At 34.3% G+C, this 60,948-nt stretch overlaps 3 protein-coding genes across 3 annotated transcripts; 1 reads left to right on the top strand and 2 right to left on the bottom strand.

Annotated features, from left to right (window-relative positions):
- The first annotated feature begins 6,885 nt into the window (after positions 1-6,885).
- LOC122306446 (uncharacterized mitochondrial protein AtMg00810-like) lies at positions 6,886-7,197 on the top strand. Its single transcript, XM_043118875.1, has one exon. The coding sequence runs from the start codon at positions 6,886-6,888 to the stop codon at positions 7,195-7,197; it is 312 nt and encodes a 103-aa protein (XP_042974809.1).
- A 14,024-nt stretch (positions 7,198-21,221) lies between these two features.
- Positions 21,222-23,263, bottom strand: LOC122307921 (1-aminocyclopropane-1-carboxylate synthase 7-like). Its single transcript, XM_043121052.1, has 3 exons — positions 22,980-23,263; positions 22,540-22,832; positions 21,222-22,330 (listed from the first exon to the last, which is right to left on the bottom strand). Exons 1-3 carry the CDS (start codon positions 23,157-23,159, stop codon positions 21,457-21,459), a joined length of 1,347 nt encoding a protein of 448 aa, XP_042976986.1. The 5' UTR covers positions 23,160-23,263; the 3' UTR covers positions 21,222-21,456.
- Positions 23,264-55,728: 32,465 nt separating this feature from the next.
- LOC122306445 (uncharacterized mitochondrial protein AtMg00810-like) lies at positions 55,729-56,274 on the bottom strand. Its single transcript, XM_043118874.1, has one exon. It carries the CDS (start codon positions 56,272-56,274, stop codon positions 55,729-55,731), a length of 546 nt encoding a protein of 181 aa, XP_042974808.1.
- Positions 56,275-60,948: the final 4,674 nt, after the last annotated feature.

Here is a 60,948-nt window from a genome sequence, read left to right as displayed (position 1 = left end):
GAAAAAAATTTAAGACCCCATTGCTATAGTAAATGGGTGTTTGAGAGGCAAAAAATGTGCAAATTTTGACAGCCGATCCACCACAACGTAAATAACATTTTCGCCATATGAGTTGGGAAGCCCGATTATGAAATCCATCGATATGTTTGACCACACAGCAACCAAAATGGGCAATGGGTGGAGGAGGCCTACTAGTTTGGTGTGTTCACTCTTGTGCTGCTGACAAACATCACACTCTCGAATGAAGGTCTTCACTTGAGTCCTTGCTCCTAGCCAATAAAAACTTATTTGAGCCGCTGCCACATTTTATGAAAGCCCTCATGAGTGCCAGTGTGGAACTTACTGAGGATGGGTCGTATAAGTGGAGAGTTGGCCCTTAGATAAATTATGTCCCTATAAAAAATGAGTCCAGACCTAAAACTCCATGGTCCGATTGTCTGTCTTGCCTAAATTTATTTTGCCAGTGTTTGTAAGTCTGGTTGATTCAAGACTTCTTCCTTTATAGTTTCTATCTAGCTGGGAAGTGGCCAGCTGAGAGCAAACAAATTTCCATGCTCCAATTGTTCTTCCTCGCACCAAGATAGGTTGTCCGCTGATGAGTTTTCACACCCTTTTTTGTATTTGATCACAAAGTTGTAGTCCATTAATTGGACTAGACATTTTTGTTAGGCTTCCATGGCAATGGTTTGATCCCACAAGTGCCTTACACTCTTATGATCAGTGCAGACGATGAACTTGCTACCGAGTAAATATGGCCTCCACTTTTGGATGGCGGCCACTTGTGCCATGACTTCTTTCTCATATGTCGGTCGACTCAAGTTGCAGCCTTGAAGTGGCTTGCTAAAATATGCCACGAGTCGTCCTCTTGCATGAGCATTGATACAGAAGAATCTTCTTCCGATTCTTTCCTTAATCTTAGATGATTTGTTATCAAGTATATATCTTTTATTTCCTAGTTTATAGGATATTTTCAACTATATCAATTACGTTTATTTGTTTCCTATTATATAGGATCTTCCATGTGTACATACATTCTATATAATGAGAATCGATCACCTCAATATTCATTAAGGATTCCAGCCATATTATACACAGGTCATTAAACCTTCATATGGTATCAGGGCCATTTTAGGCAATACCTTTGTTTCTTCTTTGATCCTTTCCATGGCTGCCTCATCCTTATCACCTTCACTTCCGCTAAACACGATGGTGCATATGCTCATCATCAAACTAATCTCCTCCAATTATTTGTTATGGAGAAATCAGTTTATCCCTTTGTTGACCAACCAAGCTCTTCTTGGATTTCTGAATGGTAGTGTTCCAACTCATTCTCCAAAGGTTACTACCTCTAACGACACCACCTAGGTGAATCCAGCCTATACTTCTTGGCTAAATGCAGATCAGACTCTCGTATGTCTTCTCTATTCTTCACTTACGGAGGAATCTATGAGTGAGGTACTTTGTCTGAGTCATGCACATAAGGCCTGGACTACTCTTGAAGCCTCTTTCTATCACAGATCCAAGACTCGAGAACTCCAACTCAAGGACAAGCTTCAACTGATGTAGCGAGGTTCGAAATCTGTGGTTGAACATTCTTGACTCTTTAAAGGTCTCTACGATCAACTGGTAGCGATTGTTCATCCCATTGACAACCTGGATAAAGTCCACTGGATCTTGAGAGCCTTGGGACCTGATTACAAGATCTTCTCAACTACAATGCTCTCCTAGCTTCTATTACTTTCTTTTGCAAATATCGTTTCGAAAGTTTTGAGCCATGAGATTTTTTAAAGATCTGTGTATCAACAATCTACCAACTCGGCGTTCTACGCTCAAAGGAATTCCTCCACCAGATCGATAAGCACCAAGAGAGGGAAACCAAAACCTTCTTCTGAATCTGCCTCAAAATCGTCCACTCCTCCAGTTTTGTAAGACCCAAGCCCGCTGCACAAGCCAGGCCCATACTAAACCCATCACACAGTGTCATTTGTTGGTAAGTTTTTTTATTCTCTTCATCTTATTTTCTCCACCCGACAATTAGCTCTCTCCCCATTCAAATTTTTTTTTTCCCTCTTTCATAAACTTTTGTCCCAGAAACCGATTACCCTTATCTCACTTTTGGATTTCGGTTTCTCCCAGAAGACTTCCCTCTCTTCTACTCTCTCGCTTCCCCTCTCGCACTCTCTATCTTTTTTCCCAGTGGATTTTAGCGCTAAAATTTCTGGTAATTTTTTTTCTTGCGTAGGTTGCTGATCAAGGTAAGCACTTTTTCCTCCTCTCAATTTTACTTTTCTTTTGCTACCTTTTTCTTTTGGTTTTAGATACCCCCACGGTTTCACTCTCCTATGAAAATTTTTCAGAGTAATCTTGATTCTAGATGTGAAATTCATGCTTTCTCATCAATTGCAAATTTTTTTTTCTTGTTGGTGATTTGTTTTTGGGTGTTGCAAGTTTCAGATTTAGACTATTGAAAAGTGCGTTAAAATGCTATGATTTTCACGTCCATGTGATTTTTTTTTAATCTCTTTGTCATAGTACCAAAAATCATATCTTAGATGTAAAGTCTAAATCCTCAAATCTCAAAGTTTTAATTTGTGGGGTTTCCGTGACCCTCTCAATAGTAAGATTTGATCTCTATCTTTTTCTTTCCTTGATGAATTCCATGTTTTAGTATAAACTCTATTGTGTAAATTTTTTTATATGCGGTATGTGGTAGCAAACCTTTGTTTTTCATTGAGTACGGGTGCAAGATGATTGAATATTGCTGAGCTGGATTTTTGTTTGAGAATAAATAGTGGTAAATCTTGTTGGGTGCTGATTAAAATTAAGAAGTTTGGGACAGTTTTGTGGAGTTGGGAACGAAGGGAAATTTGTGGTGTATTACTGTTTTGGTTGAGTTGTTGGTGGTTATATTGAGTTTTACGCTGCTGTTTTGGGGTCGATATATTGATTATTTAATTTTTTAACGTTGGTTTTGGTAGTTAAACATTTGTATTGCTAGTTATTAATACTTATTATATATTTTATGAATAGGAGATGAGATTTTTAGTGGTCGATTTCAAAACTTAGATAATACGTTGCGGGAGACAGATAAGCAGGGTTCCGATACTAGATTTGCATAAAAAAAAAATGAATTGAGGTTGGTTTGTAAAATGGGCATTATTATGTTTTTTAAAAAAAACCACCTCAATATATGTGTTTTGCATTCACTCATGAAAAATCTATATGAAAGAGAAAATTGATTTTTGACATGAATAGTGTAGACATGAACAATATTTAATAAATTTATGAAATGTGCAAAAGAGCAAATATGAAAATTGAGATTTTTATACATATTTTATGAAATCTTTTGGATATGTTATTGATCATTAAAAAATGATATGAATGTGTTTAGTACGTGGTTTAATATGATATGAATATGAAAAACTTTTGGCATACTTATATGTTATTATTCTGATTCTGAATATGGTTCTAATATAATGATACTGGTTCATGTGATATGTTTGATACCAATATGATATGATATAAGTGCAACCACTTTGGAAACAAAGTGGTCTTTTATGTGTTCTTTCTTGTGTACACACTCGAGGCTCCGAGATTGAAAAATGAAAAGTTTCACAATATGATACTATCTGGTTTGGCCACTGGGGATAGCACAACCCTACCATAGCGATTAAATATGATATTTGATACGATATGATATGATAAGATGAGAATGTTCAGTTATGTTATGCCAAAGTGTTTTTGATTATGAACAGTTGTTTTATTCTGAAAATAAAAAGATTAAAATGCCGCTCTGTTTTTCTTTCCTGATAACATGCTTTGAGATTTGCATGCGAAAATGAAATGATTCTTTATCCTGCATATGAAACTTTATGAAAATGTTTATGTTATACACACTAGTATATGTGCTTTGCTTACTGAGTTGTTGATAACCCACCTTCTTACCTCCAAATATTTTTTAAATGATGTGAATGATTCAGCTGAGGATCAAGAATAGAAATTTGTGGACAAGGCTAAATTGGGGATAGAGTGTAGGATACTTTAGGGTACTATTATTAGGACTTTCTATTGTTCCGTAGATTTATTATTGTTTTTGGACTTAGTAATATTTCAGGATTTTCAGTTATTTTGTTAGGACTAATGGGAAACTATAGACCCATTGATTCATGTTATTCATGGAAATGACTATATGGACATCATTATGCGTTAATTGTGGAAAATATGATATTGTTTATTGTTTTCGAAGTTTTTGAAAATTTTAGAGTTGATGAGAGGTAAGTTTGTAAGTGACAGGTAGTAATTCTCTGACTCCTGCAGGACCGAGGCATTACAGGTTTATTGTCAACTCTACGAAAATCAGGGACACTTGGCTAAACGCTGTTGGACATTTCTTAATCTCAAGAAAAAGCAGTCCACCAACCTTGTTGAGGCTTTCACTGCTTGTTCGATTCCGGACTCCAACGACTCCTACAGGTATGCGGACGCTGGTGCAACCTCTCACATGACAAATGATCCTGAGAGTGTGGATGCTCCTACTGTCCACTTTGGTAATGAAAGGGTGATGGTTGGTAATGGTCAATCACTACCTATTTCTCACACTGGTTCCGTTTCTACTCTTGTTCCCAAAAGCTCACTCCTTTTATCAAAAGTTTTAGTTGTTCCTAGCATTAAGAAAAACCTTATTTGCATCAGTCAACTTACAAAGGATAATAACTACTGTGTCAATTTTTCTCCTTCTGGTTTTACCATAGACAATTGGGTAACAATAGTAGTGCTAGGGGTCGGCAAATGTGAGAATGGTCTCTATGTGCTCGATCAGAATCATCATGCCCTTGCTTCCGTCGTTTCTTCCAATAAGCCACGTGCCTCTGTTCATTTATGCCATGCTCATCTAGGCCACCCGAGTTTTCGTACTATTGACTCTCTTTCCGAGTCTGGTTTTATTTCCTGTACTAATAAATTGATGGGTTTTGGACTCAGGTTTATGTATTGGATGTAACCTTGGCAAGAGCCATCATTTACCCTTTTCTCTTAATAATGATCGTTGTGTTTTACCCTTTGATCAATTACACTATGATTTATGGGGCCCTTCACCTGTCTATTCCACTACTAGATTTCAGTATTATACGGTGTTAATTGATGGTTGTAACAGATTCAGTTGGTTTTTCCCATTAAAACACAAATTTTATTTTTTGATACTTTTGTCAATTTTCAACGTTATATTGAGACTCAATTTTCTTCCAAAATTAAGTCTTTCCAATGTGATGGTGGAACTGAATTTACAGATAATAAATTTCAGTCTCACCTCACATCTTGTGGTATTGTGCTGCGCATTGCTTGCCCTTATACATCGAGTCAAAATGGGATTGTTGAACGTAAACACCGACATGTTACTGAAACAGATCTCACCATTATGTTTCATGCTTGTATTCCATTGCATCTTTGGGTTAAGGCCTTCTCAACAGTTGTTTATCTCATCAACTGACTCCCCTCCCAAACTCTTGATGGCAAATCTCCCTACAAGCTCTTGTTTGGTAAACAACCGGACTACTCTATGCTTCGCACCTTTGGATGTTTATGCTTTCTTTATTTGCGAGATTATGCTCCTAATGAATTATCTCCCAAATCCTCTCCTTGTGTCTATTTAGGTTATAGCCCCCTTCGCAAGGAATTTCATTGTTTTGACCGCAAGACACAACGTCTTTATGTCTCTCTACATGTCCAATTTTATGAAACTATCTTCCCTTATGCGGGTGATGATATACAACCACTTCATAGCTTAACACCTTATATTTCTTTCTCTGATTTTTTGGAGTCTAATAATAATGTGTCCCATGCCTCTCTGGATTTGTTGCTATCTTCTCCAATTTTGAATCCTATTTGTTTGCCATGCGGTGATGGTCTTGGTGAATCCTTCCCCTGGACATCTTCTACTGTGTCTACTGCCCATTCTCCCAGTCTACCCCCACCATCTGTTTCCATATCGAAGACTTCTACCAACACTCATCCAATGGTTACTAGAGGGAAAGCTAGTATATTTAAATCTAAGGCCTATCATGCGTTGACGATTTCACATTCTTCTCAGTTTTTTCAAGTCCTTCTTGCCCTACAAGAGCCTTGGGGTTTCAAGTCTGCTACCAAACACCCTAAATGGCTCTCGGCTATGAATGACGAAATAAAAGCTTTGAAGAAGAATGATACTTGGGATCTTGTACCTTGCCCTCTAAATCATAATGTGGTTGGTTGTCGTTTGATCTTTAAGACCAAACTCCATGTTGATGGTTCCATTGAGCGTTTTAAGGCTTTCCCTATGGCCAAGGGCTTCTCTCAAATTTCTGGCCTTGATTTTAAAGATACATTCAGTCCTATGGTGCATTATGCTACTGTTTGGATTATCCTATCCATTGCAGTCACTTCTGGATGGCCCTTACATCAATTAGATGTTAGGAATGCCTTTCTCCATGGTCATATTTCTGAAAAAGTATACATGGATCAACCACTTGGCTACACTGATCCACAGTTTCCTTAACATGTTTGTCGTTTCAAGGGTGCCTTGGACTCAGACAAGCCCCTCATGCTTAGTTCCAATGCTTTAGCTCTCCTTTTATGAAACTTGGTTTTCTTCTCAATCAGGCTGATTCCTCTCTGTTTGTCTATCATACCATGGCAGGCACGATTTATCTCTTGCTATATGATGATGATATGGTGCTTACTGGCAACAATCCCGCTTTGATAAAGACTCTTATCACAAGGCTGTACAAAGAATTTGCTATGAAAGATTTGGGTTCTCTACACTATTTCCTTGGTATCAAAGTTCAACCTAATTCTTAAGGCTTATTTCTTAACCAAACCAAGTATGCTCTTGAGCTCCTACAACATGCTAACATGGTTGAGGCCAAACCCATTACCACTCCCTTTGTAGTTGGTCAACATCCCTCCACTAAATGGAAGCTATTTTCGGATCCCACCCTCTTTCGGTCTCTTGCTGGAGCTCTACAATATTTGACCATTACTCGGCCTGATCTCTCATTCAATGTCAATTCCATTTGTCAGTACATGCATGCTCCAACTGAAGATCATTTTAGAGCACTCAAACGCATATTGCGCTATGTTAAAGGCACGGTCCATCATGGTCTTCAACTTCAAGGCACCCCCACCGGCTATGTTATATTCTTGGGTGCTAATCTTGTCTCTTAGTGTTTCAAGAAACAATCCACTATTTCTTGCTCCAGTGCCAAAGCTGAGTATAGATCCTTAGTCGTTGCTACTACTGAAGTTGCTTGGATTGTTCAGCTACTCTGTGATCTACGTCTTCCCTTGCCTTCCCCTCCGAAAATATTATGCGACAACAAAAGTGCTATTTTTATGGCGGTCAATCCTATCACTCGGCCTCGATCTAAACATATTGCGATTGACTACCACTTTGTTCACGAATTGATTGCAAATGGTTCCTTAAAAGTCGCCTTTGTTCCCTCACATCTCCAGCTTATCGATTATTTTACCAAGGGAGTCACCAAGCCTCAGTTCCTACTTTTCTGTAACAAGCTTCACGTGATTCCTTCTGCCATGCTCAGATTGAAGGGGGTGATAAGGAAGAATCTTCTTCTAATTCTTTTCTTGATCTTGGATGATTTGTTATCATGTATATATCTTTTATTTCCTGGTTTATAGGATATTTTCAACTATATCAATTACGTTTATTTGTTTCCTATTATATAGGATCTTCCATGTGTACATACATTCTATATAATGAGAATCAATCATCACAATATTCTTTGAGGATTCCAGCTATATTATACACAGGTCATTAAGGGTGGGTTTGGGTGTTGAAAAGAGTTATAAAAAGTAATAATAAAGTAATGAATAGTAATAAAAAAATAGGTGAAAAGTAATAAATAGTAGTAAAAGTAAGTGAAAAATAATAATAAAGTAATGAGTAATAATGAGAAGTGTTGAGCAAACGCAGCCTAAACCTTCACAAGCACTGCCTACCAAGCCGAATCTAGATGCATCACACTCTACCACAAACGACTTAGAAAAACTCAGAAGTGCTAGAACAGGGCCTATTTTCATGGCTTGCTTTAGTTGAAAGAAGGTAAATTCAGCTCTTTCATTCCACCCAAAAGCATCTTTTTTGAGTAACTATGTCAGTGGTCTCACGATCTACCCATAGTTACAGATGAATTTTTTATAGTAGCCCATTAAACCAAGGAACCAATGTAGAGCTTTAACGGAATTGGGTTTGGACCATTTGGTCCGCTACCTTCTTTGGGTCCATGGCAACACCAGGCTCGAATATAAGGCGTCTCAAATAATAAACTCGTCCCTACCCAAACTGACATTTATCCATCCTTACAAACAACTTGTTAGATCGTAGCATGTCTAGTACAACGTTAAGGTACGAAAAATGGTCCTCCCAAGTTCGACTATAAATTAATATATCGTAAAAAAATACCTACACGTACCTTCACAACACAGGCTTGAAGACTTCGTCCATGAGGGATTGAAAGATTGATGGGGCATTGGTACACTCAAATGGCATCACGAGAAACTCATAATGTCCATGGTGAGTACAAAACACTATTTTTTCTATGTCCATGGCATGCATCTTAATATGGTGGTAACCTGAGCAAAGATCCAGCTTTGAATAAATTTTGGCCCCATTTAACTCGTCTAGTAGCTGGTCAATAATGGGTATAGAAAATTTATACTTTACTGTGATTTGGTTTAGGGCTCTATAATCCATGCAAAGCCGCCATGTGCCATCCCTCTTTTTCACCATTAATACCGGCGATGAATAAGGACTGGTACTGGACCCCAGATTGCAGCAAGCTTGATATCAACTTTTCAATTTCTCCCTTTATATAGTGCGGATAGCGGTATGGCCTCACATTAATTGGTCCTGAACCACACTTCAATTGAATTTGATGGTTTGGGTTCGGCCAGGGGGGAGACCCACAAGTTTGAAAAAAAACATTGCCATACTGTTGCAATAATTTCTCTAGGTGTGATGGAACCATAGAAGGATCTGCAAAATCAGCACCTAAATTAATGGAAAAAATGGTGGCTAGTGCATCGAGTTCCATGAGACTTGTGGAAAGTAACTAGCAAAGGAGGCCAGCTTTCTTCCAAATTATTTCCTTGGTTACTACCCCCTCCTCAACCACTCTATATGTCGGCCCCTTAATCCCCTTCAACTCTATTATGCTCCCCTTGTAATCAAAGCTCATCACAAGCTTCATAAAATCCCACCATAATGGCCCCAGTGTGTGCAACCATTGCATGCTTAGGATAGCATCACATCCTTCGATTGCTAACAAGAAAAATCAATGGTGAACTCAATGCCATGGAAAAATACATCGCAACGAACCTTACTGCCCAACTTCTCTCCATTTATGACCATTACATTCATTCCTCGCGTGCATCGTATTGACAAGCACATTGCCTCTGCAGAAGAGGCGTTTAAAAAATTGTGGGAGCTTTCAAAGTCAAGAAGAACAATACTGTTGTGACTCTTGATTACTCCTCGAACCCTCATGGTCTGAGGCAATTTTGTTCCCACAATAGCGTGCAATGAGATAATAGGTTCATCCATGAAATTTGCCCGTACCACTTCCTCTTCTTCTCTATCCATTCCTTCCTCCTTTGTATAAATTCCTTCAATAAAAAAAAAAAAAAAAAAAAAAAAAAAAAAAAAAATCTTATAGAACTCCCAATGGGTTATGTAAAATCTATTGGGAATGTAAATTTTGAAGAAAATAGTTCAAAACATCATTCCAACCGATTATGTATTTTATAACTAATCTATAGTTTGCTACATTATATTCTCTACATCTATGAGATACTGTACATAAATGTATAAATTTTTAATTCATTTCTTTCTCTTCTTTTTACTTTTTTCTTCACCTCCAAAAGCCACTTTATTTCATTTTTGTCTCTCGCTGGGCCTCCTGAGGTAAAGCAATCCATTCTCATAATATTCTTTAATACTATTTTCATTATATTTTTTATTCCCTGCCAAAAGCCACTTTTTTTTTATTTATATTTTGATCTAGCTTAGAAATTTAGATTAATTTAAAATAAAACATAATGATATGAGATTGTATATGGGGAGATATTACAGATATTAAAAGATATGATGACATTATTGATAGTTAGAGAAAATATTTGAAATAAATAAAAAATATTAAAAAGTATAATATTTAAATGATATAAAGAAAAAATAGATAAACTAATATATGGTATATTGTTAACGTCAATATCTAAAACAAGAAAAGTGAGTTTTTGTAATATATTTTAAATGATAAGATGAAGAATCCATTGGGAGTGCTCTTACAGCAATGGCTAGGTACAAAATTCTGATTGCAACTAAAGCAAAGTTCCTTCTTCCTTCACTCTTGTAACTCGCTAGGATTAAGATATGTCAAATTGGTGGCATTTTTGTTTTTGAAAACTCGCTAGGATTGAGATATGTCAGAGCAGTGGAGGTGGCGTGGGTTCCATAGTCACAAGTTGTTTGGTCTTAACTGTCATCAACCTCTTTGTGTGCCATGCTTCAAATAATCGGGATAATCCAATAGCATCCGTGATGGATGCTGGTCGTGCTGCTTGGACATTAGTGCATATGGGCTCCTTTAGTCTGCTAATAAAGCATTTCAATTGATGAGTGGGAGCCAAGCCCCCAACTCGACTCAGAAGCTATGCAGCTGATATTCCTAAATTGACCCAGTTTGACATAGCTTACTCAAAGGGACAAAGTGATCCTCGAGCATGGTAGGTTCGTAGTGGGTTTGGAGTCCTCTTTTTAGAGCCTCCTAGGATGCAATCTCCTCGGTGTCTTTGAATAGTTGGTACCACATCTGCACTTTTCCCTTCAAGTGGTACGCTACTAATGGAAATTTTTGGCATCGTCAGTTTGTTGATAGTTAAAGAACTGCTCCACCCAGTAGATCTAGCTTGTCAAATTGTCCAAGCCATTGTACCTTGAAAAATCCAACTTGGCCAGTTTGGGTACGGCCAAGTTGTTCCCTCCCTATAGTTTCTTTTGTTTCTATTCCTCAACCCCAAACCTTGTCCATCACCCATACTCCTGCTGGCAAATGAATCTACCGTTGCATAAGTCTCCTCAAATTTCTTCATAAGGCACTCCATAAGGCTCCCAAAGTTTGACATTTGTTGTTCCAAGCGCTCAACTTGAGGGTCCGTCATGACCAGCTCTTATGCCAAAATGTTACGAGCTCTAGTGACGGAATTTGTTACGAGTGGTTCAATAGGAAAGTACGCCAGATCGTTCTTACGTGTTTTACCTATGATGAACAAATATTCGAACAAAACGTGGGTTTAAGAGGAACTTATCTCTATCAAACTAAAGTTTACAAATAATTTTCCAATAGCTTTAATGATAGCACTATTATATTCTTATAATTAGCTCTTATTCAACTATCAAAATATATGGAGGATAGCAAAATATATGAAATAAATGCTAATTGATATGTTTCAAAATAAGGCAAGATTGCCCATTCAAAACAATTATTCTCTAGCCATAGTTGCCAAGCATGCTCCTTCCTTATTAAGCTTCTATAACAGGCCTAGTAACTGCTTTTTGGTTTTGGGTTTCTCTCATTCAGTGACATGTACAGTTCCTGTACTTGGGAGTTTGATTGTTATTTCCCTAAAAAAATTTCAATATAGCAAGGGTTTGGCGTGGGCTTATCCATCTCATGATGGATGATGATCTTTCGGAGCAATGGAGAAAACTCTCCCTATTTGAAGTTGAAAATTATGAGGCTACACTACAATATACTATCCTAGACTCTATGGAATATAATTAAGGGTGTGAAGTTTTTTGTTTTTTGAGATAATTTGTTCTTTGCTCAATTCTTAGAACACAAGGATAAGAAGAGGGATTTTCGCTCAAGTCCGTGGTCTTTTGACAAGCATCTAGTACTTCTAAAGGAATACGATAATAATCTCCAACCAGCAAGCATTTCTATGATATATGCTTTGTTTTGGGTCCATTTATAGGATTTGCTTATGAAAGGAATGAATAGTTTTACTTATAGAACTATTGGTGTTGTAGAGGATATTAATATTTCGGATTCATCTCCTGAGTGTGGTGTTTTCTCAAGAATGCGAGTTCGTTTGGATATTTTCCAACCACTGCCTCGACTCAAACATCTCTATTTATCGGATGAAGAAGCTATTTGGATTTGTTTTAAATATGAATGACTTCTAAATTCTTGCTATTGATATGGGCGGTTGGGAGATGTTGATAGAGATTTTGATTTATGGTTGACAAAATAGGATGTTTTTAAGAAGAATGAGTTTCCCAATGAAGCATGGATGCATGCATATGGAGGCATTTTTTGTTCACATAACAGTAAGTCTTCCTCATCTACCCAAGTATAGGCTGGTGCAGAGAAATCTTCAATTGTGGAACATTAAATAGTCGGTGAAGCTATGCCGCAGGAGGTAACTATTTTTGTCCTAGATGCTATGCGACATGGATCGATGGATGAAGGGATTTCTTTTCCTAGTAATCATGTGGATCTTGATTTGGGTCTTAGTGGGCGTAGGCTAAGTAAGAAGTATGTGTACGGTGATGTGGGCATTTGTGGACTGGGTCCAAAAATTAATGAAATTCCTGGTCAAGGGCTTCATTATGGGAGTTTTCCCTTAGACAATTCATATTTTCTATCTCTAGTTTCCCAATGTTCGAATGTTGGGCAGTCTCCATATACTGACTTGATGAGGATTAAATCCTCAAGTGATGACCAACTGATGGAGGTCAAGGTTCTATCAGCAGAGGTTGAGGTTTAGCCCTGCCGTCAACCATGAAAATCCTCTATTGAAATTCCTGTAGGCTTGGGAACCCACGGGGTGTTCAAGTACTTTGGGACTTAGTCCGAAGTGATCGTGGAGACCAAGTCATTAGCATTTTGTATGGAATGTATGAAATTTCAAGTGGGTTTCTCTGGATGTCTTGTTGTAGACTGTGAGGGACGTAGTGGAGGCTTGGTTTTATTTTGTCATATGGAATCTGACTTGGAAATTTTGTCTTACTTCAAATATCACTTTGATGCTTGGGTCTCAGATTTACACACTGGCATTCGATGGAAAATCATTGCCGTATATGGTCACCTTGAGGCTAGCGATAGATGTGAAATTTGGAACATGTTCAAGCTGATTTCGACTCGAGTTCATAGCCCTTGGCTTTGTTTCAAGGATTTTAATGAGACGCTCTTCAATTCTGAGAAGCAGAGGGGTAGAGCTTGGTAGGAAGGACATATGCAATATTTTCATGATACTCTTATTTTTTATGGTTGAAGACTATCAATTCTGAAGGTCCTTTATTTACCTGGTCTAATATGAGAGAGGGGGCTACACTTATTCAATAATGCCTTAACCAATTTCTAGCTAATCCATATTGGTTGTCCAAGTAGCAGAATTTAAAGGTTCTTAATTTTCTTCCCTCACATTCTAATCACCATTATTTGTTGTCAAATACTATTGATTCCATTGGTGTACCAAAGAGGGGTAGGAAATTATTTCGATTTGAGGCAACGTGGGTTGGAAGTAAAGGTTGTCAGGAAGTTATTTCAAATTCATGGGAAATGAATATTATGCTTGTTAATGCTTTAATTTGCACAATAGACCAGAATGGAAGAAAGAGTCATCCCCAACCTACAATGATGGCTCGAGCTTCGATACGAGATTCTTCATGTTCATCCATAAAATATGTAATAAATAAGCAAATAAAAATAAATATAGAGAGACACAAAGATTTACGTGGTTCGACATAATACCTACATCAACGAATTGTTTGGTGGCAAAATCCACTACAATGTGATTTTAAAATCTCTTATGGCCTCACATATTTCACAATACAATGGAAGAATTTAGTCAAGCGTAGAGAAGTTATGATGAGTTTGGGTGTAAGGAGCTTCTGTGAAGAGAACTTGTCTCTCTTATATAGAGGTCTATTTCTTTAAAGTGATTGAGTCCAACTTGTTTTGTGAAGCCTTTTCCTTTTATAAGTCTTGGTTTCTTTCCTTTTAAGATTTTGAATGTCTTTCTTTATCTCTTCTTAGCCTTATCTCTTAACTTAATTTTTGACTTTATTTTGAGGCTAAATTATCGGCTGTTGATTTGACCCCTACAATACTAATTCTTTGGTGGAGCTATGCAGTTTCATTTCTTCTTGTAGTGGTAATTTACAAGCTTGGAATGCTATTCAACTTGGGAATATTAAGTCCCAGCTGGAGGAGAAAAGATTGGAATTAACTCTTGTTTATGCAGGTCTTCAATCTGCCATGTCCATGCCAATTATTAAATCCCTCCAATATGATATTAATCTGTTACTTGAAATAGAGGAATTGATATGAAAACAAAGATCAAGGATACTGTGATTATCTATTTGTGAATTTATATTTATGAAATATTTTTGTGAATTTAACACACTTCTCAGTATACAAAATATTCTATTCTGATCTTTCTACTAAGAGTTGCTGCGGTCATTTGAAAATCATTCTTCCTCTTTTCTTTTATTTTTATATTTTTTTGCTTTTTTTTAAAAGGTAAAAAATTGGTTTTGTACTTCATGGTTCAGTAATAGTTACTCAGTAAATAGAGACACTTGTCGAGTAATTAAAGACTCTCACAAGCTGTATGAATTGTTTGCAGAATTCTAGTTTGAAGCATTCAAATTTGGTAGCTTATTTCAGACTTTCAGTGCTAAACAAACACATCTATTTTTAATGGTGTCATTTGTAGAAAAATGGTTCTAAGGGGTTAGTTTGGTCCAGAGCATTTTAGAGGAAGTGCACCCTTGGGCTTGGCCCATGTTGTTTAGTGTAGTGGGAATCGGAGAAATAACCATGAGGAAGCTTACATCAAAACTCCTTCTGCTTAATTTGCTTATAATATATTTATCATCAAAAATGATATTTATATATATAAAATACGTAAACATCGTGTAATTTTTTAAAAAAATAACTAAATATGACTTAAAAATTAATTTTTTAATAAAAAATTTTATATTTTTTTAAAACAATTGTGCGACACTTAGAGCATTGGTAATGGCTTAGTCAAATGTCAATGCAAGTCTAAACTTTAATTAGGTGTGAGAAAAAACTTCCACATTGAATTAGCCAAAAGTCCAAAGCTCAACACTTGACCTACAGTAAATTAAGGAAGTTTTTCATTGTTAGAGATTACTATTCAACCTCTATCTAATTATTTTATTCTTTTCATCAACCTCTTCCTCTTTCTTTATCATATTGAAATAAATTATGTAAGTACTACATTTAAATAAATTACCACATTTTATTTTTTAATAAAATTATTAATTAATATATGAAGTGTATATGTAAAACATAAAAAAAGATTAATCAAATATTGTTAAAATATATAATATTATATTATTATTTTACATTTAAAATAGCTAGTCTAATGTAAACTTATTTAGTTAAAATTTAATGTTATGACTAAAATGTGAGATTCTAGTTAAATTTAGACTTAACAATAATTAAGTCATTGTCAATACTCTTACATACTCTACAAAGGTGCGTAACATTACTCGTCAAGCAATTGAGTGCACCAAAATACAGTAATGACAAAGTCGAGGAAGAATTGTGACGTGAACGTGCAAATGCAACATGATTTGTATTGCTCCAACGCTGCTCATTTAAGACTAGTTTAAATATTTAGAATATTGATGGATAGTAGTGAAATAGTTTGAGTTAAAATATTTTATTAAATTTTAAAAAATGATATAAAAAAAGTTAAATAAAATTATTATAAAATTAAAAAAAGTATTCGAATATAATTTTTTAAAATTATTTTTGTTTTAAAATTTAAAAAGGTTATATATTTTTTTGGGGAGTTTAGGAAAATTTTGTTAATTTTTAATATTATTATTTTAAGATTAGAAAAAATTAAATTATTTATTTTTTAATAATTAGATCATATAAGTTAAGATTACTCTTATGTCCAAACGACACCTAGTCAATATTTTCACTACCAAATCTGGCCAGGCCAAATCTTATTTTGGCATAAAAAGAATTACTTTCCCGCCTGCTGTTAATCTCACTCTCTATGTCGTTCTTCTATCTTCCTTTGATTGCTCTCTTCGTTCTACCCACCTGCCGTATAGAGAAAAAAAACACTGCTCTGTTTTTATTATACCACACACATCTGTTATTCACATAATATGTTTAAATACAGGTTTGATGATCTATCTATAGAAACAAGCTATCTAAGGAAATAAAGAGCATTTACATAGTTAATGAAATTTACAACATTTACGTCCCTTGATTTACTGATAAACATATTTGCTGCTGATTCTTGGCTTTGATTTGATATGGCGACAGATCTTTGATATCTTCCCTAATACGCCCCCGCAAGAACGGGCTACCATCGGTAAGACCGATCTTGTTCTTGAGATGATCTGTACGTTGCCGGGAGAGTGGCTTGGTCAATAAATCAACAAGTTGATCATTTGTATGAACATGACGGACATTGAGCACATGTTTCTGAACCAAGTCACGAACAAAATGAAGATCAATTTGGATATGTTTCATTCTTGAGTGCTGAACAGGATTGAAGCTGAGTTGAGTGGCACCCAAATTATCACATAACAGGAGGGGAGAAGTTTTGAGTGGAAACTTGAGTTCATGAAGAAGAGAAACAATCCACATACACTCGGCAGCAGCTGTGGCCAAGGCTCGATATTCTGCCTCGGTGGAAGAGCGTGCAATGGAACGTTGTTTTTTTGAGCTCCATGAGATAGGGGTTGAGCGTGCAATGGAACGATGACAAAATCCATGAGATCGTAACCGATGAGCAGTGCTTCAAATTGTGCTCTCCATTGTGGAAAAGTAGCAGGGGTAAGCTTTTCATTAATAGTGGTGGTGGGGTTGATAGTGATGATTTGTGGTTCGGAGGGAGAGGATGAAGGAGTATCAGTCATGGCTGGAAAAAGAATGGAAGAATCTCGTTAGAGGACTGGCTCTACAGATACCATATAGAGAAAAAAAACATTGCTCTGTTTTTATTATACCACACACATCTGTTATTCACATAATATGTTTAAATACAGGTTTGATGATCTATCTATAGAAACAAGCTATCTAAGGAAATAAAGAGCATTTAAATAGTTAATGAAATTTACAACATTTACGTCCCTTGATTTACTGATAAACATATTTGCTGCTGATTCTTGGCTTTGATTTGATATGGCGACAGATCTTTGATATCTTCCTTAATATGCCGTTCATCCCGCGCAAAGCTCCACAACTTCAGAAAAATGTGATTTAGTTTTCTTTTTGTTCTTTCCTTTTTCCTTTTGAATTTTAGAAATTAATTTGCTTTCTTGACCTTCATAATAATAGCTGGTTTTTAGTCATTACTTTTTTTCTTTGTTTTTTTGGCCCCTTCTCCTTATAAAACCAGTTCGTAGAGTTAAGAACATACTGTTTGGTGGCTGTTAATAGTCGAAGAATCACAAAAGTTAAAGAGAAAAGTCGAGTCAATTCGTGAAAAAAAATATCTTATTAATTGTAATAATTTATTATTTCTTGAGATTTTCTTTTTCTTGTGTAGCTTGTCCATTTCATTTAAGCAAAAAGGTGAAATAATATGACCATTGTAAAAAAAGACTGTTAAGAAATTATATCTGCTCGAATAATATGAATGTTAAAAAATTAATGTATAATTTTTTATAATAAATAAATATTTAAATTATAATTAGAATTAAAATAAATGAAATTTTTAAAATTAATATTTTAATATAATAGTGATAGATTTAAAGAGTTTGTTATTTAGTGTTATTAAAAAGTGGATAGTTAAATTTGTTAAAGTGAATTTCATTGTCAAATTTTGATCAAACTCTATCTAGGCCACACTAAGAGTACTGGTAGTGAACTCATGATCAAAATTTGACTAAGAAATTTATTTTAACAAATTTAGTTGGCCGCTTTTCAACAATACCAAATAACAAACTTTTCAAATCTATCACTATTTTATTCAAATATTGATTTTGACATTTTTATTTATTTTAATTCTAATACCAACCAACTCGGTCAAATTAACCCATCCATAAACACATCATACCAAAAGAATATAGAGAACTACAATTACTGCAACGTTTGTCAGCAATAATTGAAGGCGTTAATAAAATTTCACAACTACCAACAGGATCAATTATTTCAATACTTAGTGTTAGACTTTCAAGATATTATAAACTTTCATACAATAAATCATTTCTTAGTCAGTGCTGTAGAACTTATGGCGGAAAGTTGCATAGGTACAATCACGGATAAAGAACGGCACGTGGGAAAGAGGAATAGCACGCGGTCGAGGAAATTTTTTATGTTAAAATAATATTTAACCAGCAACTAACATTAAACAGATCGAGCTAATAAAATTGATCAAAATTAAAAATATTGTCAGTTTATTAAATTCACTTCAATTTCTTTTTATATATTTTATAGATATTTTTACGTATTTTTTATACATTTTATTAATATAATTAATTAGATAAATTTTTTTAATATATAATTAATTATATTATTAAAATATATTAAAAAAATTCGTAAAAATGAGTGCACATCAAAATTTTAAAATATTACTTTATTGAATCCAATAATGGTCCTCTCGCACTACTATGCTCTAAGGCACGATTCAAATATGGACAGTCCGTAATTGTACAGGCTCAGTACCAGCGACAATCACGCAGAGACATTCCGCCGGCTTATCATGACTGTGAACCAAAGAGTAATTGGCTGGTGGCATGGGTCTAATGCACATTACATTATTACGGCCCCCGCATACATCTACATGTCAGCTCATGATACCCCTTGTGAGTCACAACAGGTGATCGGACGGCTGTGATGGGTTGAGTTGCTTTTTAAGCTAGTAGGACAGTTTGACTTTTCTTATCTGCTTTTAAACGATGAAAAAAGAGATACGTTGGTGCTAAGGCGTTAAAAACAAATGAGAAAAGATATATACAAAGTTTTAAGTGCACAACATAATTTTTTTTATTTTTTTAATAAGAAGTGAATTTATTCTTAAAAAAAAAATGAAAGTTTTACATTTTTTTAATGAATTTATCTCTTTATAAAAAATTTATACAGTCGAGACTTACATTTAAAAGAAGTTGTCAAGCTTTAGCAAATTAGAGAAATAAATCTCGTTTGTTTTCACAACTCATCTTAAATAATTTTATTTAATTATTATAATATTTTCAAATTCTTACATAAAATAAAATAAATAATTCAATTTTTCAAATCTCAAAATAAAAATAATTTTAATAATAATTTATTTAACTTTTAACTTTAATCTTAATTCTTTTCATTTTATTTTATCTCATTTGTGAAAATAAACGAGACGTCTTAACACATGAGACATTAACTGAGCATGCATGCATGCGATTCCTCTCCTTGTTCCTTTAATTTTTTTTTCTTTGTCAAAATAAATGTACAAGTCTTTAATTAATTTATTCTGAATTAAGTTGGATGCGTTTTGGATTCATTTGTATTTATTAGAACGGATTTGTTTGATGATAAACATATATCTCATAACAAGATAATAAGAAAGATACGTGTCCCTCTCGTCTAATAAGATATGAAAGATTATACGAATTGAAAGATCATAGTGAATTAAAGCAAAACATATGCTTATTTACAAATTAAATTATGTGACATAATTAGACAACATTAATTGGGATAATTTTTTAGTCATATATTAAAAAAAAGGCTTAGGGCTCATTAATTTGGAAAGTAAGATGATCAGATGATAATTATATGACTAATCGTGAAATGGTTAGTGAATAGTATTGAAATAGTTTGAATTAAGATATTTTATTACGTTTTAGGAGATAGGAGAGAAAAAGTTAAACAAAAATATTATAAAGTTAAAAAATTGTTAGAATATAATTTTTTAATCTAATTTTTGTTTTAAAATTTGAAAACATAGTGTTGTACATTTTTTGTATTTTGTTTAGAAATTTAAAAAAATTGTAATGATTAGATGAAAAAGTTGAAGATTTACAATTAAAAAGTTTCTGTGTTTGAACAATGTTTGCGAAGGAAATTATAAGAAGTTTTAAGATAAGATGAGATGAGATGAGATGATCTCACTTCCCAAACAAGCCCTTAATTACTTACAAGATCTAGTCATGCATTTGTATATACACCCAACAGAAAAGAAAAGGCCTAAAAGGTAATTATAATTTTGGGTGGGAAGATCATGTTGGAGTACTAGTAGTAGTACTTGATGATTGAAAGTTTATATCATGAATTATTTGAGTACTTAATTGTTGGAATTAAACCTAAACTTAAGCTATTTGGATTAAGATAAGTGACATTTGAGTGCATAATTGGAATTTAAAACCATGTTAATTGACATGGAAGTTTGGTGATTATTTTAGTAGAGAATTAATTAAGAACGTTTTGTTGCCAAACATTGGTTTCAAAGGTGATAAAAGCAGCTTGGTACTGAATCCTAAATTAATATATCACACATTAATGATCATTACTTTGCTAATTATCTGAATTAATTAGAAATAGTTGTTAAAGTCAAATCAAACTTTAAAAGTAAAAGCCAATAAAAACAAAGGAAACTTAATGATTAAGAGGATCAATCATTAATTAGATCGATGTGTTCAAAGCCTCAAAGTCAAGACATGCATAGACTATCAAATATATATATATATATATATAATTATGGTAGGTAGAATATTCTTTAGCTAAATCCATTTCTCTTTAGTTTAAGCTCCAGATTTGGTACTGGCAATAACATTTATGTACTAATCAAGGTTTATGAATTCTAATCTGCTGCATGCATTAATTAAAGCAAAGCATATCTTATAGTCTAATTACATCTTAATTAGTCAAACTATTATATAAGTTATAATGTGTGAGCATGCCATGCATGATCATGACCGTGACAAGTTCAGCTTTATTTCTAATGTCAAAGGTGTAAGAGGCGCGCAGCCTAGCCAAGAAGTTTGGTCACGTTGATTTATATATACACACACACACACACAAACACATAACCTTCAACCCCCATAATTAATATTTATTTTAAATTAATCATCATGTTTTCACAAACTCGATTATGTTTAACTACTCACTTGCATTGAATGTTTGTGCCCATATCAATATCAAATACAAAAGATATATTGGAAGCTGTGATAGAGAAAAAAGAAATTACTTCAGGTTACTTCAATATATATAGATATACAGGAATTTCTGGGAACTTGCTTCTACCGAAGCAAGAAAAAACAAATATATATTCCAACCCGATGATCTGTACGTTTTACAGTATAATCAATGATGAGACAATCCCAAAGGTTGAACTGGCCGGGGTCATCCAAAGAATCAAAATGGGTAGAACCATTAAAAAAAGAAAGAAAAAAGATAGAAAAGCTTATTACTGAGAAGAAGAGATCGATTAGATGATCTTCATCTCTTTCAGCTCTCGTTGTTGTTCCATGAAATTGTGTATTCTTTTCAACGCGACTTCCAGTGTCTTCTCGCTCATGTTAGCAAAACAAACCCTGAACCAACCTGGTTCAGAACAATGGCAAGATGATCCTGGAGATATATTTAGCTTTACTTCATGCAGTATAGAGTTCCAAAGAGCCAATTCACCCTCTCTCGTTGCTTTCTCCAACAACGGGCTTAGATTCATCCAGCAAAACAACCCTGCATTTCCTTTCAAACACTCAATCCCAGCACTCCTCAGGCCTTCAATGATCATTTCGTATCTCTTCCTCAGCCTCTCTCGGTTTGTCTTTATGTAGTTCTCAGTAAACTTCTTGTCGGACAACATGGCTGCCAACAGATGCTGTGTTTGCGAAGAAATTAAGGTGAAGCTCGACATTCTCCTCGCTGTAGTCACCACCTTGTCGTTGTACGAGTAAATCGTGCCAACTCTAAAGCCCGGAAGGCCGAGGTCTTTGGAAAGACTGTAAACAATGTGTACTCTTTCTGCATTCTTGTAATTTTGGGCTGCGAGGACTTCTGCAATGCTTATGAACTCCGACGACGAGAAGACAGATCCAGAGTAGATTTCATCGGAGACAAGATGGATGTTCTTGCGAGTGACAAAGTCGAGAATCTCTTCGAGAACTGCCCGTTGAATCGTCGCACCTAATGGGTTGGAAGGATTTGTGATCAGTACTCCTCTGACTTTGATGTTCTTGGCTTCTGCAGCATTGTATGCGGCTTCTAAAGCTTTTGGAGTAATCTGGAAATCGTTTGAGCTGTCACAGTGGATTGGCACAATTTTTACACCGGTTCTCCACCTTAAATCTCTATCGAATCTGAAAAGGAAAGAATTGAAATTGACATTAGTTCGAGAATATGGACACTGTCGTGGTGTGTCTACGATATCGCTTCCTTCGATTGTTCTTATAAAAAACAGGCCCGCGGGTATAATATTAAATGTCATAAAATATTTTAGGATGTTCTTTTTTCGGTAGACAAGATAATTACATGCATGCAAACAACTTTGCAAGGGGCTATTTCTTACCCTGGATAGTATGGGGTTGGAACAAGCAAAGCATCTCCAGGATCTGCCAGAATGAAGGTCAACAGCTCATTTGCTGCAGTTGCACCTGCGGTTAGGACCACTCTTTCGGGGTCGAATTTTGCTCTCCCTCCTCTTATTTTTTTCATGAAACTTGCCATTGCCTTTCTGAATGATTGAAGTCCATGGTAATCTTGAAACAAAGCATTCTCTTTAAAGCCAGATACTCCGTTTGATCCCCAGATAGAGGCTTCCGAGTTCTTTTCCAGGTAATCTTCTAGCAAATCAAACGAAACCTGTTTTAAGAAATAACAAACAAAGTTACATGCAAATTTCATGAACCAAGAAACTCTAAGCTGTCAATAAAGACTAAAACACAATTCTTTACACCATCCTAGCTAGCAACATGCACTCAGTGTCAGAGTACTGTTGCAGATACTTACTTGATTTTCTGCCAATCCCATCTGTACAACTCCGGATGGATTACTGTGTTCATCATAAGGGTCTTCATCGTATGCTTTCCAGCCTGCAAAATATGGGGAATCTTCCCCATGAGTTTCAGAAACTGCAACTTTTGAGAGTCCCACAGCTGAAGCACGTTGTTGCTCAATCTCTATAGCCATAACTAGCTAGATGTACTCTAATTGTAAGATGCAGTCTTTTAGTTTTTCAAAGAAAGCTGCTATATATGGGCCGTACACGAGAGAAACTGAGAAAATAAGAAGAAAGCTTGGGGCTTAGCAGACTGAAAACTTTGCCGACTTAGACCCCGTTATATATAGAAATATTGGTCCCCCAGTACCAGCTCAGAAAATGTAGAATATAAAAATTAAAATAAAATAAAAAAGAGAGAGCCAGTACAATCAATCATTGATTCAATATATTGTGAAAGCAATATCAATTAAAGCTCCACTTTTCTACATATGTATAGTTTTTATCCTAATTTTGTGACAACCATTAGCTCCTGTCAGTCAAATCTTTCCTTGTCTCAATTGATCTCAAGGAGATCCACGCCGAATAATGGTTGGTGATGAGGGGCGGGTACTGTTTTTCTTTATAGTCTTCGTTTTCTTTCTTTTCCGATTTCTCCTGTCAGAACAGATTGGGTCGTTATTTCCTTCTTTTCTTTCTTTTCTTACTTTATGGACCGTCTCATCTAATTACAAAAAGAACTATTTATCTTAATTTTAATCATGATCATCTTTTTAATATTCTACTAATTAATACAATAAACAATTAAGTTAGGTAAATTATTAGGAATGGATTTTTAATAATTTAATATATATCATATCAAGAGATGATAAGAAAATATTAATGATTGAAAAGATGACGAGTAACATTATTTTATAATTAATATATATAATATTATATAGCTAATCTTTTTCATTTCTTGCTCTAGAAGTCATTTTCTCTCTACTCAACCATCAGCATCCTTCCATTTCCTCCACCAAGAGGGGGTTGGAGCTTCAGCTACTCTCTCCCCTCCTCTTGTCTGGCCAACGCTGGAGCTGTCTATAGTGCTTTTTTTCAGTTTTTTTTTTTTTTTTCATTTTCCATCTGTAGCACCAAGATGCACTGATCTACTGGCTATCGACCCCCTATGTCCACCATGCACCTCACCAGTAGACTCTCCAGCTACCGATCTGTTGGACAATCAAAGACAATTGCTTAAAAGAGTGGCGTGTCAGACTCATTCGCCACTACGGGCACTAGAGAGAGCCTACCACTATCACGAGCAACACTACTAGGATCAGTGGTTTCGAATCTCTCATATCCGACCACTGCCTTATTTTCTAGAGTGGCGTGGGAACTACATGCGCCACCACAGACAGTGAAGGTTCTATGTTGACATATCACCGCATCTTCCAGTTACAACGTTCTTATATTTTTACTTTCCCTAACCGATAATCAAGACAAAGTGGTCGTGGAAGACTCCTACAACCAGTCTAGAGAAACAAGCTACAGCACACATAGATTTAGTGCGACTTTTTAGTCGCAGTCAAATAGTTTGTTTATTAAACAATACAAAAACCATTTCAAGCAGCTTCTCATTAGTGGGAAATGGGTGAAAAATAATTTTTACCTTTAGATCCCACCTTTTTTTTATTCCACTGGTGTTGCATTTGTTTGTTTTTGGATGATTGTTAGGGACTCACACTTCATTGAATCTTGTATCATGTAACCACTTAATTTATCTATGAATTTGCTTGCTTAGAAATATATATATATAGTATTACTTTATCATGTTTAATGGTGGTTGGTTCTCTCGAACTTGATCACAATCTATGACTAATCAAAATTTTGGGTTTTAAACAAAGCTGGTCTAAATTCCCTACTCATGAAAACCAAATCCTGCATTATGAATAAATGATTTCAATTAAAAATTTTTGAAGAGATCTAAGAGTAGTTAGGTTCCGATCACCTGACAAAGATACCAATTAGCATACAAGATTAAGATGCTGATTTGAAAACAAAGCAATGACAAGATAGAAGCTCGGGAAGATCTGATGGCCCCACACATGTACATATCCAAAACAACAAAATTGATTAACTTCGATTGGGTTTTGAGGATTTTATGCGTGACTGAGTATATTGGGCTCATGATCTAAGTGTATATATATATAGTTTACAAAATTTTATTTAATCTAGCTTGATCATGACTTGCAGTCACAATTAATGGCTCTTATAAATACATATACATATATATATATATATATATATATATATTGAGATTTTAATAATCAGTAGTAATATTAAATAATGTTATTCACAAACTATTGATAATTACCATTTTATCATTCTCTTGCATTTTATCAAAGAGTTTTGCCCCACATAAATCAGTGTATTAACACATCATCTATAATGAGACATGTTATAACTTTAAAAAAAATTTAAAGCACTAAACATTTTTTAGTATCTCACTATTCACATCAGAGATGTGTTGGGTGTGTTAAAATAACATTTTTATAAATATTAGATTTTCTCTTTATCAAAAATTAAAATACTATTATAATTTCCTTTCACATATTTGTGGATTATTTGTTGTCATGTCATGAAACAATGATTAATTCAAAACAATTTATAACTTAGAAGTACATTAGATCTCCTTGATTATTAATACATGATGGCTTAATAACTTGCACGCATATATACACACACAATGTTCATCATGTGTGCGCGCGCGCACGCATATATATATATATATATATATACACACACATACACATATATTTTGTATGCATGTGTGGCAAAGACTGAAATATTGTAATGTGAACAGGCAATATATTTAATAGGAGTGAAAGATATTTGTCAAGATCGTGTCGTTTGTGTAGTAGATTTCAACCCAATTGAGAATTAGCAACGAGGATATAATAAAGAATATGCAGCTTCAGATCAACGATCGAACGACGTGGGGCTCAAGTTCAAAGACGCGGCAATATCCAATATGATCTGCACTTATCTGTAGATTGAATAATCTTCATGGATTGCTCAGATCCAGATCATGACGACTGTTAGATCGGCGGCCTCATACTCCTGTTGTAAGGGAAGGGAACAAGAATCAACTAAAGGCCGTCTTCATATATATGTACTATATGGAAAATTTTCAGCAATACGATCACGCAATTAATTAATCAAGCTCGATCATTGCCGAGAAAGTGCCTGTGTCGTCCAAACTTCAAGTAGCTAGTGCATTCCAACTGCAAAAATTAGGAAGGAGAGGGAGAGGGTGGGCATGTCATGGAAGCACCCTTGACGTTAGGATGACAGTGACAGCAGGCCAATTGGGTTTTATCTTTATCGATAGGACCTGGGGATGGGACCTGATTAATTATTGAAACTGGACTAGTTCCTAGTCCTTGATGTACGTGAACATCAAATATTTTTTTAAACCCAAAGAAGTCTATGGGATTACGTACTTTAGAGATGTGATTTTTCTTTGTTGTTTACAGCTAGCAGGTAGCTTGGTTTCTTTTTTTTCTTTTTTTTTTTAAATTTATTTATTTATTTAAATAAGTAGAAAGAATCTTTATTAAGAAAAAACCTTCATTCAAGTAGATGAATAACCATATATAAGTAATCAAGACGTTAGGACTTATTTACGTAAACAAGATAATTTTCAATAGTTTGTTTGCAAAAGATCCCGCAAACGTCTAATACGCAAATGTCTAATACTCATGTCATTTCTGTCAAAATCCATAATCTTACTTTTAGCAACTTTTTTGTTACTAAAAAATCAGCGACCATGTTAGCTTCTCTAGTTTAGCTTGCTCACTCACTCAACATCTTTCGAAGGGTATATATATATATATATACACACACGTATATAGTACTGAACCAATCAATTAATAGATCTCATGCTTCTTCCTCTGGTTCCTATATATGCAGTGATCTGCATGCAAAAGGAATGTGTTGTGTTTCCCCGAAACTATATTTTGCCCGCAAATGAATATGGTAGGAGGAGCAATGATCGATCGAGCATTAATTATCTCATTTTTGTCATAGTATAATGATCATGATATTCCTCATCGACCTTTCATTTTTTCAAAGATGATAAAACTGTCCCACTGAATGAAATGGGAATGCAGTAACTCAATGACAACATAAAGTTAGGAAGACGACACGTGAAAACTGATATATTAATCATGGTAGCTACGTACGATCATGTCAGTGAAAGAGAAGTTCAGAATATTGGTTAGGTCAGATGTTAATTACTACCGACGCTGAGTCTCGTCATGGGCCAAGATGGGTAGAAATTTCGTTCGTGTGATGTTTTTCTCCTGATCTCTATCTTTGAGCTTCTACACACACACACACGTGTATATATATATATTTATATGAAGTGATTGGTGTTGATGCATGATTCTAGCTTAGTGTGTTTGCAGAGACACGTTTGGAGAATTTGATAGGATTCAATTAATAAGACCTTTGAGGCAGTAGTACCACTACTGCTGCCGCCGGTGTTCAGTAATGACTAAATTAGCAGAAACGTGCCAATTAGAATTGTCTGTCTTTATATGACATGATGAGAAAATTCAATGCAGGTTTTGCAAATTATGATATATAAACTTTGCCTAATTACAACATATATATACGTGTTGCCCAAAAGATCTTTTTGTCCATATATGATTCTTTCATATTAATGTTGATTCAGTTGTGTAAAACATATATATATATATATATATATAAACTGAGTTCATGGTATATGATAAGCTTTCACTATTAAGAGTATATATATCATCTTCAAGACCTTCTAATATCAATTTATACGATGAAGGCCGAATAAACGTATAGCTAAAAAAAGGCATAAGCACAAGATGATGAAGGAATAGACGCAGCTAAAAAAAGCATACGCACAAGAAGAGTAAGGCCCCGTTTGAAAACAAGAAGTACTGTTCTATTATAACTTAATTAAATTTTTATATAAAATATAATAAATAATTTAATTTTTTCAAATCTTAAAATAATAAAAATATTAAAAAATAATATTCTAACAACATTTTATTCAACTTTTATTTTTTATTTTAATTTATTTAATCTCAACTTAGTATCTAAACTATATTTAAATAATTTTAAAAGAAATATCTTCTTAACTATTAAATAAAAATAAATAAATAAATCAATGAAAAAGTCGGTGGACATGCTCCATAGGAGCAGTGTACGTCTTCTTTAATTTGCTAAATTAAGTTTGAGAGAAATGTCGGTTCACAAAGTACATGACCACCTTCCAAATAATGTGAGATTTTTTCATACATCTCATATACCCACTAGTCTTGTGGCCAGTATTGCCAGTTGCACCAGTCAAAAATCAAATTATAAGGTACGTCAAATCGACATTTGTTAGTTTGATTCATGTACTGTCTGTCACCAATCACACGTACGAATTTTGTAGGACTTTTGTAATAATTAAGACCATGGAGATGTTTGGATTGAAAAATTATATTATAATTTTTTTAAAATTTATATTAAAAAATATAATAAATAATTTAATTTTTTTAAATTTTAAAATAATAATAATATTAAAAAATAATATTTTGATAATATTTTATTTAATCTTTTAACTTTTATATAAAATTATTTCATCTCTTCTTAATATGCAAACAATATTTACTATTATTTATAAATTATTTATCATATTTTGACTATTATTTACAAATTATTTATTATATTTTTATAACTATTTATTTTTTTTATTATTATTTACAGATTACCTAAAATCACTATAACATCCATACCTAATCAGACTTTTAATAAATTTAAACTATCTTGATTGAAACATGCATATACGATAATTATATATATATATATATATATAGCATACTTAAAATTATTATTAATGCTCACCAAGGATGTTATAAAATAAAAATTTTATGTACAATTATTTTTATTATAGTTTTACATATTTTATTGATGTGATTAGTTGAATATAAAATAAATTAATACAGTTAATCACATTAATACGTAAAATATATTAAAAATATATAAAAAATAACTATATATAACATTATTTATTATAAAAATTTATGCTCACGATTCCTTGTCCCATTTTCATATAATATGGACTTTTGAAGTTATTTCATTTTCTGTTATATTGAACTTTAAATTAATTAATAAATATCATGTGTAATCCAGCTCCTCGCCAACCAGGCTTATAGATACGGCACAGTCAGTACTACTGTCCCAATCATCTAACACTCATTACGTTGGAACTCAGGATGATGAACTACTTTATATTTATATATATATATATATATATATATATATATATATATATATATATCTATATATATATATATATATATATATAATATTTTGTTTAATTAGCAATCAGCCTTGAGCCCAACATCTCGTAAATTCAAGTGCATGATCACTGTGCCCTTCACATGGCTTTAAATAAAATAGGAAAATGCTAGGGGAGTATTTCAAATTTACCACTCAATTTATTGATCATACATTTTATATTTTTTTTAAATTTTTTTACTTAATAATTAAAAAAATGATTATTAAAAAAAGCGTGTATTTTTTATTTTTTTCTTAATAATTAAGAATGTTAAAAAAAATATTTACAAAAAAATGAAAAAAAAATCCCTTTGATAACAAAAAAAAAAAAAAAACTCCTTAATTCGAATGGAGTTCCCATTATTGGAGAATCATATGTTAAATATATAATGTTGGCCAGAGTGCGACTGGTTATACTTATATTAATGGTAAGAGTTTCCCAGGAAACGTCGGCCGTTTGTTTTTAAATGGCTACAGATCATCAGAAGATACTAATTCTATCTATTCAATTTTCACTTGGATCAATTCATGTAGTTACCACACAAACTCGATCTCTGTCTCTCGCTCTTGATCTCTTAGATCAATATCTATCACTACAACAAAAATGATTTTTTGGGACGAAATTACTTTGGGACGAATTGAAAATCGTCCCAAAAAGTGGGATTTAGGAACGAAATTTGAATTTCGTTCCAAAATGACGATGGTTATGCCATACCGTTCGAACGCGTTCGAACGGTATTCTTAGGGACGAATATTTTTGTCCCAAATAAGTTAACCGTTCGACCGTTAATGATTAACCGTTCGAACGTTTAATTTTCACCGTTTGAACGTAATATTGGCGCGATAGGCAAAATTATTTTGGAGGGAAATTGATAAACCGTTCGAACGGTTAATATTAACCGTTCGAATGATGCATATTCACCGTTCAAACGTTATTTGAATCGTTCGAACGGTGACAGAGTTTTAATTTTTTAAGTTTTTTGCCAAATTATATTTAGATTAACTAGTAATTATAAAAAATTGGTTAATTAAATAATATGAATAATCTAAATTAAGAATTAGTTTAGAAAATATAAAACAATACCATTGCATATAACTTAAATACTGAATTTACAAAACACAAAATATTGTCCATACAAAAAACAGGAAATAAATAAATAAAATTTATCATAAAGTAATTAAGACCCCAAGTCTTTGCACACTTCCTCGACTGCAGCTATACGTTCCTCTATTTGTGTCAGTCGAGTACTGATGGTGACCTGAGTCGCAGACATGGCAGCAAACTCTGTACGAAGCTCAGACACAGCAGAATGGATCTCCATACGCACTGCATCGATCACTGCTGATGTCTGCTCGCTGATCGCTGCACGCACTATGTCAGCCATCTCCTCACGAGTAACACTGTGGACTGATGCCTCGGCCCGTGTAGATGTCTCTGCAGCTGCAGCTGAGACTCCATGATCTCCCGGCTGTGCATCTCTGTGAGGATCAACTGGTTCTGGAACATGTGCACGAAAACGCAGTCTCGAGTGTCCCGTGCTGCGTGAGAGGGTGGTGCTGTTTATCGGTCCCATCGGCTCCCGTTTACGCTCAGCAACATCTGGCACAACACCAGCACATAGTAGATATCGGGTGATCAGGACTCCGAATGGTAGTATATCCATCGAAATGTACCGAGATTCTGATCGAATCCTATCGAATATATATCCCACCAAGTCGATAGGAATGCCACGAGCGACCCGTATCATAAATTTCGTCCGATCAATGCCAACTTCTGTCTTGTGCTGCCGAGGGTCAATATTATTGGCAATTATCAAATTTAATATCTTAAAGAAAGAAGATAAATCTGCCTGTTTGATGCTCTTCGTCCCGTCATACGGTGGAGCATCTGGACCGACAACCAAATCCCTCACCTCGTGATCAGCAAGGGTATCGACCTCATCAGTATAAACTGATGCCTCCTCCTCAGCTGTCTCCGCCTCAACTGAAGGATCAGACTCTCTAGGCACCACATTCGGATATGCATCTGGCAGCCTAGGAATACCGAGATGCTCAGCAAGTCCATCTCGTGAAAATACAACGGGTACTTCTCGGACAGTGATACTGTAGGCCCCAGAATCATCTGCGCTGGCACTGCCGAGTTCTCTATAGAACTCAGCAACAATGTCAATGTAGGAGACTGGCTCCCATGCTTCCTCCCGTTCATCCAAGATAGGTCCCCAACCACGATCACTGAATATTGAGGGCAATGAATGACCCTCCCAGATAAGACTCTGGAAATCAGAAATCTTCACTGGTCGCTCCAGTGAAACTGTCCTCTCCCGAACTGGACCACTACTACTCTCACCAAGATTGCGTCGCTTACGTGCCGGTCTAGAAGTAGACATTATAATCAACCTGAAATTTATAATTACAAACTAGATATATAACATTAACAAGAAAAATACAATAAAGAACTATTTACAGTAGTTTGAAACAAACAGCAATTTAATAATATTTGCCATTCTGAACAACATTATCAACAATAAATATGTCACTCAATATCAATATTAATAATATAAATATAATATTAAACACCGTTCGAACGTTTACCGTAACGGTCGAACGGTTACAGACAAACCGTTCGACCGTTTAGTTATATCGTTCGAACGATGTAACTTAACGGTCGAACGGTTACAGACAAACCGTTCGACCGTTGATTTATATCGTTCGAACGTTTACTGTAACGGTCGAACGGTTACAGACAGACCGTTCGACCGTTAAGTTATAACGTTCGAACGCTAAGCATAGCGTTCGAACGATATTCGTCGATCGGGATTCCAGGCCGAGTCGACTCGGCCATTGAAATCCATGGAATCCTTCGATTCCCTGGATTTTACACCAAAATAAATGCAATAGAAACCTAAATAAATGTTCCTAACATGGATTTATGCAAATCTACCGATTATTTTGATGTATAAATCGGTTTACCCTAACTTAAACAATTAATCTATCAAAAACCTAAATCTAAACGGTAAAATGCTTTAAAAATGAAAAATACCGGTTGTTAGAGGTAGGGGCTTCGAGTGGGCACTGTTGACGGCGGCGAAGACGGCGTTCAACGGCGGAGATCGACGGTTTGGAGGCTTTTTCACGGAGGAAATGCGTGAAAATGACGTCGGGATGGGCTTATATATGCAGTACCGTTCGAACGGTACGTTATACCGTTCGAACGAATTAACTAAATATTGATTGCCATCCCTAATTAATCGGTTTTCAAATATTTAAATGCAATATTCCGTATTAATTATATTAAATATAATAATTAATTCAATTATAATATATTTTAATTGTTAAAAATATTAAATGCAATATATTTAATGCACTTATATATTATTAAACACTATGTATTATATATATAATTTTTTGGCAATTTATAGTATATATTATATTATATTTAATTAAAATATATTATACTATTGAATATTATATAGTATATAGTATAAGTTATATTATATAGTATAATTAATATAATATAGACTACTATATACATGAAGCCATGTTCATGTATTTATATAACATATATATTATATGTGATATTAACTAGTACCACATATATATATACTAGTATAGATGACACTATATATATTAATAGTAGATATTCTATTATTAAATATCTACTATTAATATTATAGAAATAAACATTATATATATGCATGTGATACATATAACCCTATGCTATGATACCATATATATGTTATATATAATAGGTTAATATATGTAGTACTTGTTGATTATATTAGATGTAATATGATATTTTATACTATATATGTTACTAAACTATATAATATATGTTTGATTATATATTATATAGTTATATTACTATGGCTCTAAACTATAGTATATTTAGAAATTATTATATTTAAAGGTATAGTGCAAAAAAAATACAATAAGCAACAATATACTTAAACGTTCGAACGGTTTACTATTGGCGTTCAAACGTTTAATAGTACGTTCGAACGTTTATATTAACGTTCGAACGTTAAATTAGCGGGGGAAATTATTCCTGCTAATCGATTTGACGTTTGAACGGTATAATATAACCGTTCGAACGTTAATTATTAGCCTTCGAACGTATATTTTCACGTTCGAACGTCAAATCGGCGGGGGAAATTTTTCCCGCTAGTCGATTTGACGTTCGAACGTTCATTAAACAACCGTTCGAACGGCAATGTTCTGCATTTACACGACAGAACCTCACAATCTCGGACTCGTTTCAGTCGACCGAGCATCACTCCCACGCTCATTTTGTTCCAACCAACGCCATTATTCTTCAATCTAGCCCTCAAATATTACAAACTCCTATCAATCTCTTATATTTTCGGATTAAGAGGTTGTTTTTACCGTTTGGTGAAGAGTTTTTACCGTTTGGAATTTTTGAAGCTTTATCTCTCCAAATCAGGTATTCTCCTTAAATTTGACCTCATTTTAGTTTTTATATAAGTGTTTTCGTTTGCTTACATGAGTTAGTCATATATTTTGCTATCTTTTGATGTAATATGGACTGTATTACTTGGGGTTTTCGGAGGTTGAAGACGAGTGATTTCTGGATGTAAACCGTTCGAACGGTACGTGTACCGTTCGAACGACTGTATAGGAGATCGAACGGTCACGAACACCGTTTGAACGATTTCTTGGGCAGTGTTAAAATAATTAACATTTTAAATGCAGGAGTGTAATTAAAAATTAAATATATATAATCTACATTTAATAATACTTAAATACTTAAAAGATTCAAATAATCAAATGAGAATGAATTAAATTACAAATCATCTAAGATTTGTTACAAAACTTAATTATTTATGATGTTGAATTATTTGTTTGATACATGTTAAATATTGGCATATCTTATATTGCTTGTTCATCAATATTAGCCTTAGACCCGTTCGAGAGTTATCAATCCGCCTTAATTGAAAGATTGATAACTCTTGAATTGTCCAGAGTGGACAGTTTGGAATTGTAAGATCATTCTCGCAAACTATCGAGCTATATCTGTTATACGTCCAGCATTAAGATTTTGGCAGATTTATCCCTTGTTCTCCGGATATGCAGTTTCGGTGATGTTGTATCGACGATGGATAAGTCGGTGCACACAACCAGACGAGCATATTTGGAGAACTATGGGGATATGCTGCCGAAATTTTGTTGGGCGTGACAGATTATAGAGGATAGGTTTGCGACTATGATCTTACAGTTCCGAATGGGATAGGACCAACTACCCGGTGTAAGGTGGCATACTCCTTGATTGATACATGATACATGCTTGTTTGTTGATGCACACGTGCTTGTTTATAATGAAGATAGTCAGCATGGATAAGAGTTGGATGCGAGTTAGCGATCGTTTGGGTCAGAATTACAACGTATATGCTGAAGGTGTTAAGAAATTCTTAGAGTTTGCATTGGGTACATGTGATAGTGATGGACGTATTAGATGCCCATGTAATACATGTAGGAATTTGCGCTCTCATAAGATAGACTTGGTGAGAGAGCATCTGTTTGTAAAAGGTATTGACAAGGGTTATACTGATTGGGTCTTACACGGGGAACCATATCCAACTTCATTCGATACTCCACATGAAGAAGAAGCTATCGATGAAGATGTACAACCAGATGTTGTTGGAGATGAGTATGATGAGGATATGGAAGAAATGTTAGGTGACATCGGTGCGGGAATGTTTATGAATGAAGGTGGCACGGACACATCAAGTTCAAATGATGGGGGTCATAATACTTTTGCACGATTGTGGAATGAGTCACAACGTGAGCTATATCCAGGATGCAGAAGACACAGTAAGTTGTCATTTACCGTAAGACTGCTACACATAAAATCAATGTGCCGATTATCAATTAAGGCTGTCAATATGTTACTCGAGTTGTTTAAGGAGGCACTGCCATCAGATAATACACTTCCTCGTAACTTCTATGAAGCAAAAAAATTGAAACGAGGACTTGGATTTGATTACAACGTAATACATGCATGTAAGAATGACTGCATATTATTTTGGCAAGAGAATGAGCAGTTGAACGAATGTCCCATATGCCACGAGTCAAGATGGACATCTGACAAACAAAATGTGCCGCAAAAGGTAGTACGCCACTTTCCATTGACACCTAGATTACAACGATTATATATGTCACGTGCAACAGCTGCAGACATGATATGGCACTCATCAGCCAGAGTTAGAAACGATGATATTTTATCACATCCTGCTGACTCTCAGGTGTGGAAGGAATTTGATAAGGAGCATACATGGTTTGCAGAAGAACCACGTAATGTGAGACTTGGGTTGGCAACAGATGGATTTAATCCGTTTGGGAACATGAGTACTAGTCACAGTACTTGGCCAGTCGTACTTATGCCGTATAATCTACCACCGTGGAAGTGTATGAAAGATCCATATTTCATGATGAGTTTGCTCATTCCAGGTCCGAGATCGCCGGGAAATGATATAGACATACACTTACAGCCATTGATTGCAGAATTGAAAGATTTGTGGGAGAATGGGGTTGTCACATTTGATTCATCAACAGGCAAGTCGTTCAAGATGCATGCTGCGGTTTTATGGACAATAAATGATTTTCCAGCATATGGAAACTTGTCAGGTTGGAGTACTAAGGGGAAAATGGCATGTCCAACATGTAACAAACATACTAAATCTGAATGGCTCACTTACGGGAGAAAATTATGTTTCATGGGTCATCGTCGATTTCTACCTGGTGATCATAGATGGCGGGGAAATTCACAAATGTTTGATGGTACTGTTGAATGGGGCCAACCTCCACCATATTTGTCTGGTGAAGATTTACTTGCACAATTTGTAGATGTTGGTTGTAATGAATTTGGTAAAAAACAACGAAAGAGAAAACGAGCTACTTCTGAGTTGAATTGGACTAAGAAGAGTATATTTTTCGATCTTCCATACTGGTCAAAGTTAAAATTACGGCACAGTCTTGATGTTATGCATATTGAAAAAAATATATGCGAATCCGTATTGGGAACATTGATGTCAATTGAAGGAAAAACGAAGGATACATTAAACTCAAGGAAGGATTTGAAGCGGTTGGGAATAAGACCGGAAATGCAGTTGCAAGAAAATGGTTCGTCCGTTTACATGCCGATTGGGTGGTATACATTGTCAAGGAATGAAAGGGCTACTTTTTGTGAGTGGATAATGAAAATTAAATTACCAGATGGTTATGCCTCGAATTTGACAAGGTGTGTGCGAACAAATGATTGGAAAATAACTGGGTTAAAAAGTCATGATTGTCATGTCCTTTTGCAGCGTATCTTGCCTATTGGTATACGTGGGTACTTGACTAGAGACGTGCGCGTGGCTTTGACTGAGTTGGGTTTATTTTTCAAAGACTTATGTGCACGGACATTAAATGTAGAAGCTTTGGATCGAATGGAACGGGAAATTCCCATCATATTGTGTAAGCTAGAAAGTATTTACCCACCGTCATTTTTCGATGTCATGGTTCACCTGGCCGTCCATTTGCCACGTGAGGCTCGACTTGCAGGACCAGTTCAGTATAGATGGATGTATCCCATTGAACGATTTCTTGGGAAGTTGAAACGAACAGTTGGTAATAAAGCTCGCCCAGAAGGATCAATTGCAGAAGCATATATTGATGATGAGTGGCATACCTTCTGTTCCAAATATTTCCACGGAGTTGACACTAGGTTTGATCGGCCAGAAAGAAACTTTGACGTTGACAGAGCAAGACAACGAAATGTGTTTTCCGTGTTTTCCCAACAAGTACGTCCACTTGGTGCAGTGCGTGGTTATGACTTATGTGGAAGAGAGTTTGAGAAAGCTCAGTGGTACGTGCTGAACAATTGCCCTGACATAGAGATTTACTTGAAGTAAGTATTAATCTTTTCTTAATTTAGTATTCGCTCATTTACTTTCGCAAAATTCTAATAATATAAAATACATGTCGTAATCATCAATTTCAGTGATCATATTAACATGCTCAAGGAACTAGGAGTAAATGATATAGACCGGAAACATGAAGAGGAGTTTCCGAGATGGTTTGAACAACGGGTAATGACATTACATATGCGACACTTCATTCAATACAAATAGAAAATATTGATTGTTTTTTTTATTGATATAATAGACGTTTTACTTAATATGTAGGTTGTACAAATGCATGCCAATAATCCAAACGATATATCAGATGAATTGTATGCATTAGCGCGTGGCCCATCGAGACGGGCTACAAGATATTCTGCATGTATTTCTCGTGGTAGTAGGTATCACACAATAGATCGAGATCATTATAGGAAAACACAAAATAGTGGTGTCCTAGTTGAGGGAAGTCATGATGGAGAAAATATTGATTTCTATGGAGTGATTGTTGATATAATTGGAATGAAATATTTGGGGGAGCTTGCAGTGTATCTGTTTAAGTGTGATTGGTGGGATTTAAGCAATCCTCGAACTGGAGTCCGTGATGATGAATATTTCTTGAGTATTAATACATCAAGAAAATGGTACGAGGATGATCCATTTATTTTAGCTTCTCAAGCATCTCAAGTATTCTACTTAGATGACCCGAAGTTGGGAACTCAATGGCGAGTAGTACAAAAATATGCTCCAAGAAATATATATGATGTTATCCCTCAGGCAGAAGGGCGAGATGAAGAAGAAGATGATGCCTCTACTCAAGAAGCATACCAAGAGAGTCAGCCCGTCTTTAATTTGTTTGTGGATTTGAGCCAGTATGAGATGATTCCATTGAATAGAGAAGATATTGAGGCTGAAATTGTTGATGCGACACTTGAGCAAAGTGTTGATTCATCTGAACTATCTACAGAAGATGAGACTGAATTGTCAAATGATACTGATACAGATAGTGATTGACGAATTATATTTTCACATTACGTGATGATGAGCACTATTTTACTTAATGAATATTGTATCAGTTTTTTGAAATTATGCCTCCGAAGAGAAAGGAAGTGCGCAACCCATCTCCACCTGTTCCTAGCTCTCCTTCAGACTCACCATTAGAGATTGACTCTACAGAACAAGGTAAAATTCTAATAGTCATAAAAGTTATTAATTAAGATTATAATAGAAAATTGATTATAATGTTATATATCATGATGACTTCACAGTACAATCTCGTCAAGGTCGAGGCACTACGAGAGGCGTGACGTTGGAAAAATATCGTAAGGTGGGTAAGATCAAAGTTAACATTCTTGATGAACATACCGGAGGCGAAGGACAACCAGCAGCTTGGCTTGCATCGCATGTGGGTGCTCTTACACGAACTTATGCACCTTTGGCAACAAGTTCATGGAAGAAAGTCCCCCAAGATGTTAAGGACCTTATCAAGAAGCGTTGTTTGGTAATGTTTAATAAATGAAATTTAATTGGACTTATAATTTTATTTTACTTTAAAGTTAGAATATTATAAATGATAATATTTTTGTCCAAACTTTTGTCTGTAAGGATGATTTCGAAATAAATTTTGGTCGGAGAGAGGAGCGTAAAACTGTGGAAGAGCTTATGAGTAATGCATTCCGCAAGTATAAGGCGAGGTGTCATGAGCATTATAATAAGTTTGAGAATAGTGAAGAAGCACGCCAACATCCTTTTCAAGATGTGCAACCTTCTGATTGGGAAAAACTTTGTGACATGTTTGAGGATTCATCATATAAGGTATAATTAATTTAATTATTTTAGTCCTATTTTTAATTTCGCTTTCTAATATTTTCAATTCTTATGTAGGAGCGAAGTTCTATAAACAAAACAAATAGATCAAAATTGAAGATTACTCATCATGCAGGCTCAAGATCTTTCCACCGCCTCTCTAAAAAATTGGTATTGCTATTCTTTCATTTGTATATAGTTAACTGAATATATCAATCATAATGACTTTATATCTTAACAAATCTTTATTATAGCAAGATTCAGATGCCAATTATGATCTGACAAAATTATATGCTGCATCACATACTAATCGTAATGGAGAGTGGAGTCATCCTGATGCCCGTGAAAATTATGTAAGTATTATAATTTGTTTTAAATAAATATATTTGAATATTTATGATGATATTAACTCTTTATCTTATGTGTAGGATAAAATGGTTGCCCTGCGTGCTGAATCTGCGTCAGATCAAAATTCCTCAAATACAGATGTTGAGATTTTTACACAAGTTCTGGGTGAACGTTCAGGATATTTGAGGGGTTTGGGTCGCTGTGTAAAACCTTCTCCCTCTTCCTCTTCTTCCGGGTCTGCCTCTATAGCTCAAGAGAATGCGAATCGTAGAATTGAAGAATTGATTGCAAAACAACAAGAGTTAGAGGCTCAATTGGCGAGACAAGGAGACATGGAGATGCGCCTCAAACAACATGAAGAAGAACAAGCAGAGTTCAGGAGAGATATGCAACTCCAAATGCAACAGCTTATGCAACAGTACAGGCCTCCAACCAACTGATGGTTTTTTACGTCTAGCTTATGACATTATCTAATTATGTATGAACAATGCTAGTTTTATGGTTATTTATTTCTTCGCACTTATTATAAAACTTTTGTGAGTAATTAAACAGTTCTTAATTTATATTTTTCAAATAATATGGATGTCTATTTAGTTTTTTTATAATTATTGGTTTTAATAAAAATAATATCCGTTCGAACGACAAAGTCACGTTCGAACATTAATGGGCATGCCGTTCAAACGATAATGTAACGTTCAAACGTCAACTCGCAAACCGTTCGAACGATACCAGATGCTCAAAAAACCGTTCAAACGCATGACATTACCATATCGTTCGAACGTTGATCATCACCGTTCGATCTCTTATACCGTTCGATCGTCTCATTTAACGTTCGAACGTATTTCTACTGATCGTTTGAACGTATCTTGATAACCGTTCAAAACAAACATTGACGTTCGAACGGTATATGAGAAGCATTCGAACGCCATTCTGGGACGAATTTTAACCGTGACAAAAAAAAGCATCGTTCGAACGGTATCGAACGGTCACTTTCAAAATCGTTCCAAAAGATATATTTTGGGACGAAATTGTGTTTTTCGTCCCAATATATCTTCTGGGACAGTGATGTTGGGACGAGCTTGGGACGAAATTTTTTCGTCCCAAAAAATCTTTCGGAACGAAATCGATATATTTTGGGACGAAAATTTTCGTCCCAAAATATGTTTTTTGTTGTAGTGTATCTCACATGCAGTCTCATGATCTATATATATATATATATATCAATATTATGCCTTTAATTATATATTATATATCTACATGACCATATCTAATTAAAAAAAATCTATAACATATATATTTTTGGAGTGCTCTAGAGATTTGTTCCCTGCATTGTGCTATGTCATCCACTCTTGTATTGAATTATATATATAACCTTAAGTTTGGTTGCCTTTAAGTTATCCCTAAATTTTGTTACAATCCACACGACAACACGAACAATAATATTATTACTAGCATAACAACAATTAATATTATAATACATTTAGGTAACATGATCCAAAATTGTGCTGATTATCATGATTAGAATTATCATTTGACATGCGTCAAAAATTCTATAATACAATTTAAGGGACATATTTCTAACATTTGAAACAATGTGAAGTCCATAATTTAAGGGACATATTCTTAAATTTGAAACATTAATGTAAAGAAACTGTTGAGTTTGTGGGACATCATGCATGTGTTCAGAATTATCATTCTGCCTTTCTTGTAGTAGCATTTTTCTTGGACTTGAGGTGTCACTACCTTCTGCAGTAACATAAATTAATCAATCATATAAAATAGCTAATACATATGAAATTGCTGCACTTACTTTGATCAATGCCAAAATGCGGTAATATAAATAAGAGAAATGATTTTTACAATCGACAAATGCAGTCGGCGTGCAGTTATTTTGAAAAAAATGAATTAATATGAGACTTATATAAAAAAAAAATTATTTTTATAACTTTTTTTTATTCATTCCGTACAACCATGTTTTATAATTTTTTTTTATTTATTCCATATAGCCGTTTGCATGCCGACTGCATCTAGCAAAGCCCTATAAATAATTAAGTAGAATTAACAACAAACATACAATGACCAATACATTACAAAACCAGGATACTTACTTTGAATGCCCTGTCTTATGATGCCACTCCAAGATGTTGGAATGCACATCTTTGGTGTGGTTTAGTAGCCCATCCTCAGTGTGGAAAGCTACCTCTCCCACAATAAATTTGAATCGTATTTTCTGAACATTCAATACTTTCTGAATTCTCAATTGAACCCTCCTTTTTATTTCTTAAATTGCGAGTCATAACTTTGTTAGAACCTGTGGATGAATGCTCTTTGCAGGGAATTGTAGAATATTGACCAGGCTAGAGGAGGAGGAGGAGGATTAACTTGTAAGCCGCGTACTCACTGGATTCCATGTTGAGGATTTAATTAGGGAGCAGATCATCGAATAATTTATAGCAGATCGAGTTGTTCGTTTGAACGTGGATTTGGCCAACAGCATGCCAGCCATGCAGTCATGAGATCGGTACATATATTTTTTCATGAAAGCTGTGGTCCACTTGAATATCATAGCTTACCCACTTGAAAATCATAGCTTCCACACGAGGATGGAGCTAGTTATTAGTGTAAAAGCAAGATAAAGACCCTGCATGCCGGCCATCTGATATATATACAAATTATAACCATATACATGTCTTAATTAATATCCATTAATTAATGCTAGCTTCAAAGGTAAGTATTAGGACCTTCATGAAGACTGAATATATATATTATTCTGAAAATTATTATTATTATTTTTTTCTGTTGCATCTACTATTTCATTAGGAAAATACTAGGGACACCGTTATGGTGTCCTGCTTTCATTTCCCGTTTGACGTAAGTGGTTTTGCCATGTGGGATACTTTTTCTCTTTTATTTTAAGAAAAATATAATTGCAAGCATAATTGTGTACTAATCTGTACACCAATGTGATGTGATTGGTCAAAAAGTAGATTTTATTGAAAACAGTGTTAATTTAAATTTTAACTATGAATAAATCAGTATTGATATACAGATTAGTGCGCGATTGTGCTTGTATATAGCAAAACTCTTTATTTTATTTCCTCCATTGTCTCGTTGACTGAACCACTTCATCTCCACTCCGACACCATCCCCACTTCGCCTCCCCTCATCTCTGAGTCTCGGACCGGCATATTTCCAAAGCCGTCAAGCTTTCCCTGAACCCTTGCATTTCGTAAATCCCAGATTTTTTGTTTCCCCTGCAAAATCTCATTTTGCATTTCCCCCAAGCTCTGTTGTTGCTCTATCGAATTTGTTTGGTTTCCTCTGTTTCTCCATCAAACCAGTCATTCCCATCTCCTTCGAGCAGTGCATTTGGGCTTGGTAAATTGCTTTCTTTTTTTTTTTCACCGTGAAAACCCTTGCATTTAGGAATAATCAATGCAGTCTATGATTAGGAGAGGAAATGCTTTCCTAAAGTTGAGCAAAGAAATACTAGTTAATTTATTGTACAATACTTCAGACATACGTGTATGTCTGAAGTCTTCAAATATATCTAGTTCCACATTTGTGGATTTATCTTTTGAGCTTCCATTTTCAAGAAGCCTGATGCTTTTTTGTTTGTAATGATAGTGACTTTCTTTGGGTATAGCTATCGTCTCTATGTTTATCATCATTGTACACCTTTCAAGCTAATCCATTTTGATATTCTATCTATTTGGAAATGGGAAATGAATGCCGTCAAATCGTGGGTTTTGGAGGGGAGGGGAAATGCAGATCAACAACGGGGGGAGCTTGATGGCACCGAGGGTTTGGGCCCTTTGGGGGGACCTTGTTGGGAGAGAGGCTGTCGGGGAGATTTTCTGTACAGGGGAAATGGATTTTGAGGAAATGGGGAAGTCGAGATGAGTCTAACGCGGGGAAATGAATTTTGACGAAACGAAGTGGAGAAAAACAAATAAGAATGACAACGTGGAGAAACCACGTCAAACAGGATCGTTAGCATTACCCATTTCATTACTTCTACTTGCTCTTGTTGATCAAATGATCATCAGGCACTCGATCGGTTTACTATTTTCTTTTCAGTTTTTGAAATTGATCCTTTGCTCTCCTCATTCCTCATACATTTCATTTTTCCTGATTTGTCTCATGTCACTTAGCTAGGGGTGTAACTGGTCTGGTTTGATTCAGTTTTGGACAAAATCTAAGACCGAATCGGTAGGCATCGGTTTTACATTTTTCAAAACCAATTACGTACGATTTACCCTCCTAAACCGGTACTCCAGTTTTACTGATTTTCGGTCCGATTTTTTTATTTTAATAAAATAAAAATTTATCATAAAAAATCTGTTTATAAAATTTTAAAAAAAAATGCTATATCAAAAAATTCTGCTATAAAAAAACTGCTATGTAAAAAAAAAAAAAATCTGCTATGTATTAGTATTAGTATATAATTATTAACTATAGTCTATATATTAGTATTTGTTAATTGTTATAGTGAGTTTAGTTTATTATAACTATATTATTGATAGTATTAGTATAGTAATTTAGTATTAGTATTACTATATTATTATTTTATATGTGATTATTTAGTATAATGATTTATATACTAATTTATACATAGACTTAAAGTATAATACTAATAGTAATATAGTATTAGACTATTAGTATTTAGTATTAGGTCATAAAATGTAAATTGTATTAATATAAATTATATACTAATATATAAAATTTATATTTATCTACTAATGTCTTATGTACTTATCAGGAAAAATATAGAGAGTTTTAAGTTTATTATGCCATCAAAATTTAGTAATAATATTTGAGTGATTTTGTTTCTTTTTTGGTTCTTACTTCTTATGAATCTATGATAAAATGTTATTAATAAATAATGTATATTTATAATATTATATATTTAAAGCATATGATCAATTAAATTTTCATGTTTAAGATTAAAATTTTATTTTATAAATTATAATAACATTATATATAATTATAATTTATATTATTATATATTATATATAAAAATTATACATAATATAAAATATTAAACAGTACCGGTTCGGTCTAAAGATGACTAAAACCAAAACCGGACTGGTTCCGGCCAGTTTTCCATTTTATAAAACCGGTTCCGGACCGGACCGGTCCAAAATCGGCACAACCGGTCTAGTCCGGGCTGGTTTTCCGATTTGCCAGTTAAAATTTACACATCTACACTTAGCGCAACAGAGTGGTTGATATTAAAGCTTAAGCAAAAGTTCATGAAGTACTTTGATCTCATGACAAATACACGACTTCGCCTCAACTTTTTTTTATCTTTTTTGGAAGTCCAACTAAATCGACCAAATTAGGTAGGAATTATGCTGGAGTTACAGATCATATATATGGAAGTCCAACTCAATTTACTAAATATAGTTTGTACTATTTTTATTTATGCTGACTAGATGTTTTCATATTTAGTTGACTTGTAGCTATTTAGTTTATTTTTTAGTTGAGTTGTAAATGTTTTTATATATAGCTTTTTGTATAGCTACAGTAAAAAGGTAAAATAGTACAGTTGAGTCGTAAAGATTCTTGAAGCTTCCTAAGCACCCATGATTACATTTTCTCTTTGATGGCTTCTCTCTTTGCTTCCTTCGATGACACGGCGAGTCCTTTCTTTTTTCACCATGGTGATTGTCCTAGAATCATTCTTGTCACGCAACCCTTGACTGGTGATAATTATTATACTTGGACCAGATCCATGTTTATGATTTTAATGGCCAAGAACAAGTTAGGATTTGTTGATGGCTCTCTCCCCAAACCTACTGCTTCTGATGATTCGTTGCTTCTCCATGGATTCAATGCAACAACATGGTAATTTCTTAGCTCCTTAATCCTCTTTCAAAGGAAATTTTTGCAAGTGTGATTTACATTAATTCTGCCTTTGAGATTTGGACTAATCTAAAGGAAATGTTTTGTCGAAAGAATGGGCCACTTATTTTTCAATTGCAAAAATCCTTTTCAGTTTTGGTTCAAGGCTAATTATCTGTTAGTGCCTATTTCCCTAGATTGAAGGCTCTATGGGACGAATTGGTTAATTACAAGACAATTCCAAACTGTTTGTGTGGTGCTATGCATATTCTTCGTGAATGTATTCACCAAGAATGAGTTTTCCAATCTTTGATGGGTTTGAATGACTCCTTCAGCTCTATTAGGGCTCAAATTCTCTTAATGGAACAGTTTCCACCTAGTTTTCATAGTAAAGGGGACTCTAAAGTTTGTAAATTGAACAAATCTTTATATGGTTTGAAGTAAGTCTCACGTCAATGGTTCTCCAAGTTTTCTACCACTTTACTCTCTCTAAGATTTGTTCAATCTCGAGTAGACTATACCTTATTCACCCAGACTCAAGGTGCTCTTATGTTGCTATTCTAGTCTATGTTGATGATATTCTAGTTTATGCTGGAAATGATATTCATTCTGTTGAGAAACTTAAATCCTTTCTTGACAATAAGTTCAATTGAAAGATTTTAGATAGCTTAAGTACTTTCTTAGCTTGAAAGTAGCCAGATCAACCAAAAGTATTTTCTTGTGTCAAAGGAAATATGCTTTGGAACTTCTTCAAGTGCTAGTTTTCTTGATTCCAAAACAGCATTGTTCCCTATGAAACAAAATCTAAAACTCTCACATGATGATGGTGATCTCTTAGAAGACCCAAAATCGTTTAGAAGATTGGTGGGTCAACTTTTGTATCTCCCAATTACAAGGCCAAATATTATATATTTTGTTCATCGACTTAGCCAATACATGGATAAGCCACGTCATCCACATTTGCAAGCTACTTATTGAGTACTTCAATATATTAAATGTACTCCAACTCATGGTTTTTTTTTCCTACTCATAACTCCTTATGCAACAAAGCCTTTACTGTTTCTGATTGGGTTGCATGTGTTGATACGCATCGGTCTCTTAGTGGCTATTATGTTTTCATTGATGAATCTTTAGTCTCTTGGAAGTGTAAAAAATAGCAAATTGTTTCTCGATCATTAGTAGAAGCGGAATATCGATCAATGGCTATTTGCTTTACTTTTAGATTTTTAGATTTCTCACACTCAAAGTGCTCAGTTGTTTTGTGATAATGAGGTTACTCTACATATTGCTGCTAATCCGATATTTCTCGAGCGTACCAAGCATATTGAAATCAATTGTCATTTTATTCGTGTCAAAATTTAGGATGACACTATTAATAATTTTCATGTTTCTTCACAACATCAACTTGCTAATGTCCTCATTAAAGCCCATGGTAGTCAGCAATTTCATCATTGGTTCGCAAGATGGGTGTTTATTCTATTTACAGTGCTCCATCCTGAGGGATAGTATTAAATATAGTTTGTACTATTTTAATTTGTGATGGGTAGATATCTTCATATTTAGTTGGCTTGTAATTGCTTAGTTTATTTATTAGTTGAGTTTTAAATCACCAAAACGATTCTTTTTAAGATCATCTTTTAAGTTTGATTTAAAGGAAAAACGAAGAGTCGAAATGGACACCTAAGGTGATGATTATAGGAAATGAGGCATTTTTTTATTAGACCAAATAGCCAATTATTTATGTCATCACATAACATCAAAGAGGAATTATGGGTGGTAACAACAATATATAACTAGCATCTACAACTTCAAAGAAGAAAAAGGTTGAGTTATTGCCTAAGTTTAACTATATGGCCTCCACCAATTTGGACCACTCCGAATCCTTAGAATAGAATTGATTGGCACATAGTGTATATGAAAAACCTCAATAGTCTTATTTCATGTTTTTTTTTAATTAATTTGTTCCATTAATTTTGTTTTTGGTTGAAAATTGGAGCTGATGAAAATTCAATATTGATCACTAATGACAATATGCAGCAAAAAGCAAAGCACTTCCCAGATAGAAATCTCTTGTAATCGTCTAGTTTATGTGTGACGCCCCCAAATCTCCACGCACGGACACGGAAAAATCGAGACGTCCGGATGATGACATCACTGGTCACCACCCTATCAACGTGTGCCAAGTGTGTGTATAAGCAACAAATGTGCACGAAGAAACACGCAGTGGATAACGAAAGTCATATAACTAAGTACCAGAATTTGTCTTAGTTTAAAACAAAGCTGTTCAAAGCATACATAATAAAATATTAAAACTACAAATATCATTTCAAAGCCAAATACAAAGCATAAACTCCAACTCAGAACTCCAGCGGAACTGCATCCTCGGGCTCAGCCTCCTCGTCCTCCTCGAATTCTGCATCAAAATCTACATAACAAAAAATAGTACTAGATAAAAACATATAAACTCAAACAACATGCATGAAAGAATGCAATGCACATGTCCCATAAAACCATATTTTTCCATGCACGCCAAAAATTCCATTTGGCCCAAAAAACATATTATTTCCCAAAACTCGCCAAAAGTCTCATTTGGCCCATATCTAACTCAAACCATTAACCAATTAATCCGTATGCACCATGACCTCCCCTAAGGGTCATCCACATACCCTGGCTCCTGTGCCACAGCGCAGGTAACAACCACGCGTATGACACCTAAACAAGCGATGTCCAGTTCCGCGCCCCACGCGTTCGTAGCCAAGCATCCTCTAGCCCTCGCCAGCAAAAGGCTACGGAGTCAGTGCGTAGAGCGTTACCATCCCGCTTTCTCCTGTTGTCGCCCAGCGACAACTCAGGGGACGTCACTCAGTATATTACACTCCCGAGTAACCAGAGGAGCTCCACCGAGATAATACCCCATCCCGGCTTGGGGTCGTGATACACACGCACCCGAAAATCTATTTATGCCAATAAAATAGGACTTTCTCAATTTAAATAAAATGCACGTGCATGCACCATGTAAATGCAATCTCAATGTACAAAACAATCAACCAACCATAAATCAACAAATCAAGCTACTTCCTCCTCAATCCATCCGACCCCCGAACTCCTCGGACTCAGTCTGGAATCAATAAATTAGCAGATAAATAATTATTGTAAGAGCATAATATATTTAAATCTAAAAGTAGAGTATAAAAAATACTTACAGCGCTATACAGTATTTTTTGAAAGCTCGCGGCATTACAAACGGCGGAGGAAAAGCAACGTAATAGTGTAATTTACACTGTGGTCGTGGGTAATAAATTCCTCACTTTCGAACGGGGACAAACTAAGGCACGAAATTGATAGGAAATGGTCTTGAGATATTTATGAAGCTAATGGAAACAAGCTTTGGCCGTGGGTGGTGGTGGAAACGGCGGAGGAAGCGGAAAAAGCCCAAATCGAAGTTGAGCTCGTGGGAGCTGCTCTGGCAATGGATCAAGGCCGGAAATGGGTGGGTTAGGTCGGCAAGAGGTAGGGGAAGAAGCTGTGAAGAGATGGTGGCTAGAGGTGGTGCGAAGGCGCCAGAATCGGTGAAAATTCGTGTGGCTTAGAGGAGCTCGTGGTGGCTAACGGTGGCTCGGATGGAGGTGAAACTTGGTGGGGATGTTCACCGATGAGAGGGGAAAAAAACTGGGTTTGTTGTGTAGGCCACACTGCCGGCGAGCGGCAGTTTTGGGCTGAGAAAGTAACCGGCGACAGAGAGGAAAAACATGGCTGGTGCCGTGACTTCCAGCCGTGCGTGGTGGCTAACAGCTGGTCCGATGGTTCTAAAAATTGGTGAGGATGATCTTTGGTGGAAGGAAAAGAGAATGGTGGGGGTGGTGTACTACACTGTGGCCGGACGGCAGCGCACTGGGTTAGTAAACAGGCGGTGACGGGAAGGGAAAATGGGCTGCTGCGCACGGGGAGAGAGAGAACGGGGAGGAAAAGAAGAAGAAAAAGAAAGAAAGGAAAGAAAACAAGAAAAATAAAAGGAAAAAGGGAAAAAGAAAAAGAGAAAAGAAAAGAAATGAGGTCCAATCCTCACTCCAGAAACCAAAAATAGATTCGCCGAAAACGATTTTAAAAACCGTAAAACGACTAAATAAATTAAACACAACATCAAATAAATTAAAACCAATTTAAAATACAATAATTTAAAATAAAAGAACCAATATATTAATTAAATTAAAAACACTCCTTCAGTGAAAATATGCATAAAAGCGGGTCATCACATTATGGAATTACCATGATCTTTTTAAATAAGATCTAAAATGAAGAGTTGGGAATTAATAGAAAATTAAGATTTGGAGAGATAAGTTACTTCCAGGTCAACTTCTTTGTCCATATCTTCTCCACATTCAATTCTCTCAAAGCCAACTTGTTGTGATACTTATTGATCCAAACACAAAGATCAGATAATTTGATGGTTCAACTGGAAGTCAAGAGCACGAAATATTAGTAAGGTTTGATGATTGTAGATGAATAAGTGTTAAATGATACAAGTAATTATTGGAGAGTCTTATTTAGTAGATTTATTATTTTATATTATTTTGGTGTTTTGAACTTTTGAGTCATGGATATGTCCAAGTTTGTGGAGATTTTGATTTATTTTATTGAGATATTTCTATGATGTTCAGGTGGATGAACATATATGTTTAATTTGAATATATGAATTTATATTTTATGGAGTCTGTGGATTATGCATAGTTGTGTTATTGGAATGTGAGTTTAGGTTAAAAAAACTAACTCTCTGACCCTCTTGGACCGGGGCGTTACAGTTGATATTGGTTTAATTAGAGAGTTATTTCTAGAGGAAGATGCTTAGGAGATTCTCCAATTCCCGGTGAGCCTTTTGATTGGAGAAGATAAATTGGTATGGATTGATATTACAAGTAATGGTTACTTTTATGTCAGAAATGTCCATAATCTTCAATTGGAGATTCAGAATCAATGCCAATGAAGTTCTTCACATACTAATGGAGATTATGCAAACACGCAAGTAATTTGGAATTTTAATGTTCAAGTTTTAATTAAAGAGTTCACATAGAAGGCTCGATCTTAACAATATATTGGTTACTCGTAGGAAGAAAATATTGCAAGATCCTTTCTACCCAATATGTAAAATAGTACAATTGAGTTGTAAAGATTCTTGAAGCTTCCTAAGCACCTGTGATTACATTTTCTCTTTGATGGCTTCTCTTTTTGCTTCCGTCGATGACACGACGAGTCCTTTCTTTCTTCACCATGGTGATAGTCCTAAAATCATTCTTGTCATGCAACCCTTGATTGGCAATGATTACCATACTTGGGCTAGATCCATGTCTATCTTTAATAGCCAAGAACAAGTTAGGGTAATTTGTTGATGGCTCTCTCCCCAAACCTACTGCTTCTGATGATCTGCTGCTTCTTCCATGGATTTGATGCAACCACATAGTAATTTCTTAGCTCCTTAATTCTCTTTTGAATGAATGTTCTATAAGTGTGATTTACATTAATTTTGTCTTTGAGATTTGGACTAATCTAAAGGAAAGATTTTCTCAAAAAAATGGACCATGTATTTTCGAATTGATTAATTACAAGCCAATTCCAAATTGTTCGTGTGGTGCTATGCATAAGTTTCGTGAATATATTCACCAAGAACGAGTTTTCCAATTTTTGATGGGTTTGAATGACTCCTTCAGCTTTGTTAGGGCTTAGATTCTCTTAATGGAACATTTACCACCTGGTTTTCATATCAAGGGGGACTCTAAAGTTTGTAAATTGAATAAATCTCTATATGGTTTGAAGCAAGCCTCATGTCAATGGTTCTCCAAGTTTTCTACCACTTTACTTTCTCTTAGATTTGTTCAGTCTCAGGTAGACTATTCCTTATTTACCCAGACTCAAGGTAATTCTTTTGTTGCTATTCTAGTCTATGTTGATGATATTCTCCTTGCTGGAAATGATATTCATTCTATTGAGCAACTTAAATCCTTTCTTGACAATAAGTTCAAATTGAAAGATCTTGAATAGCTTAAGTACTTTCTTAGCTTGGAAGTAGCCAGATCAACCAAAAGTATTTCCTTGTGTCAAAGGAAATATGCTTTGGAGCTTCTTCAAGATGTTGGTTTTCTTAGTTCCAAACCAACCTTGTTCCCTGTGGAACAAAATCTAAAACTTTCACATGATGATGATGATCTCTTAGAAGACCCCACATTGTTTAGAAGATTTGGTGGGTTGACTTTTGTATCTCACAATTACACGGCCAAATATTACATATTTTGTCCATCAACTTAGTCAATACAAGGATAAGGCACGTCATCCACATCTACAAGCTACTTATTGAGTACTTCAATATATTAAATATACTCCAACTCTTGGTTTGTTTTCTCTTGCTCATAACTCCTTATGCATCAAAGCCTTTACTTATTTTGATTGGCTACATGTGTTGATACAGGTCGGTCTTTTAGTGGCTATTGTGTTTTCATTAGTGAATCTTTAGTCTCTTGGAAGTGTTAAAAACAGCAAATCATTTTTCAATCTTCAGCATAAGTGGAATATTGATCCATAGCTTCGCCTTCCGCTACATGTGAAATAGTTTGGCTAATTGCTTTACTTTCAGATTTCTCATGACACTAGTGCTAAGTTGTTCTGTGATAATGAGGTTGCTCTACATATTATTGCTGCTAATCCGGTTTTTCTTGAGCATACCAAGTATATTAAAATCAATTGTCATTTTATTCATGACAAAATTCATGACACTATTAAGACTTTTCATGCTTTTTCACAACATCAACTTGCTGATGTCCTCACTAAAGTCCTTGGCAGTCAGCAATTTCACCATTTGGTTCACAAGATGGGTGTTCATTCTATTTACATTCCATCTTGAGGGTGAGTATTAAATATAGTTTGTACTATTTTAATTTGTGCTGAGTAGATGTCTTCATATTTAGTTGACTTGTAACCGTTTAATTTATTTATTAGTTGACTTATAAATCACCAAAACAATTCTTTTTAATATTAGCTCTTAAGTTTGATTTAAAGAAAAAAAAATAGAGTCGAATGGACTAAGATGATAAGTATAAGAAATGATGCATTTTTTTTTATTAGACTGAATAGCCCATTGTTTGTCTCATCACATAACATCAAAGAGGAATTATGGGTGGCAACAACAATATATAGCTAGCGTCTACAACTTCAAAGAAGAAAAAGGTCAAGTTATTGCCTAAGTTTGTATGTCCACCAATTTGGGCCACTCCGAATCCTTAGAAGAGGATTGATTGGCACATATTATATATGAAAAACCTCAATAGTCTTATTTGATATTTTTATTTTAATTAATTTGTTCCATTAATTTTGGTTGAAAATTGATGCTGATGATAATTCAATATTGATCACGAATGATAATATTGTAGCAAAAAGCAAAGCACTTCTCGTAAAGAAATCTCTTGCAGTCATCTAATTTATGGAATTACCATGATCTTTTTAAATAAGATCTAAAATGAAGAGTTGAGAATGGATAAAAAAATTAGGATTTGGAGAGATATGTGACTTCCAGAGTCAACTTCTTTGTCTATATCTTCTCCACATTCAATTCTCTCAAGGGCAAAAAAGTTGTGATACTTACTGATCCAAACGCAAAGTGGTGGCACTAGTTTGATTAGAGAGTACTTATTTCTAGAGGAAGATGCTTAGGAGATTCTCAAATTCCCGATGAGCCTTTTGATTGGAGAAGATAAATTCGTATGGGCTGATATTACAAGTAATGGTTACTTTTATGTCAGAAGTGCCCATTATGCATCTTCAATTGGAGATTAAGAATCAATGCAAATGGAGTTCTTCACATACAAATGGATATTATGCAGGCACACAAGTAATTTGAAATTTTAATGTTCCAGTTTTAATTAAAGATTTCACATGGAAGGCTCGATCTCAACAATATATCGGTTACCCATAGGAAGAAAATATTGCCAGATCATTTTCTACCCAATATGCAATAGAGCCAAGGAAATTAATAAGCATGCATGCATGAAGAAATTCATTGGCCTAACTTATCTTATAAAACCAGTTCCAAGAGAGAGATTTGCTTCAACTTTACAAACATGCCCAAGATCACCTTGTCCACAAGCAATATGAGATATATTCCTCAACACTCACCCTCATGTGTAGGCTAACATTTTTTCTAGTTTTTGTCACGGGATAAGTAGTGTAGGCTCTCATTCGTCCTGTTGTAGGCTCTGATCGATACCATGAAAAAATCCATGGGCCTAACTATTTCATAAAACCGGTTCCAAAAAAGAGATTTGCTTCAAACTTATAAATATGCCCAAGACCTTATCCATGGTAATGTGAGATTTATTCCTCAACAATGCACATTTTATGAGAGTGTCCCTCATCTTGAGATGTTTGGAGTGGTTGTGAGAGAATCTTGTAGAAGTGTTCTTTAGTTGAAGGAAACTTTACTGATGTGTTTTCTTTTATGGTAAGAAAGTAAATATTTGAAGTTGATATCAACCATGGCAAGGTATATTTGGCTACCTAGAAACAAGTTGATTGATTTATTAAGGTCAGTTACCACACCCTGATAATCTAGTTGCAACAGTAGACATGACATCGAAAGAATTGCATGATTAATTTAATGGATGAGAATCAAAAGAGCATGCAATAGATGTAGACAATCCCACATCCAAAAGTGAGAGTCTCCAAAGGATAATATAGTTAAAACCAACTTAGATATAGTCTTATATCAGTCTAACCAGAAAATGGTGATTGGAATTATTGTTATAAGAGACTATCAGAGTCAAGACTGAGAGCCTCCAACGTTGAAAGGTGATGCTAAGCAAATATTGGATGTAAGAAAGAGAGTTACAAGAGAGTTTAACAGCGTTGGGCAGCTTGTGGAGGAAACAGTAAAACTTTTGTACTCAATTCTAGTTTGGAAGGTGTGTCGTGTAAAGAGAGATGCAAATCAATTTGCTAATTGTCTTGCAAAAGATGTTTTAAGTCTAAGTGTTGATACTATCCTCGATCCTTGTTGGTGAAGTTGCTGAATATGTTCGGTCAATTGTAATGGCTTTTGATAATAACTCTAATTGATCAATGAAATTAACTTGTTGTTTCTGTTCAAAAATAAAAAAAAATAAAAACATTTTGTCTTCTCTATGTCATATATATTATTAGTAGTAATCAAGTAATGCTACATTTAAAAAACCTCATAATTAAATTATAATGAAAATTAATAATTTAATTTAGAAACTTTGAGATTCTTCAAAATGACATTCCATAACCCTGGCATCAGACATTGATTACATAGTAATTACAGTATTGTCTTGACGGTAGGAGTGCAACCAGTTCGATTCGATTTTTGACAAATTTGATAACCGAACCGATATACATTGATTTTGAAAATTTAATAACTGATACGGATCAACTCATTAGCAAAATTAGAACTTTTGATTTTTCTAGTTTTGATCTAGTCTTATTTTACTGGTTTACCGTTTACATTTTTGGCTCTACATAAGTTGAGAATATATGATCAAATGTGTATAAATTTATTTTTAAAAAATAATAGATATTATAATTTATTATATCAAAAATATATTTATCCTTGATATGTATATATATATATCAAAAGTAATTTTATATTAATAACTTAATATTAATATTTATGTTTAAAATTAAAATTTCATGCTATATTAATTATCAATTTAACATATATTATATATAGAATAAAAAATCTATATATATATATATTAATGCAGTTCCGCTCAAACCAGTTTTCAAAATATGAAAAGGGGTACTGAACAAGTTCAGACTAGTTTTGATCATTAAGAATTGGTACCAGATTGGATTGGTTATGAACCGGACTTATTCGATCGGTTCAACCGATTTTTTGATTTTTTTACAACCTTACTAGAAGGTACAAAAATACTAAATATTATTTGAATACAATGATGTATAAACTCTTCTTGTCATAAAATAAAATAATATATTTATTACATATTTAAATATTAGTTCTTATAAAATAATTATTATATTACAATCTTGAAGAGGAAAGTTCCAGATTATGGAAAAACTAACATTTGACTTCTATTTAGAGTAAGTGAAATATTACATGCCTTTTCTTTTATCGTCCTGTAAGTAAAATGACTAAAAAGTCTAAAGGCTAACTAACTAATACCAACGAGATAGTTGAACTAAAACAAGCAACATAAAATGTAATAGTCCCCTCAAGATAGAGATAAATGTTCAAAATACCTATCTTGGATAGCAAAGTGGAAAACAAAGAAAGACCTAATGGTTTAGTCATTAAATCTGCCACTTGATCTGATGAGACATGCAAGGTGCAAATTAATCCAACTTGTATCTTCTCTCGAATCAAATGGCAATCGAGTTCAATGTGTTTAATATATTAGTAAAAAACTGGGTTTGTAGCAATGTGAAGGGATGCTTGGTTATCACAAAATAAAACGGTTGCTTGATCATGCTTCACTTGCAAATCTTGAAATAAGTATGCAATTCATGTGAGCTCACAAACAACAGAAGCCATAGATCTATATTCCACTTTAGCAGAAGATCGAGATATAGTTTGTTGTTTCTTAGACTTCCATGAGATTAATGAATCACCAACAAAGACACAATAGCTAGTAACTGATCTCCTTGTATTAGGGCAATTTGCCCAATTAGAATCAGCAAATACCTTCAAATGTAAAGAGGATGAAGCTGGAAAAAATAAACCTTGTCCAGGTGTGCCTTTAAGGTAACGCAAAATTCGATGTGCAACTCGAAGATGAGGCTCTTGAGGGCTGTCTAGAAACTGACTAAGATGATGCACCGAGTAACTAAGATGAGGTCTTGTATGAGTTAAATACAATAACTTTCCAATCAGCCTTTTGTAAGAGGTAGGGTCAGAAAAAAGTTTACCCTCAGATTTGTTCAACTTCAAATGAGAATCCATGGGGGTTGACGTAGGTTTAGAACCAAGAAAGCCTGTGTCAAATAATATTTCCAGGGCATACTTGCGTTGGTTAATGGAAATACCTTGCTTAGAATAGGTTATTTCCATGCCCAAAAAATATTTGAGTTGGCTAAAATCCTTAAGTTGAACTGATAATGTAGTTGATCTTTTAGTATAGTAACAGAATCTAGATTATTATAGGCTATCAAAATGTCATCCACATATACTAGTGAACAATATGATTTTGACTGAATAGTGAACAATATGATTTTGACTGAATGAAACCATGAGTAAGCAAAGCATATGTAAATTTATGATTCCACTACTGAGAGGCTTGTTTCAACCCATATAGAGATTTCTGCAATTTATAAACACGAGTGTCCCCCTTTCTACCATAATCAAGAGGCAATTTCATCTAGACTTCTTAATGTAAATCCCCATGAAGAAAGGATTGTTAACATCCAAGTGGACTAAATGCCATTTAAACATGACTACCAATGCAATGACACATCTCACAAACACCATTTTTGCTACTGGAGAAAAAGTTTCAAAGTAGTCTAACCCTTCTTGCTATTTATACCTTGTAGCATTGTATTTAAACTTATACACCCACTTGTAGTCGATGGCAATTTTATTAGAAGGAAGGTCAGTAAGTACCCAAGTGTTATTAGCTTCCAAAGCATTTTTATTCATCAGCCATATCATCTCGCCAATGAGAATGTTGAATAGCTTAATGATAGAATTGTGGTTCAATATTAGAAGAAATGGCTAAGCTAAAAGTACGATGGGTAGATGACAAATTTTGCATATGAAATATAATCAGAAATGTTGTATTGTTTACCTGATGTGTGAATTTTAGAACTGTTAGAATATGCAGAAGATGGTGAAACAGCAGAAGAAGCAAGGAAACAATGATAATTTTGCAAGTAGCCAAAAACCTTATGATTTTTGTTAGATCTTTGAGGAGGAGGAAAATGAGTTGAGTCATGTAAATTATGAATATTAGAAGTAGAATCTGTATTGGAAGATTAAGTAAAAGAACCAATATGATTAGAAGTATCATTGACAGGCTTGGGCAAGACCAAAGTTCTATAATTTGAAGGACAAGACCAAAGGTTTGGGAATAGACTCTATGTAAGAAGAATTAGAATGAAAGGGAAAATAGATTAATGAAAAATAATATGTCTAAACACAAACAATGAATTTGTGACTAAATCAAATACTTTGTAACCTTTGGTCCCATAAGGATAACCCAAGAAGATGCACTTGTGAGCTCGAGGGGCAAACTTGGACATGTTATGAGTGGAGGTAGAAGTATAACATAAGCATCCAAAAACTCTAAGGTGATTGTATGTTGGGGGGTTATGGTATAGAAGCTCATGAGGAGATTTATTGGACAATCTTGTAGAAGGAATTCTGCTTATTAGATAGGCAGCTGTCAAGATGCAATCTCCCCAAAAATGAAGTGGAAGATTGGATTGAAATCTAAGAGTTCTTACCACATTCAAGAGATGCTGATTTTTTTTTTTTAATGACAAAATTTTGTTTGGGTGTTTTGACACAACTAGTTTGATGTAGAATACATTTGGAAGAAAGAAAATTCGTCAATACAAATTCTGGACCGTTATCTAATCTGATGGATTGAATTTTACTATGGAATTGAGTTTCAACAAGATGATAGAAAGAGATCAATAACTGCTTGATATCAGATTTAGATTTCATCAAATAAACCCATGTGCATTGTGTACAATCATAAACAATTGTCAAGATGTATCGAGAACCATTTGTGGTAGCTATTGAGAAATGAATCAAATGAAATGAGTAGCATAAATATGAGAACTGTGAGGAAAAGGCAAATGCCTTTGTTTAGCTAATGGCCAGATTGCACAATGAGGTTCTTTATTGGATTGAAAAGAAGCATTTGGAATAGTATGAGTTACAAGCTATAAAATGGAAGGACTAGGATGTCCCAAACGATTATGCCAAGGATTAAAGGTAGAATCAATTACAGAACTGGTAAAGGAATTACAGGCAAATCAGGAACTGACTTCTGCAAAATGTACAGACCCTCAATTCTTCGACCCATTCCAATCATCTTCCACATTGCTAGGTCCTAAATAAAACAAGATTCAGGTAAAAAAACAAAACAACAATATAAGGAAGATGTGAGTTTAGTAACTGAGATAAGATTGAACTGAAATGAGGGAATGCAAAGAACATCTATCAAGATTAAATAATAAAAAATCTTGATAGTACCAATGTGTGAAATAGATACAGAATCACCATTAGGAAGTGTAACTGAAGTATTTATAATGGAAGTAATTTTTGTGAAAGAATGAATAGAATGAACAATGTGATCAGTAGCACCTATGTCTGTGATCCAAGAATCTTTAGAAATTGAACAATTTGTAAGTGTGTTAGATGAACACACAAAATGATTTTGACATATAGCAAGAACATTAGAATAATAATGATTACCTAAAAAATCAATTAATGGAGATGACTGTGAAAGAATATTAGCAACATGATGAGAATAACTGTCATTGGAGGCAGAGGGTTTAATATTGAGCAATGCTAATAGCTTCTGACATTTTTCTTAAATAACAGGCAATTGTGTAGTTAGATCTAAGGGAGTATTGGTAGGAAGTATCAATGAAGACACTTGATTAACAGAAGGCCTCTTTCCTCTCATCTTGTACTTAGGTGGAAAGCTATGAAGCTTATAGCACTTGTCCATCGTATGATTTGCAAGCCCACAATGTATACAAACAGGTCTATTTTTGCAAAAAGACTGTTTGTTCAAGTTAGAATCATCAACTTTCTTGGTAATAAAAGTAGCAGTATCAATGGTTGAAGATCGCACAAATCCAATTTCCAATTGTTTTTCTTCTTTTAAGACTTAAAAAAAAAAAAAACCTTATTGATAGATGAAAGTGGATCCATAAGTAAAATTTGTCCACGTACATGTGAAAATGCCTCATTTAACCCCATAAGAAAATGCATAACATGTTGGCGTTGCTGATATTGAAGTCAAGTTCGTAGAGCACCACATGAACAAGAAGGGGCAAGCTTATAATGCATGAGCTCATCCTAAAGACCTTTAAATCTTGTATAATAGGCACTAACCAAATGGTTTTCCTGTAAAATAGAGGAAAGATCCTTTTTACGATTAGCAGTGTCCTGAGGTTGTGAAATCGAACCATTCACAAAACCTATCTTGTTCTTGGCAATAAGTGCCATTTCCATAGATGGAGACCAAGTACAGTAATTATCTCCTAGTAACGGTTGCGTAACTAGAAAAAATCCAGGAGAATCACCATTCTGTAGGTGGTACGAGCTTGTAGAAGCATCTTCCATTGTGGAAGATTGAGAAGCAGAGGAAGATATCAATAGAACCCTAAAGTTCAATTGATACCATATTACGATCTTGAAGAGAAAAAGTTCCAGATTCTGAAAAAACTAACAATTGACTTTTATTCAAAGTAAAATATTACACGCCTTTTTTTTTTTTTTTATAGTCTAGTAAGTAAAATGACTAAAAAGTCTAAAGACTAACTAACTAATACCAACTAGATAGTTGAACTAAAACAAGCAACATAAAATCCATGTTTATTATGAATTCAACCGAAATATTATTTTTATGTCGAGTTTTGGTACAATTATAACTAGTTAAATACCAATTACATTTATTGTGACACTCATTACAATTATTATAAGTAGAGTAGAGTAATGTTAAGTACCAGTCCAAAATGTACAAGTCTTGTACAAGCATTTTGTAAAAATGTGGGTCACATCAAGAAAAAAAATGAATTTTTCTACTTTTTTATATAGAATTTGTGCGATTCATGTGCATTTGGGACTTGTATATATAATTTCTCATAGTTAAATACTAATAATTTTTATATTATATGATATGAAAGGCTTTTACATAAATAATATTCTAGTTAATTATATGAAGAACCCACATAAAGTGATGCTCTTTCTGTGCACTTTAAGGCTTCAAGCAACAATCTTTAGTGTTGAAATTGGATTAAGGAATATTATCTTAGAATATGATGCAAAGTTGTTCCAAGCATTACAAAGACAGAGCTCTCTTAAAATTTCATAAGAATGATCATCGCCGATGTTAATAAAAGCTTTTACATTTTGATTATTAGTCAGTTCAATATGTTAGCTCATGTTTTAGCAAAGAATGCCCTAGAAATTGTGGTGATACCATTGACATGAAGGATAGTCTTTGTATTCTTTCCTTCCTTTAATGAAGGTTATCTATAAAACACATTTGTTCTGGAAAGAAGAAATAAATAAAAAACATAAATTGATAGATATGGGTGTTAAATACCAAATTAGACATTTCCAAGTGAAATTAGGTTTTATAAATGATTATAAGAAAAGTATAATTAATGATTTTTTTAGTACAAAATTTTTCAAGTTGATGAACAGTTCATAAAAGTAAATTCATAAACTGATATACATTTATTTGAAACGTTAGATTTACTTTATAATAAAAATAATTTTACAATCTAATGTACTATATCAAGTCTCGTTAATTTATGAATTTATTTTTATGACTAAAAAATTTCTTATTTCATAAAAAGTAATATATTTATCATTTGTTCAATTGACATGCAATAATTTTTTAACAAAAATTTTATGTGCATTTATTTTTATGTACTCTTTGTGCATTCTACTAATGTAATTGACTACATCACTTTTTTTAATATAAAATAATTACTTTAGTCAATTATATTAGTAAAGTACATAAAAAATATATACAAGTCA

The sequence above is a fragment of the Carya illinoinensis genome, chromosome 4 (genome assembly GCF_018687715.1).
Source record: "Carya illinoinensis cultivar Pawnee chromosome 4, C.illinoinensisPawnee_v1, whole genome shotgun sequence".
Taxonomy (NCBI): domain Eukaryota; kingdom Viridiplantae; phylum Streptophyta; class Magnoliopsida; order Fagales; family Juglandaceae; genus Carya; species Carya illinoinensis.
Note: the sequence above shows the minus strand (reverse complement) of the source record. Positions and strands in the feature narration are given on the sequence as shown.

Bases quoted from the DNA above. Each gene is read 5' to 3' on its own strand.
- LOC122306446 (XM_043118875.1), top strand. From the start codon at position 6,886: ATGGTTGAGGCCAAACCCATTACCACTCCCTTTGTAGTTGGTCAACAT.
- LOC122307921 (XM_043121052.1), bottom strand. From the start codon at position 23,159: ATGGCTATAGAGATTGAGCAACAACGTGCTTCAGCTGTGGGACTCTCA. The intron at 22,833-22,979 runs GTAAGTATCTGC...TTCTTAAAACAG, and splicing joins TGGGATTGGCAGAAAATCAA to GTTTCGTTTGATTTGCTAGA. The intron at 22,331-22,539 runs GTAAGAAATAGC...TTTCCTTTTCAG, and splicing joins CCAACCCCATACTATCCAGG to ATTCGATAGAGATTTAAGGT.
- LOC122306445 (XM_043118874.1), bottom strand. From the start codon at position 56,274: ATGGAAATAACCTATTCTAAGCAAGGTATTTCCATTAACCAACGCAAG.